General features: G+C 43.3%; 2 protein-coding genes across 2 annotated transcripts in view; both read left to right on the top strand.

Moving 5' to 3' along the window:
• Positions 1-18448: 18448 nt before the first annotated feature.
• Positions 18449-48872, top strand: LOC124038087 (large neutral amino acids transporter small subunit 1-like). Its single transcript, XM_046353538.1, has 10 exons — positions 18449-19369; positions 31591-31716; positions 42221-42326; positions 43425-43469; positions 43708-43831; positions 44001-44104; positions 44218-44314; positions 44547-44696; positions 45748-45925; positions 46024-48872. The coding sequence occupies exons 1-10, from the start codon at positions 18790-18792 to the stop codon at positions 46077-46079; spliced, it is 1566 nt and encodes a 521-aa protein (XP_046209494.1). The 5' UTR covers positions 18449-18789; the 3' UTR covers positions 46080-48872.
• An 18924-nt stretch (positions 48873-67796) lies between these two features.
• klhdc4 (kelch domain containing 4) overlaps positions 67797-72089 on the top strand; it is a 9749-nt gene continuing 5456 nt past the window's right edge. Inside the window, exons 1-4 of the mRNA XM_046319632.1 lie at positions 67797-67995; positions 68221-68312; positions 68672-68750; positions 70244-70342. Of these exons, the coding sequence (XP_046175588.1) occupies positions 67894-67995; positions 68221-68312; positions 68672-68750; positions 70244-70342 (372 nt within the window). The 5' untranslated portion in view covers positions 67797-67893. The remainder of the gene's footprint in view (positions 67996-68220; positions 68313-68671; positions 68751-70243; positions 70343-72089) is intronic.

The raw sequence follows: 72089 nt of genomic DNA on the forward strand, positions 1-72089 counted from the left end.
TGTGTGCTCGATTTTCTTTCATACACCTGCCAGCAACAGGTGTGGCAGTAATAGCCAAATTCACTAATTTGAAGGGGTACCCACATACTTACACACACACACACACACACACATATCGTGCTGCCTATTTTCCATTGGTCTACTTCTCGTTGCAGTTTGATGGGTGTGCCTTGCAGTGCTTCACTGTTGTCTTCAAAGATCTTAAATAAGACGTCTTGGTTAGAGAGTGACTGGGAAAAATAGAGGGGGGTCTCATGTACTGTGAGCTCAAAGTATTGGGGCAGTGACACATTTTTGTTGTTGTTTTGGCTATGTACTTCAGTTACAGATGCACATATCATACCCTGTTATTGTAATGGTGAGTTTAGCTTGTCTTTGGTATGATATTTGTGGGTCTAACTTTCTCTCTCATTATTCACGATTCATTCAGTATTATACATGAATGTAGAATTGTTTAGAAACATATTCTATTTTTATTTACAATAAGTGACTCAAATGATATGAAGAATTACAATTTATTTCTAATGGGCACAAGATCTGAAACCACCAAAAAACAGCAAATGCATCCAACAAATGTGTAGTCACAAGCTTGATGTATTCATGGCGTGCTATGACTATGGGACTAATTTAGTACATATGTCAATTTGTCCCAATACTTTGTCGCCTGAAATTGAGGGGGTATCCAAAAAGTGCTGTCATTTCTAAACCGTTCACCAGATATGGATGACAATACTATCAAATTAAAGGTAACCTCATAGTCATTGTATCATTTCAAATCCAAAGTGCTGGAGTACAGAGCCAAAAACAACAAATTGTCACTGTCCCAATACTTTTGGAGCTCACTGTGTGCAATGCTCAGAGAAAGTGAAGAGCTTTGACGTGGGTGCTAAAAAGGATTGGAGGAGAAAATGATTGATTGGTTTGTTCTATGAACAGGGAATGAAAGGGAGAGCAGACCCAGAGGGAGCTTTGGTATTGTTCTATAAAGCATTAAGTGAGAGGACGGTTGTCTTTTGAATATATATATATATTTTCAATAACAATGTCCCTGTACAAGCTGTTCTCTGTACGGCCTGGCCCTCTCCCCAATAGGTCAATTGCAGAGAAGTAGCTTGACAATAACATGTTCTGAAAACTGAAAAGCACTGTCCAAGACTCCATACCTACGTGACACGTATGCCTGTTACACTGCGTTACCTATGAAATTGAAGGTGACCCCTTTTCACACCACTGGTTAGGGGAACAATGTTGGGGTACAGGGAGGATTTGAATGGGGTTACAAAACAGTTGCGCATTTTAGGTGTTTGTTTGATGTGGGCATTTTTATGGGTAAGCAATGGTAGGACAGAGATTCACATTTTTTTGCTGTAACTGTGGTAAGGGACCTATTTTCTGCCTCCTATTTGTCCTGATCTGTTTAGTTATGTTCTGCCTTTTTAATCTCCAGTGGGATGTTTCCTTTCACTTAACTGTATTTTTGTTTTCAAATTATAAATACTAAATGGTAACTGGAATGTGATTTAACTGTAATGGCTGTACTTTAATCAAGACTAATGATCATGATTTAATCTGTCATCAATGGTGAACTGCTGTATTTTCATGTATATGCCATCAGTGACTGTTTTAAACGTGTCAAACTTAGTATGCACAATGATCTAGATCGATGCACATGTTTTACATAAATGGGACTTATGCGGAACTTCCACTTAACTTGCCCTACACCATTGTGTTGCCAGTGTTTTTATGTTGATGTAAGCTCTAGTATCATTGTTTCCATCAGGAGTGTGACACTAAAGACTTTGGGTGAGCAGGATCAACAACCTCTGCATCAAGACAGTTTCTTTGTGAGGTGTTCACAGTTAGCCATTGTTATGTGTGCTGAACAAAAATCTAAACTCAACATTTTCAACAATTTTACTGAGTTACAGTTCATATAAGGAAATAGGTCAATTGACGTAACAGACCGAAATACTCCTCAGCATCCCCTCAGATGATCCCACAGGTGAAGAAGCCGGATGTGGAAGTCCTGGTTACACGTGGTTGTGAGGCCGGTTGGGCATACTGCCAAATTGCACGCTCCCCAAAAACTTGATACATCTGTGGCATTGTGTTGTGTGACACAACCGCACATTTTAGAGTGACCTTTTATTTTCCCCAGCACAAGGTGCACCTTTGTAAAGATCATGCTGTTTAATCAGCTTCTTGATATGCCACACCTGTCAAGTGGATGGATTATCTTGGCAAATGAGAAATGCTCACTAACAGGAATATAAACACATTTGTGCTCAATATGAGAGAAATATGCTTTTTGTGCGTATGGAACATTTCTGGGATCTTTTATTTCAGCTCATGAAACTAACACTATATGTTGTGTTTATATTTTTGTTCGGTATAAATGCCAGCTTCCTGTGGCCTGGTATTAGGCCCAAGTCAGAGCAGGTCCGCTGGAGCCATGGCCCACAATTCTGAGCCTTTTGGGTAAAACACCTCAGATGGAAACTTGACAGTGCTTTATTTGCTACGTAGCAGGTGTTTTCCTGGAGCTAGAGGAGTGTTCTACGTTTGTTGTGCTGTAGTAAATGTTGTATTTCTTTCATCAATGGGTGGCCACATTCCTGCCCCATGGGCCGGAAGAAAAACTGCTATTGAGGGTCTGCGGTTCAAGGGCTAGATTGGGGCCCCTTTCCCAACAGGCCTGTTGTACCAGGTGCTTGATTGGCCCAGTCCAGCCATACAACCAGGAAGCCACTGCTGACAAATGTTTATATAGAAGATTTTAAAGATGAATATATTAAAGAAATGAGTACACTATGCCTGTGTTTTAGTATTTTGACTTGCTGGTGGTATTAAAATGCTTATATGGAATGGGGTGTTCATCTGGGGAAAGTGATGTAGAAAGTGTTATGGGACATGCTGGTCTCTACTTGAGTAATGCTCAGCAGCCAGAACCCAGTAAAATCTGCAGTAGCAACAACCATGATGTCACAATGATCTGGGTTGTTAGAAAGGTCCCCTATAAATTAATGGTTGTGCTGTGCATTGTTCCTCATTCGTCAGGAGCCTAGGCCTGGGCAGGCAATAAGGACCTGGTTCCAGGACCCATAACCCCACACAAGACCTAGTCGGCACCTTTGAAGACAAAACAGAGAATGGAGCCAGGGTGTGGATGTTTAGATATGTTAGGAAACATGGTTTGAGTTTTGTCTCAACCTGATTCAAACAGACCCTCATCTGTTTATTATGGTTGGCCACGGGATATAAAAATGGGATGAGAGTTGTCTCCCAAAAGGCTGCAGGTTTCCCATTGTGTGGGAGAGTTTGAGTACCTGCTCTTTGAACTGTGTATAACACATGGGGGAATTAAATAAACATTTGATTAGAGTCTGAATATTTTCGTGACCACACAGCTATCAACTCTGCATTCAGAGCATGAGAATCCACCCACTGAAGCTTGGACAGCAGAGTCCGTTTCAATCTTCCGAAAACAACTTAAACCAACCATACCTCGTCAAAGAGCATCTTAAAGACATCTCAGTTGTATCCACCTAAATGCGGAAGACACATTTCAATTGAATAGATTTAGTTGGACATCTGACTAGGTATCCCCCCTTTCCCTTTAAAAGGCGTACACTTGTCATTTCCTATTAGCACTGAATCTGCTCTATAACTTCTGTATTGAGGAACAATGTACTGTGACTGTGATGTGGTTGTCTCACCTAGCTATCTTCAGTTTAATGCACTTACTGTAAATCGCTTTTGATAAAGGTGTCTACTAAATTACTTAAATGTCAATGTAAAATGCCATTCTTATGAAGGCCTGTGGACCTCTTTCTTCTGACCATACACTTCAAGATGAAGTGGTGGTTCGAAAATGAAAGGAAAAGGTCTAATTAAAGATAATTTTCTTCTTCTCTTGGTTTTGTTTGTTGTTTTAACAGTATATATTTTTTTTTAGACCAAAAGACAAAAAAGACCAGATGCTGAAAGTGTAACAGGAACCTGCAGCTTGAGGACGTTCTCTCAGAACTGTCATCCAGCTGCTCTTCCTCCCCCTCAACTCTTTATGTTTGGTTTATTAGATATTTCAATCAGCTTCTCATAGATGGGGATTTAGAACTAGGAAGTCCTCTCTGTGACGTGAATGGAAGACCTTGGCTTCGACAGTAATTAGCTCCTTGAAACACAAAAGTATGATAGTCCAGGCTCTTTGTTATGAGTCTGGTTGGCAGTATACTGGGCACTCCTTATGCCAGTATGTTTTGTTCATTAGATATTCACACATTGTTTTGAACTGAAGAAAATAACTTGTTTGTTCATTGTTTTCAGTCGATCTGAAAGTGAAATGGCATTAACGTAATTTCGCTCAATACGGAACTGGTATTTCAAGGAGCGGGAGACTAATCCGGACGCTTATAAGAAATCCCACTATGCCCTCAGACGAACCATCAAACAAGAAAAGTGTCAATACAGGATTAAGATTGAATCCTACTACACCAGCTCTGATGCTTATCGGATGTGGCAGGGCTTGAAAACTATTACGGACTACAAAGGGAAACCCAGACGAGAGCTGCCCAGTGACGCGATCCTACCAGACAAGCTAAATGCCTTATATGCTCGCCTCGAGGCAAGCAACACTGAAGCATGCACACAAGCACCAGCTGTTCTGGATGACTGTGTGATAACGCTCTCGGTAGTCGATGTGAGCAAGACCTTTAAACAGGTCAACATTCACAAAACCGCTGGGCCAGATGGATTAGCAGGACGGGTACTCAAAGCATGCGCGGACCAACTGTCAAGTGTCTTCACTGACATTCTGAACCTCTCCCGGACGGAGTCTGTAATACCTACATGTTTCAAGCAGACCACAATAGTCCCTGTCCCCAAGGAAGTGAAGGTAACCTGGCTAAATGATTACCGCCCTGTAGCACTTGCGTCGGTAGCCATGAAGTGCTTTGAAAGGCTGGAAATGGCTCACATCAACAGCATCCTCCTGGATACTATAGACCCACTCCAATTTGCGAACCGCCCCAATTCCATACTTAGTCCCCTCCTGTATTCCCTGTTCACCCACTACTGCGTGGCCAAACACGACTCCAACACCATCATTACGTTTGCTGATGACATAACAGTGGTAGGCCCGATCACCGACAACGATGAGACGGCCAATAGGGATATCAGAGAACTTTGATTTGAACTGGCAGTGTGGTGCCAGGACGACAACCTCTCCCTCAATGTGAACAAGACAAAGGAGCTGATCGTGGACTACAGGAAAAGGTGGGCCAAACAGGCCTCCATTAACATCGACTGGGCTGTAGTGGAGCGGGTTGAGAATTTCAAGTTCCTTGGTGTCCACATCACCAACGAATTATCATGGTCCAAACATACCAAGACAGTCGTGAAGAGGTCACGACAAAACCTTTTCCCCCTCAGGAGACTGAAAAGATTTGGCATGGGCCCCCAGATCCTCAAAGTTCTACAGCTGCACCATTGAGAGCATCCTGACCGGTTGCATCACCGCCTGGTATGGTAACTGCTCGGCATGTGACCGTAAGGCGCTATACAGAGGGTAGTGCGAATGGCCCTGTACATCACTGGGGCCAAGCTTCCTGCCATCCAGGACCTATATACTAGGCGGTGTCAGAGGAATGCCCATAAAATTGTTAGAGACTCTAGTCAGCCAAGTTATAGACTGTTTTCTCTGCTACCGCACGGTCAAGCATACCGGAGCACCAAGTCCAAAAAGGCTCCTTAACAGCTTCTACCCCCAAGCCGTTAGACTGCTGAACAATTCATAAAAATCGCCACCGGACAATTTACATTGAACCCCCCCCCCCCCTTGTACACTGCTGCTACTCGCTGTTTGTTCGTTACCTTTGCATAGTCACTTCACCCCCACCTACATGTACAGATTACCTCAGCTAGCCTGTACCCCTTCACACTGACTCGGTACCGGTTCCCCCTGTATATAGCTTCGTTATTGTTATTCTAATTGTGTTACTTTTTATTATTTATTTTTATTTTAGCCTACTTGGTATATATTTTCTTCTTCTTGAACTGCACTGTTGGTTAAGGGCTTGTAAGTAAGCATTTCACGGTAAAATCTACACTTGCTGTATTTGGCGCATGTGACAAATTAAGTTTGATATGATTGGATTTTGATTGGATTATTGATTTATCAGTCAAATTCACATTACACACAGAGACATTAGGAATGGGGACTGTCGTTCTCTTGATTTTTCAATATACTTGCTGAAATGTTCAAGTACTGCGTGCAGTGAATGGCTGGCTATTCCAGGTAACTTTGCCTTCATCTCAGATAATGTGAGCTTCCAACACATTTACATTACATTACATTTAAGTCATTCATTCAGTTGTGTAATTGTTTTCACTTATCCTCACTGCTTTGAGGATTACTGTTTATGGGACTCCTTATTCTAATAACCACACTCTTAACAAACAAAAGTGTTCCATGCCTCAGATCCTCTCTGTGCCCCTGCTGACAGGCCTACTATGGGCTCCATTCAGAGGATGGAATGATGATTTTCTCTTCCTGATGTTGACCAGCCCTGAAATTGAGGTCAGTGCCACCCTTAGATCACCTGCCAGGAGAAAAAGCAGAACCTCCACACCTGGAGGCAGCAGCACCTTCATCAAAGAATCCTGACGTGACGCTGTCGTTCTCCGCAAACATCAAAATAGTGACTCGTTCATGCAGGATTTTTTATTTTTTTAAATCAATGACTAATTATGTATACATTTCAATCAGGACTGACTAATCAGAATACTATTATGTTACTGTATATGTATGAATTTTCTTTTTATCCTTGTACTGAATATAATGTGTGTAATTATAATCAAGAACTAGAACAATGGCTGTCTACTCCTTGGTAGAAATGAATGAATTTATCATCAGACTGGCTAGAATGCTTATCTACACAGGCAGACCTTGGCTCGGGTCATAAATTATCTAAATTTGGGAGAGACGATGTGGGAAGTCTTGAACTATACAGCCATTGTACTGGGGCGGAGATGAGACGGGATAGTACGAAAACTAATGACGTCATTTTCAGTTTATAACCTGTGGTAAACTGTATCATGTTCAGCACTCTCGAGAATAAACGCTGCTCGTTGATTTTGAGACTGGTCTCTGTCCATTTTATGCAAATAAGAGTCTTACAAATTCTTAGGAATTGACCGTGTTTAATTTTAATTGGGTATTAAAACATATAGGAATTTAATTCCTGGAACAGCCTCGAAGCCAGTTCCACTGCTTTTTAAATTGGTTCCCCTTTTAATCAGGGATAATCAGGGACTGATTAATTATCAGGTAGAACTGGTGCAATTAATTATCAGGTAGAACAGAAAACCAGCATGCTCTGGACCTTGTAGGAAGACCTCTACAACATCTGTAGAGTATGTTGTAGAGTATGTCATCAAGCTCGAGACCCTGGGTCTCGACCCCGCCCTGTGCAACTGGGTACTGTACTTCCTGACGGGCCGCCCCCAGGTGGTGAGGGTAGGCAACAACATCTCCACCCCGCTGATCCTCAACACTGGGGCCCCACAAGGGTGCGTTCTGAGCCCTCTCCTGTACTCCCTGTTCACCCACGACTGCGTGGCCACGCACGCCTCCAACTCAATCATCAAGTTTGCGGACGACACAACAGTGGTAGGCTTGATTACCAACAACGACGAGACGGCCTACAGGGAGGAGATGAGGGCCCTCGGAGTGTGGTGTCAGGAAAATAACCTCCCACTCAACGTCAACAAAACTAAGGAGATGATTGTGGACTTCAGGAAACAGCAGAGGGAACACCCCCCTATCCACATCGATGGAACAGTAGTGGAGAGGGTAGTAAGTTTTAAGTTCCTCGGCATACACATCACAGACAAACTGAATTGGTCCACCCACACAGACCGCATCGTGAAGAAGGCGCAGCAGCGCCTCTTCAACCTCAGGAGGCTGAAGAAATTCGGCTTGTCACCAAAAGCACTCACAAACTTCTACAGATGCACAATCGAGAGCATCCTGTCGGGCTGTATCACCGCCTGTTACGGCAACTGCTCCGCCCACAACCGTAAGGCTCTCCAGAGGGTAGTGAGGTCTGCACAACGCACCACCGGGGGCAAACGACCTGCCCTCCAGGACACCTACACCACCCGATGTTACAGGAAGGCCATAAAGATCATCAAGGACAACAACTACCCGAGCACTGCCTGTTCACCCCGCTATCATCCAGAAGACGAGGTCAGTACAGGTGCATCAAAGCTGGGACCGAGAGACTGAAAAACAGCTTCTATCTCATCAAGGCCATCAGACTGTTAAACAGCCACCACTAACATTGAGTGGCTGCTGCCAACACACTGACTCAACTCCAGCCACTTTAATAATGGGAATTGATGGGAAATAATGTAAAATATATCACTAGCCACTTTAAACAATGCTACCTAATATAATGTTTACATACCCTACATTATTCATCTCATATGTATACGTATATACTGTACTCTATATCATCTACTGCATCTTTATGTAATACATGTATCACTAGCCACTTTAACTATGCCACTTTGTTTACATACTCATCTCATATGTATATACTGCACTCAATACCATCTACTGTATCTTGCCCATGCCGCTCTGTACCATCACTCATTCATATATCTTTATGTACATATTCTTTATCCCCTTACACTTGTGTCTGTAAGGTAGTAGTTTTGGAATTGTTAGCTAGATTACTTGTTGGTTATTACTGCATTGTCGGAACTAGAAGCACAAACATTTCGCTACACTCGCATTAACATCTGCTAACCATGTGTATGTGACAAATCAAATTTGATTTGATTTGATTCCTCACACAGGAAGTTGTGCAGGTCCTAATCTGGGCACTTGTCATATCCCATCTGGACTACTGTAACTCTCTGTGGGCTGGACTCACCGCTTGTGCCATCAAACTCAACCTGCAACCTATCCAGAACGCCGCAGCCCGTCTGGTGTTCAACCTTCCCAAGTTCTCCCATGTCACCCGCTCCTCCATACACTCCACCGGCTTCCAGTCGAAGCTCGCGTCCACGACAAGACCATGGTGCTTGCCCACGGAGCAACAAGGGGAACTGCGCCTCCCTACCTTCAGGCACTGCTCAAACCCTACATCCCAACCTGAGCACTCCGTTCTGCCATCTCTGATCTTTTGGCTGTCCCACCGCTATGGGAGATCAGCTTCAGCCCAGTCAAAACTCTTCTCTGTCCTGGCACCCCAAAGGTGGAACCAGCTTCCCCCTGATACTAGAACAGAAGAGTCCCTGCATATCTTCCAAAAACGTCTGAAGCTCTACATCTTCAAAGAGTATGTTAAATAAGACGTAACAGCCCCCCCCCCCCCCCCCAAAAAAAACAAAAAATACATCCTTGCACTTTTTCTACTGGCACTGACTTTGCTGGTAACTTCTTTATTGAGGAAAAATGTACTTACAATAACTGTGATGTGGTGGTCTCACCTATCCACTTAGATAGGCTCTTCAGTCTCCAGATGACCATTAGCTAATAGTTAGCAAGCTGAACTAACTATCGTTCCAGTACTGTAGCTGCCTACTCTCTTGTATCTACACAGACCTTATGTGTGGACGGTGTGGGAAGGTCTACGACAGGGATCATCAACTAGATTCAGCCGTGGGCAGATTTTTTTGTTGAGCGGATGTTTGGGGGGCTGGAACACAATTACAAATAATTTGTAGACTGCAAATTGACCGCAAGAAGCCCAAACAGAATGTTTGACTAAAACATAATCATATCAAACCTTGCTCACATTTGTATATTATCACGTGTCTCTCTATTATACTTGAGAACAGATTTCTTAAATTAAAATCACTGATTTCCTGTTGTTTTTACAGTCTTTTATGTCCAACAATGAAAACAAAAATATATACTTTTTTGCTCAGAAAACATGGAGGGCCAAATAAAACCGCGGGCCGGCAGTTGGGGAACCCTGGTCTATGACAACCTTATGCCTTGTTTTAGGATGTTAATTGCAGTCAAATTTCACATTTAGTTACTGTTGAGCTTCAGCACAGATCACACAGCAGTGTCCATACTGGGGCCATACAACAAAACTGAAGGCAAACTGTCAGTTACATGGCATGGCAATGTGGGGCTGACAGATGATTGGCCAACACCACTGCTAATCAATCCACCCAGTAGGCGGGGCATAAAAGAGCAGAACTGCAGTCACAACACTATCCCCTCCAGAGGGCTCTACGCTGACTTTCATATGTGCTCCTAAGTCAAATAAATGAGTAGCACACAAAGACATTTTGGAGCACAATGAAAGTATTTGAGGAAGAGTGTTTTTATGATAAATGACTAAAAGTTCATTAAAAGGTTTTGGAGTGTTCCATTCTCAATAAAGTGAACTTAGGTGACACAACAATGTTCAGCTGCCCCTTTAAGGGGCTGGCTATTACCATGGTAATGGTGGGCCTCAGATGTCTGTCTTTGAGAGATGATAAATAGCTAACCAGCTTGTAGTCCTAAAACCCGGAAATTAGTTACCGCTGGTTCGTTCAGCCATTCCTATGAGGGAAATTAATGGGGGAAAGAATAGGTTTTTGGGATAAATGCCGAAAATAAGGTCTGGGGTTAACACAGGCTTAGGATATCTTATATGTTTTGTTCTATGACATAATATCAGTCAGTTAACATGACCTTAATCAATTATGAAGCCTTGTGCTTTTCTTTTTTACATAAATGCTTCAAAATTCACAAAAAATGAAAGCTGATGAAGAATATCTCATAGAACAAAATGTATAAGATCTCTTATGCCTGTTTACCAGAGCACTTATTTTCAGCATTTATCTTAAAACGCTACAAAAACCCGATAGGCTTTGTCCAATGAACCATGGCGTAGTTAGTGCCTACAAAAAGACAGCATTACTATTGCTCTCCTTTCTCCGACATAAAGTACCTTCTTTGCTAGCAGTTGAGCAAAGCTTAGCTAACATTGAAAAACAACCTAGTGTGTGAACAAAACTGTAAATAGCCCAAAACGTTGAGGACAAAGTCACACTTTTAGTAACCCTTCGGGTAAGTTCGACTAACTTCTATGCCTGTGCACTTCTAAAAATTCATCTTTCAGCACATTTTTTACATTTGAGTCATTTAGCAGACACTCTTATCCAGAGTAACTTACAGTAGTGAGTGCATACATTCTCATACTTTTTATTTGTCCTGGTCTCCGGGTGGGCACAGCGCCCCAAGCACTATTGCTACATGAGACTGTGAGATGTATAGGACTCTGTAGTTTCTTTGTGTGATTAGCTACCAGCTATGAAACAAAATGGCAAAATCACAACTCGCACGTGCTCATACTTGATTTTTTTCAAATATCTATTTTTAGGCGCATATGCAAGTAAATCGGTCGCACTGTAGCCCTGCTCCAGCAGTGCCGAAAAAGGCAGGAACAAATAAATAATAATCTAAAAACACTTTGTGGAGTAAACGGTTAATGCTATAAGAACAATAGGTAAGTAAACATTACTAGTAAATCCTGAATATCTTGTTCAAATATTCAACATATGCAAGGCAACAATACAACAGTTGTTAGATAAGTGAACTCAGGACCCAAAACTGTCTTCTTTCATGTCCAGTCATTTATTTAAAATATCCTTTCAGCCCGACTGAGCTGAAAAGGGCATGACAAAACCACTTTAAGTTTGGTGGGTGGGGTGTGTCATGGAAGTCTTTGTCAGGATGCAGCCGGTATCTGGTTGGCTCTTTCCTGACACTATGGACTGGGGGTTCTCCACTGTAGTGCCTGAGATGTCAGGAAGAATGTTTAGGAACACACAAGGTTCAGGGCACACTACTTCTTCTCTTCACCTTGGGCTGGCTGAAGCACAGGTCTGTGGTGCCTGTGTCGAGGCCCTTGGTACCAGAAGAGGAGTGGCGGCTCTGACCAGTGTTGAGGGTGAGGCCCTTGGCACTGGCAGCGGGGTGGTGGTTCTGCCCGGTGTTGAGGGTGAGGACCTTGGCGCAGGCAGCAGGGTGGTGGCCTTGCCCTGTATCGAGACCCACGCTGCTGGGCTCACCGCCGCTAGGGTCACTGCCACTTGGGGTCACAGTCGCTGGGCTGGTCACCGTTGCTGGAGGGTTCACCGCTGCCGGGGACACCGTTTCTTCCCTCTGGTTTTGGTGCTGGGACTGGGAAGCTGCTAGAAAAGCAGTACTACACCTTCCTCAGGACTCAACTTTGTCCTCTTGTCTAGGAAAAGTCCCCAAAAATTATAATCAGACAAGAAGAATATACATTTAAGTTTTTTTGTTTTTAAAAATCACAAAATCAAACAATCGGATCAGAATTGGATCAGAGGCCAACATTGGAATAATATTCAAATATATTTTTTCATAAATGTACATAAATAAAAAAGCCTAGGCTACATGACAAAGTGTAGGTGATATGCATATGTCACGTCCTGACTTTAATACCATCCCTACGGTGAAGCATGGTGGTGGCAGCATCATGCTGTGGGTATGTTTTTCAGTGGCAGGGATTGGGAGACTAGTAAGGACCGAGGAAAAGATGAACGAAGCAAAGTACAGAGATCCTTCATGAAAACCTGCTACAGAGCATTCAGGACTGGGGTGAAGGTTCATCTTCCAACAGGACAACGACCCTAAACACACAGCCAAGACAAGGCAGGAGCGGCTTCGGGACAAGTTTCTGAATGTCCTTGAGTGTCCCAGCCAGAGCCCGGACTTGAAGACGATCAAACATCTCTGGAGAGTGAGGAAAATAGCTGTGCAGCGACGTTCCCCATCCAAGCTGACATAGCTTGAGAGGATCTGCAGAGAAGAATGGAAGCAACTCCCCATATACAGGTGTGCCAAGCTTGTAGCGTCATACCCAAGAATACTCGAGGCTGTAATCGCTGAAAAGGTTCTGGATACTTATGTAAATGTGATATTTCAGTTTTTATTTTTAATACATTTGGAGGAGAAAAATTAGAAACTGTTTTGGCTTTGTCATTATGGGGTATTGTGTATAGATTGATAAGGGTAAAAAAACAAACATTTAATCCATTTTAGAATAAAGCCGAAACGTTATAAAATGTAGAAAATGTGAAGGGGTCTCAATACTTTCCAAATGCATTCAATGGATTTATTAAAATAGACTCCCACTAATAACGGAACACCCGACACCGCTACTCCCACTAACAACGGAACACCCGATACCGCTACTCCCACTAACAACGGAACACCCGATACCGCTACTCCCACTAACAACGGAACACCCGACACCGCTACTCCCACTAAAAACGGAACACCCGACATCGCTACTCCCATTAACAACGGAACACCCGACACTGCTACTCCCACTAACAACGGAACACCCGACACCGCTACTCCCACTAACAACGGAACACCAGACACCGCTACTCCCACTAACAACGGAACACCAGACACCGCTACTCCCACTAACAACGGAACACCAACACCGCTACTCCCACTAACAACGGAACACCCGACACCGCTACTCCCACTAACAACGGAACACCCGACATCGCTACTCCCACTAACAACGGAACACCCGACACCGCTACTCCCACTAACAACGGAACACCCGACACCGCTACTCCCACTAACAACGGAACACCCGATACCGCTACTCCCACTAACAACGGAACACCCGACACCGCTACTCCCACTAACAACGGAACACCAGACACCGCTACTCCCACTAACAACGGAACACCCGACACCGCTACTCCCACTAACAACGGAACACCAGACACCGCTACTCCCACTAACAACGGAACACCCGACACCGCTACTCCCACTAACAACGGAACACCCGACATCGCTACTCCCACTAACAACGGAACACCAGACACCGCTACTCCCACTAACAACGGAACACCAGACACCGCTACTCCCACTAACAACGGAACACCAGACACCGCTACTCCCACTAACAACGGAACACCAGACACCGCTACTCCCACTAACAACGGAACACCAGACACCGCTACTCCCACTAACAACGGAACACCAGACACCGCTACTCCCACTAACAACGGAACACCCGACATCGCTACTCCCACTAACAACGGAACACCAGACACCGCTACTCCCACTAACAACGGAACACCAGACACCGCTACTCCCACTAACAACGGAACACCAGACACCGCTACTCCCACTAACAACGGAACACCAGACACCGCTACTCCCACTAACAACGGAACACCAGACACCGCTACTCCCACTAACAACGGAACACCAGACATCGCTACTCCCACTAACAACGGAACACCCGACACCGCTACTCCCACTCGCCAACAGTGCTGGCATGCACACGGATATAGAAAAGGCTTATGCAGGAAGGAATGTGATAAAAAAAATGGGACAGTTTGAAAGGGGGTCATGTAAAAATAGCCTTTTTTTTATAGGCAACATACCGTAATTCCTGGGTGAATTAGGTGGGAATTAAAAAAACTGGACATCATGATAGCACAAAAAGAGAAGCGGGCAAGAAATTTGGACAAATGAGTCTTTCCAAGTGCGTTAATATCTGTGTTCTTGTGACTGACTGAACTCAAAGAATGTGGAATGTCATATTGTGCAATAGGAGATCATAGGTCTGCCTCTAAAAAATACGATCTGCAATTACACAAGGAGAGGGCAAACATCAGACTCCAATGTATTTCTTCAACTCTCTGCAGTGACCTGAAATGGTATTTAGGAAGGAAGAAACTACTCAGACTATATATGAAACGCTAAGCCTGCATCTTGTCTGTCTTTTTGCTGTGTTAAATGAGGAGCCAATAACTTGAAGACCTTAGGGGTAAATCTGGCCACTATTATTTAACTATGTCCTCCTCTTCTGAGGACACAACAGGAAATTGTCTGAGTGGGGCAATATTTGTATGTCTGAGCTCCAGATGCAATTATGGCAAGGGTCTGTCTGTGGGTCTGTGTGTCTGGGTGAGGGAACTCCAGGGCACATCTCTGCAAAGGCCTCACAGTGGGGCTTGTTTCATCTCATTTTCTTAACCCTTCCTGTTCATTGGTAGGCCATCGTTGTAAATAAGAATGTATTATTTTCTGACTTGCCTAGTTAAATAAAGGTTAAATATTTTGGGGTAGCGTGGTCGAACACAGAGATATCAATATAAAATTATTTCTACGTAATAATTAAGTATCTTACCATAGGCGGTGCGTGAGTTTCAAGTTTGGGGAAGTTAATTTTCTCCATAAAAAAATGCACCTTTATAATAAAGCATTCCATGCATCATTGTATTTGCATACGTATGTATGATAGCCTACGATTCCTAATGTAATGAGTAGATTGAATAGTAAGAATGTAGGCTAATAATATACAGTAACTCAATCACTGTTCACAAAAAAGACTGTTCAATGCATGGCTGAGCGAGTAGAGGTAGGGCTAGGCTACTGAACTGAGCTGCAGGACAGGAAGGAAACTGCTTAGGGATGTTACCATGAGGCCATTGGTGATTTTAAAACAGCTACAGAGTTCAATGGCTGTGATGGGAGTAAACTGTGGACGGCCAAAACAACATTGTAGGGACTCCACAATAATGAGCTAAATGACAAGAGTGAAAAGAAGAATACAAATATACATAATATGCTTATGTATGCAACAAGGCACTGAAGTAATACTGGGGAAAAACGGCAAAGGAATACACTTTTTGGCCTAAATGCAAAGCCTTATATTTGGAGCAAATCCAACACAACACATCACTGAGTAACTGCCTCATTTGCAAGTGGCTGAAATCAAATCGAACTTTATTTGGCATATGCGCCGAACACAGCGTGTAGACCATACCGTGAAATGCTTACTTACAAGCCCTTAACCAACAGTACAGTTCAAGAAAGAATTAAGAAAATATTTACCAAATAAACTAAAGTTAAAAAAAATTAAAAGTAACACAATAAAATAACAATAATGAGACTGCATACAGAGGGTACCGGTACTGAGTAAATTTGCTGGGGTACAGCTTAGTCGAGGGTAAATTTGTACATGTAGGTAGGGGTGAAGTGACTATGCATAGACAATAAACAGCGAGTAGCAGCAGTGTAAAAAACAAATGGGGCGTTGCCAATGTAAATAATCTTGTGGCCATTTGATAAATTGTCTTACGGTTTGGGGGTAGAAGCTGTTAAGACGCCTTTGCCGCTCCGGTACCTCTTGCCGTGTGGTAGTAGAGAAAAGTCTATGACTTGGATGACTGGAGTCGGACAATTTTTTTGGACCTCCCTCTGACACTGCCTAGTATATATGTGCTGGATGGCAGGAAGCTTGGCCCCAGTGACTTACTGGCCAGTACACACTACCCTCTGTAGCGCCTTATGGTCAGATGCCGAGCAGTTACCATACCAGGCGGTGATGCAACCAGTCAGGATGCTCTCGATGGTGTAGCTGTAGAACTTTTTGAGGATCTGAGGACCCATGCCAAATCTTTTCGGTCTCTTGAGGGGGAATAGGCATTGTCGTACCCTCTTCAAGACTGTCTTGGTATGTTTGGACCAGGATAGTTCGTTGGTGATGTGGACACCAAGGAACTTGAAGCATTCACCCAGCTCCACTACAGCCCTGTCGATGTTAATGGAGGCCTGTTTGGCCCACCTTTTCCTGTAGTCCAAGATCAGCTCCTTGTCTTGCTCACATTGAGGGAGAGATTGTTGTCTTGGCACCACACTGCCAGGTCTCTGATCTCCTCCCTATAGGCTGTCTCATCATTAGGTGATCAAGCCTACCACTGTGGTGTCGTCAACAAACTTAATGATGGTGTTGGAGTTGTGTTTGGCAACTCAGTCGTGGGTGAACAGAGAGTACAGGAGGGGACTAAGCACACACCCCTGAGGGGCCCCAGTGTTGAAGATCAGTGTAGCAGACGTGTTGTTGCCTACACTTACCACCTGGGAGCGGCTCGTCAGGAAGTCCAGGATCCAGTTGCAGAGGGAGGTGTTTAGTTCCAGGGTCCTTAGTTTAGTGATGAGCTTTGTGGGCCCTTTGGTGATGAATGCTGAGCTGTAGTCAATGAACAGTATTCTCACATAGGTGTTCCTTTTTGTCCAGGTGGGAAGTAGGAAAGGGCAGTGTGGAGTGCGATTGAGATTGCTTCATCTGTGGATCTGTTGGGGCGGTATGCGAATTGGAGTGGGTCTAGGGTATCCGGGAGGATGCTGTTGATGTGAGCCATGACCAGCCTTTAAAGGAAATTCATGGCTACCGACGTGTGTGTTATGGGGCGGTAATCATTTAGACAGGCTATCTTCGCCTTTTTGGGCACATGGACTATGGTGGTCTGCTTGAAACATGTAGATATTACAGACTCGGTCAGGGAGAGGTTGAAAATGTCAGTGAAGACACTTGCCAGTTGGTCCGTGCATGCTTTGAGTACACGTCCTGGTAATGTCTGGCCCCGCAGCTTTGTGAATGTTGACCTGTTTAAAGGTCTTGCTCACATCGGCTACAGAGAGCGTTATCACACAGTCGTCCAGAACAGCTGGTCCTCTCATGCATGCTTCAGTGTTGCTTGCCTCAAAGTGAGCATAAATGGCATTTAGCTCGTCTCGTAGGCTCACGTCACTGGGCAGTTCACGGCTGGGTTTCCCTTTGTAGTCCATAAGTTTTCAAGCCCTGCCACATCCGACGAGCTTCAGAGCCGGTATTGAATCTTTGCTTGTTTGATGGTTTGTACGAGGGCATAAGTGGGATTTCTTATAAGCGTTCGGATTAGTCTCCCGCTCCTTGAAAGCGGCAGCTCTAGCCTAGGTACTTTTATGTGCGCCCGTTCACACATAATGCATAGGCCATCATGAAGCGCTCCAGACAACAGACAATTAAGAAATTGACATAAAACATGTAAATGGAATTTAATGAACCAAAACTAATTCCACATAAGTGTAGGCAACGCAGTTTGTGAGCTCTTCAAGCTACATGTCCACTTGTAGAATGAAAGCGATAGGCTAAATTAATGTATACCCCAATAATATATTGAGTAAACTAACAAGAATTACCATAAACAAACATTCTAGATTCTTTGAAATGTCAAGGATTAAAGTTAAATGGACGACTTGTGATATATTTAATGTGGCACAGATAAACAAAGGCCAACATGTCACATAATGAAAGGAATGCGTATGGATTGGCAACTAGTGCGTCTTTACCACAATGGCCATTTTGTATTTTGTAATTTCCTAAAAAAGATCTCAGTTTTCACTCTTTAACTGCCTAGCAGAGAATGCCAACAAAAGCATTTCAGCTTGTCTGGCAGTTTGGTCTCTTAAACGGTTTGTATCTGCGAAAACATCACTAGAGGGCGTAAAAGCTTCGGTCTCACATTTAGCAACTCAGCAGCATCATTTGGGGTGGATTTGTGACGCTGTCATGACAGGCAAAAAAAAGAAGGAGACTGGCCCATATGACAATTTCAAATGTTTCCTCGTCGCGTCCTCAAAAACAATTTGAATGAGAAAGCCAGAGGTCCCGCCCCTCTGACCTTTTCCAATGGGAGGGAGGTAAGGAGAGAGGACGCAACAGGGCACTTGAGATTCTCCCCTGAATGCATTCTACTCGAGTCCTTTATACACAGGAGTTGCGTTGACACAGCACAGAGCAAGCACGTTTTTCCGTGTCAGCTACGGCAGCATCGTGTATTTGTGCTACAGGAGCGACTCAGACAGAATCATAGACATTGAATAGAAAAAACAACACAAGGAGAGACACAGACAACAAGCTAAAAGCCGTGTCCCCATAGGATCGAGCAATGTCTAGTTTAAAGAAAAGAAATTCGAATTCGTCAGTTGACCGGGATGTGGAAGACAAGGAGGTTACGGAGAAGATGCTCTCCCCGGCCGGAGGGGAGAATGGAAACTCGAGCCGAACGGGAGGCGCACCGGGAAGCCCGGACAAGGTATCTGTACCCGGCGAAGATAAGGTTGTCCTAGAGAGAACCATTACCCTGGTGAATGGCGTAGCTATCATTGTGGGTACCATTATCGGCTCGGGTATATTTGTGACCCCGACTGGAGTGGTAAAGGAAGCCGGGTCAGTCGGACTGTCCCTTATTGTTTGGGCAGTGTGTGGAGTGTTCTCAACCATAGGTGCCCTGTGCTATGCTGAGCTGGGCACCACTATTTCCAAATCAGGTGGAGACTATGCTTACATCCTTGAAGTGTATGGTTCCCTGCCGGCTTTCCTGAAATTGTGGATCGAGTTGCTAATCATCCGGCCATCATCGCAGTACATTGTCGCGTACGTCTTCGCTACCTACCTCCTCAAGCCCATTTTCCCTGATTGCCCAGTGCCCGAGAATGGGGCGAAGCTGATAGCCTGTCTTTGCATCTGTAAGTATCCAAGCCGATGCAATTCACTATTACCACACTAAGCACGATTAGAAGTTGGAACTGTTGTAGCCTACACGTTGCATCCCACTGGGCACACACAGGTTGAATACACGTTTGTTTAAATTAAATGACGTTGAACCAACGCGGAATTGACGTTGAAATGACGTTTGTGTCCAGTGTGATTGCGCCACATACGGATATCGTAGTATTATGCACTGTTCTCTTGGCAGCCGCACGAGACTCACCCAAACGGAAACACTGGGTGTACTAGGCTACTGTTGTAAAACTACAGCGTTATTTCATCATCTTTGGTTAGTAGGCCTATAGAGCCAGCGTCACCCACGCGCCATAATGTCTCATCTAACTCAAATGGAAATTGTATCTATATTTTAGATACGATAATTCATTATTAATGATGACAATAATAAGAATAATAAAAATAATAAAAAATCTACAATAGATTGCAAATTCAATTAATTCAGCCTTTTGTCTCATGCACATAGCATTACTCTATTGCACGTGCAATACACAGGTCATTTCCATGTAAAAGGACCCATGAGCACCAACATTTGAAGTTCTTAGCAGTATGATAAACTGGGTGTCAAATGAAAGCTAAGTCTATATTTTTGGGAAATTAAGCCATATTTCAACAATTTTCCATCATAAAAATTATGAATAGGTAATGGCTTTGATTACTGGTCAAACAGATGGAAAAGGGGTATTAGAAAACATCTAGACTACCAGAAAAAGTATTTGTCAACAATCGTGTTGAAGTAAAGACCCCTGCCATCTCATATCAACACTTGAAATTACTTGCCTTCTGTAAGTTTAAGAAACATTGCCTTGTGCCTTTTAATGCCATTAACAAAAACCCACATTCTAATTTCTCTCCGATAATGAAAGTAAGCAGAAGTAACAAGTACAGGGTAGACTTATCAATTAGTTATAGTGTTTTTACTTAGGGTCCTTCTGTAGCTCAGTTGGTAGAGCATGGCGCTTGTAACGCCAGGGTAGTGGGTTCGATTCCCGGGACCACCCATACGTAGAATGTATGCACACATGACTGTAAGTCGCTTTGGATAAAAGCGTCTGCTAAATGGCATATACATATATGCATACACCATTGTTGTTACCAAATTGGTAACAGAATTACAGAAAAATCACCAATGGAATTACTGCAATTGAATTGGTTACAATGACAAATCACAGTAGTCACAAACCACAGGGTCACCTTCTACTGTCCTCCCTTCCACTGGCATACTGTTATGTTTAGCTCATAACTGTTTTCTTTCTGTGTCTTGTGGTCAAAGCGAGAGTGTGGAGCAGTCTGGACAACCCCTCCCTCTTTCTCTCTTTTTGTCTCTCTCTTCTTTATCTCTCTAGTTAAAGATGCAGTCTGGGATCTTAAGCACAACAAGTTCATAACATATTGTATGAATTGAATTCGTAACATAGCATACGAATTGCACCCGAAAAAAAGGACGTAACATATCATACGAAATGGATGATGCAATACACAATTGCAGTGGTCAAACTTGGGAGAGTTAGCTAGCTAGCACTACAACCAAGAAATCTCAGTTGCTTGTGCTTTAGCTGTCACCTTGATAAATTGGCTACAATGGCTGGCTAGCTAGCTGAGAAGCATCCAGCAGTGATTAGGAGTGCTGACGGCGCCTGGTCTGCGAACCTCAAAGCGCATAAGCGTTAATCTTAGATGGTATTTTGCATCTCAAATGGTACTCTATGTGCGCATGCAACCTATAGATGTTTGTTGGTTGTGTACAATGCTTGAGGCAGTAGCTTTGTTCCAGGGCGTCAAATGAAATGACATTTTATTGGTCGCATACACATTTAGCAGATGTTATTGCGGGTTTAGCGAAATGCTTGTGTTCCTAGCTCCGGCAGTGCAGTAATATCTAACAACACACAACAATACACACAAATCTAAAAAGTAAAATAATGGAATTAAGAAATATAGAAATATTAGGATGAGCAGTGTTGGATTCCAGAGTATAAATATACACCATAGTGCTAACTGTAAAGTTTGGTGGAGAAGGAATAATGGTCTGGGGCTGTTTTTCATGGTTCGGGCTAGGCCCCATAGTTCAAGTGAAGGGAAATCTTAAAGCTACAGCATACAATGACATTCTAGACAATTCTGTTCTTCCAACTTTATAGCAACAGTTTGGGGAAGGCCATTACCCAACATCAGTGCCCGACCTCACTAATGCTCTTGTGGCTGAATGGAAGCAAGTCCCCACAGCAATGTTCCAACATCTAGTGGAAGGCCTTACCAAAAGAGTGGAGGCTGTTACTGCAGCAAAAGGGAGACCGACTCCATATTAATGTTTAACAAGGAAGTGTCCATATACTTTTGGTCATATTGTATGTGTATATAGTGCCAGTCAAAAGTTTGGACCCCTACTCATTTCAGGGTTTCTCTTTTATTCTTTAATATTTTCTACATTGTAGGATAATAGTGAAGACATCAACACTATGAAATAACACATGGAATCATGTACTAACCAGAAAATGGTTAAACAAATTCTTCAAAGTAGCTACCCTTTGCCTTGATGACAGCTTTGCACACTCTTGGCATAGAGTGTAGTCACCTAGAATGCATTTCAATTAACAGGTGTGCTTTGTTGAAAGTTCATTTGTGAAATGTCTTTCCTTCTTAATGCGTTTGAGACAATCAGTTGTGTTGTGACAAGTTAGGGGTGGTATACAGAAGATGGGTAGGGGTGGTATTCAGAAGATTCTTAGAATTCCCGCCTCCCGGAGTTGCCTCTTCACTGTTGACGTTGAGACTGGTGTTTTGCAGTTACTATTTAATGAAGCTGCCAGTTGAGGACTTGTGAGGCATCTGTTTTTGAAACAAGACACTCTAATGTACTTGTCCTCTTGCTCAGTTGTGCACCGGGGCCTCCCACGCCTCTTTGAATTTTGGTTAGAGCCAGTTTGTGCTGTTCAGTTTCTTGGCAATTCCTCACATGGAATAGCCTTAATTTCTCAGAACAAGAACAGACTGACGAGTTTCAGAAGAAAGGTCTTTGTTTCTGGCCATTTTGAGCCTGTAATCAAACCCACAAATGCTGATGCTCCAGATACTCAACTAGTCAAAAGAAGGCCAGTTTTATTGCTTCTTTAACCAGAACAACAGTTTTCAGCTGTGCTAACATAATTGCACAAGGGTTTTCTAATGATCAATTAGCCTTTCAAAATGATAAACTTGGATTAGCTAACACAACGTGTCATTGGAACACAGGAGTGATGGTTGCTGATAATGGGCCTCTGTACGCCTATGTAGATATTCCATAAAAATCTGCATCATTTACAACATTAACAATGTCTACACTGTATTTCTGATAAATTTGATGTTATTTTAATGGCCAAAAAATGTGCTTTTCTTTCAAAATCAAGGACATTTCTAAGTGACCCCAAACTATTGAATGGTAGTGTACATAAATGTTAAACTCGGCCTCATGAATGGCGCAGTGGTCTAAGGCCACTAAAGATTCTGGGTTCGAGTCCAGGCACTGTCGCAGCCAGCCGCGCTCGGGAGACCCATGGGGTGGTGCACAATTGGCCCAGCGTTGTCCGTGTTAGGGGAGAGTTTGGCCGGCAGGGATGTCCTTGTCCCATTACTGACTCCTGACACGGTCGCCAGGTGTACGGTGTTTCCTCCGACACATTCGTGCGGCTGGATTCCGGGTTAAGTGGGCATTGTGTCAAGAAGCAGTGCGGCGTGTTTGGGTTGCGTTTCGGAGGACGCATGGCTCTCAACCTTCGCCTCTCCCGAGTCCGTATTGGAGTTGCAGCGATGAGACAAGACTGTAAATACCAATTGGATATCACGAAATTGGGCTGAAAAAGGGGTAAAAAAATATATATATTTATTTGTTTTTATTTTCACCCCTCCCCCACTACATGGCAAAAGGGTAGGCCTCACTTGAAGCCTGACCTAAAGTTAAGGTCCTTTTGAGTGACATCGGTAGAACGGTTGAGACTAGAAACACATTTCACGTATGGGATTGTTCAGCACGTGCTCAGCCACGAGCTCTGGGCATGCAGCTTTTTTCCTTTTATCAATTTTATTTTAATTTGGCCTATTCTGTTGTATTTATTTAGCCTACCCCACCACTAATGCACAGATATTCTATATGAGTCGTCTAAGAAATAGGTCACACAGCCTGTGTAATTGATAGCAAGACAACGAATGAGCCCATGCAGCAGCACTGGAGACGTTTTGATGTATGCTATTGTTAAAAAATAAAAATCTAAGTTTGTAGACAACTTTACCACTGCTATCACCTGTAAAATGTGAGCGCAACAGAGCCAGTTACGACTGAAGTATCTGATCATCAATAGATTAGAGAAAAAGCTATTTGTTTTTTATTATTATTATTAAAAAGCTATTTGTTTTTTTAACACAGTGGCTGCAAATCATCTGTAAAGTCCTTGTATAATAGCCTACAACATGAGGTTGAAATGTTGAAGCTTCTTATGACAGCCTACTTCAAAACCAAATGGTACATAGTCACAAAAGTAGATGGGGTGATAGCTAAATTATATTTTTACAACAAAAAATGAATGGGGCAAATTTGGATTTGAAAAGTCTGTTTGAGATGACCAGCAGTCTCCACAATGTGAAACTGTTTTGGATTTTTTTTAAACTTATGCATCTGTCTATGATGGCTATCTCTATGAATCAATTTTGTTGCACTAATTCTCCCCCTATTGAATGAAATGTATTCACTTTGGCATCATGTCTTTGATGCGAATCTCTTGGCATCAATATATTGACACTAATCTTCCCCCAATTGAATGCAATGTACTGTATACACATAAGCGTCATGTTTCTTGATGTATATCTTTTAGCATTAACGTACCAGCTTGAAGCTTTTCAATTATATTATATTGAAGTATTCACCATCATTGTAAACCCTAGGTATGTTGTTGCTTTGACAAAGTCATTTCTGAATGTTATTTAATGAATGTTAACGTTAAAAACGAACAACCGATTGTCCCTCATTTTAAGGTCAACCCTGTTACGTGAACTGAACTGTCGTTTTAATATGGTGAAACTATTCCCTTTTTTTTTTTACATTGACCAGCTAATAGTCAAACCATAGTGTAAAAACAGGTGAGCTGGTTCTACTGTTTTTGGCCATTTTCTGGTGTTTTGTGGTGGAAAATTGAGTGTAACATGTCATCCCTGTTACCCATAGATAGCCATGCTATCAACCCTGCTTTATTTGGCACTAAATAGGCAGTTACTATAGGATTTGTTATTTATTTAACCCCTTGAGATGGGAGAAAGTGTTTTTTATTAAGTTGAACATGAACATAATGATGACATAATGTAATTTTACTTTAAAACAATAAATAATAATCTTCCCCCAAAGAAGTTACACTACTCAAAAGGCAGCTTATTGGTGGAATTACCCAATACAGATTAGGGACCCATGATGTATTTCCGTTACCAGAATTCTGTTACCTTAACGGATGTAAATCCACCTACTGTAGTTCAATAACCAAAAGAGATTGTTTCAAACTCAAGGTGTCATTATATGGCTGACACCCCATTTCTTCTGCAGACATCTTTGAATCCTCAATTCGGAGTCAATATCTACCAAAGTTTTTGAAGAACGTGGTCGCATAAAAAACTGAGGGAGATTTGACCGTAATTCTGTTTCCAAACTTTGCATCTGCACAGTTCTTCCAATATATTTGCCTTTATTATTCCCTGCAAACCCTACCACCCCTCCCCCAAATGGGGTAAACGAATAAACAATAACACTTAGGCTTCTACTTCCAGTTTATACACATTTTACAGACAGTCTATTTTACAATAGTTATATTTTGTTTGTTTTTAGTCCTGGCCTTCCTCCATTTCTGATGTCCATCTGATTTCTATTTGTAACTGTGCTATTTCACAAAAGTTCTGAACCTATATACATTTTACAGACCCAGTATGTTTTACATTGGTTATCTTGTTATTAGTCCCTCCCTTCAGCTCCATTCAGCTCCTCCCATCTATCTCTTAACACCATCCATTTTGGATTTCTATTTGCCATATATTTTTCAACTGTGCTGTGATGCTTCACAAAAGTTACGGAATGTCCTATTCTCATAGTTTCTACAGATGGTAAATTAAAGAAACATTTTTGCTAAAATTATTATTATACTATTGATCGATTGACTATGACTTTTTAAATCACCCAGTATTGCTACAGTATCTGCAGTGTTAGCTCTAGGTAAATGTTGCAATTCTTCAGCCATTCCTGGACTTGTGACCAAAATAAATGATCTAATGACTCTGCCTCCTCGCAGCAAAATCTGCAGATCTGGGAAGATTGTATCCCCCCATATATATAACATTCTATTCAAACTCTGACATGATTCTCTTTCTGTGTCTAACCCACTGAGGGTTTTGGACATTGTGTGATCAGTGTTCATTACCACTTCCCAGTGGATGCTGAATACCAGACCTAACAGTACCATCTGTCAATACATTTTGCAATGAGAAATGTGTGGACAGCGCAAGCAGAAGCGTCAGCGGCAATCATTGCAGGGCCGTGGTACTGTAGAGATTGAATTCAAGCCAGGCTCATGGCTGCTTCCTGCCTGGTGGAAAAAGCTCTCACAGACTCTGTGTGTGTGAATGTTGTACGGATCAGTACTTGCGCTAGTCTCTAATCCCTATTCTAAGTGTGTAATCGCCAGTGACCACATGATAGAAACTGAGATAAGGCCGCAGCCAGGCCAGGGCGAAAGTATAGATAAAGAGATAGAATTGAAGCCATGATGTTGTTAGTCCAGTCTGCTTATTCTGGTCTTGGTGGTGGACAGGGTCAGTCTGGATAGCCAAGCCACTCTTATCCACATTTGCTGATCTATTGAGTTGTTGTGCTAGGCTATAGGATTTGTCTGACCGATTTTGAGTTATTGTTCCAGTGACCTATTTGTTTAGTGTTTTGTAGTTATTAGGTCACTGTGCTTTTAGTTTAGTGCATACTGTAGGTCCCAGTAGTGAGGTTTTATAGTGACCCCCTGGCTGGCCCTGTATGGCTTCTTTAGTGGGTTGTGGGGAAACCTCAGTCTCAGTCCATGTGGTGTGTTTAGGAGGCTGAGAATCTGAAGCCTGTCTGCCCTGATCCTACAGGCAACAGGACTGCTCTGCGCTCTCATTCTCACCCTCAGCGGGAGTGTGCGTTTTCGTGTTTATGTGCCATTCTTCCCAGTCTATACTGTACTCTCCCACACAGGCCCTCATTGTGCTGTGGGTCCACACAAAGGCTGTTGGGTTCCCTACTGTTACCCGGGCTGATTTACGGCTTATGGTGCTTTGAAGTGTTTGTTAGTTAATCATGTTTAATGGGGGAGACCGGGGGACAGGGAGAGAAGGCTGGGGGACAGGGAGGGAAGGCTGGGGGACAGGGAGGGAAGGCTGGTGGACAGGGAGGGAAGGCTGGTGGACAGGGAGGGAAGGCTGGTGGACAGGGAGGGAAGGCTGGTGGACAGGGAGGGAAGGCTGGTGGACAGGGAGAGAAGGCTGGTGGACAGGGAGAGAAGGCTGGTGGACAGGGAGGGAAGGCTGGTGGACAGGGAGAGAAGGCTGGGGGACAGGGAGGGAAGGCTGGGGGACAGGGAGAGAAGGCTGGTGGACAGGGAGGGAAGGCTGGTGGACAGGGAGGGAAGGCTGGGGGACAGGGAGGGAAGGCTGGGGGACAGGGAGGGAAGGCTGGGGGACAGGGAGGGAGGCTGGGGGACAGGTAGGGGAGGCTGGGGGACAGGTAGGGGAGGCTGGTGGACAGGTAGGGAGGCTGGTGGACAGGTAGGGGAGGCTGGTGGACAGGGAGGGAGGCTGGTGGACAGGGAGGGGAGGCTGGTGGACAGGGAGGGGAGGCTGGTGGACAGGGAGGGGAGGCTGGGGGACAGGGAGGGGAGGCTGGGGGACAGGGAGGGGAGGGCTGGGGGACAGGGAGAGGAGGGCTGGTGGACAGGGAGGGAAGGCTGGCTGTGGGGGGCTTGATTTTATTCCCTCAAGTATCTGTTTACTAGGTCTCTGAACGATTCCCCCCTCTGTGCCACATGATACACCACACAGCAGTTTGTCACACTTATCACATACACATTGTCCTGTGTGTGCTGAATGGAATCTACACAAATATTTAGTACGTTTAGGAAGATTCATTGAGTTTACAAAAAGAGGGAGAACGATTATTTTTTTGGACTCATTCATGTAGGCCAGGTATTCCCAAACTGGGGTAGGCACAATGCCGTCTGGGGTATGCCAAATTAAAATTGTGACTCACATTTTTTTGTTTTTTAAACAGTACATTTACATTTTCCAACGGGGCTATACATTTGGGTGAGGTTATTTTCTTGTCTGAGTAGCCTCGTTTCACTGCCAAAAATAAAATGGAACCAGCTAGTGTTCAGCGAAATAACAACACAATGTCAAATACAGGTAGCCTAGTCAAATAATTAACATCCAATCACATTAACCGTTACTCACTCACGGGAAACCTTCACTCTTGCGCAGACATTTAGAAACAAAACATGATCATTTTAAAAAGAAGCCACAGGAGTTCTTTGAGTGAGAATAAAGACGACTTTTGAGTAGCAAGACATGACCAGTTAGTCGGACGTTTATATAATACACCTTAGCCAAATACATTTAAACTCAGTTTCTCACAATTCCTGACATTTAATCCTAGTAAGAATTCCCCGTCTTAGGTCAGTTAGAATCACCACTTTATTTTAAGAATGAATAGTAGAGAGAAGAATAATAGTAGAGAGAATGATTTATTTCAGCTTTTAGTTCTTTCATCACATTCCCAGTGGGTCAGAAGTTTACATACACTCAATTAGTATTTGGTAGCATTGCCTTTCAATTGTTTAACTTGGGTCAAACTTTTCAGGTAGCCTTCCACAAGCTTCCCACAATAAGATGGGTGAATTTTCGCCCATTCCTCCTGACAGAGCTGGTGTAACTGAGTCAGGTTTGGAGGCCTCCTTGCTCGCACACACTTTTTCAGTTCTGCCCACAAATTTTCTATGGGATTGAGGTAAGGGCTTTGTCATGGCCACTCCAATACCTTGACTTTGTTGTCCTTAAGCCATTTTGCCACGACTTCGGAAGTATGCTTGGGGTCATTGTCCATTTGGAAGACCCATTTGCGACCAAGCTTTAACTTCCTGACTGATGTCTTGAGATGTTGGTTCAATATATCCACATAATATTCCTTCCTCATGAAGCCATCTATTTTGTGAAGTGCACTAGTCCCTTCTGCAGCAAAGCACCTACACAACATGATGCTGCTACCCCCGTGCTTCACGGTTGGGATGGTATTCTTCGGCTTGCAAGCCTCCCCCTTGTTCCTCCAAACATAACAATGGTCATTATGGCCAAACAGTTATATTATTGTTTCATCAGACCAGAGGAAAGTACGATCTTTGTCCCCATGTGCAATTGCAAACCGTAGTCTGGCTTTTTTTATGGCGGTTTTGGAGCAGTGGCATCTTCCTTGCTGAGCGGCCTTTCAGGTTATGTTTCCTACAGCATCTTCACAGGGTCCTTTTTACTGTTGTTCTGGGATTGATTTGCACTTTTCGCACCAAAGTACGTTCATCTCTAGGAGACAGCGTGGTCCCATGGTGTTTATGCTTGCGTACTATTGTTTGTACAGATGAACGTGGTACCTTCAGGCATTTGGAAATTACTCCCAAGGATGAACCAGACCTGTGGAGGTCTACCATTTTTTTTATGAGGTCTTGGCTGGTTTCTTAAGATTTTCCCATGATGTCAAGCAAAGAGACACTGAGTTTGAAGGTAGGCCTTGAAATATATCTACAGGTACACCTTCAATTGACTCAAATGATGTCAATTAGCCTATCAGAAGCTTCTAAAGCCATGACATCATTTTCTGGAATTTTCCAAGCTGTTTTAAAGGCACAGTCAACTTAGTGTATATAAACTTCTGACCCACTGGAATTGTGATACAGTGAATTATAAGTGAAATAATCTGTCTTTAAACAATTGTTGGAAAAATGACTTGTGTCATGCACAAAGTAGACGTCCTAACCGACTTGCCAAAACTATAGTTTGTTAACAAGACATTTGTGGACTGGTTGAAAAACAAGGTTTAATAACTAAGTGTATGTAAACTTTCGACTTCAACTGTATAAACGCAACAGATACCATTAATAAGAAGGGGCTAGAAGTGTCTATATGGTGAGCGACCAAGTGGCTAGGACAGGCAATACCCATACTACTATGGAGGACTTAATTCTTCCTGCTGCCGCGGATATGGCTGGGACAATGCTGGGGGAAAAGGCCATCAAAAACTATACAGACAATGACTTCATCAAACAACACTGTTTCACGACGCATCAGTGACATGGCAGGAGATGTTTTGAAACAATTACTGCTTCATATACAAGCCAGTGAATTCTATGTGTTACAGCTGGATGAGTCAACAGACATGGCGGGCCTGGCACAGCTCCTGGTATATGGCCGTTACGTTTATGGGGGGGTCAATTAAGGAAGACATCCTCTTCTGCAAACCACTGGAAACCAGGACAACATGAGAATATATTTTTAAAGTACTGGACAGCTTTGTGACATCAAATGGACTTTGGTGGTCAAGATGTGTTGGTATTTGTACTGATGGCGCAAAAGCCATGACAGGGAAACATAGTGGAGTGGTAACACCCATGCAAGCAGTTGCTCCCGACGACGCTTGGGTACACTGCAGCATCCACGGAGAGGGTCTTGCTGCCAAGGGAATGCCTGGCAGCTTGACCTTCTGGACACAACAGTGAAAATGGTTAACTTTGTTAAAGCAAGGCCCCTGAACTCTCGTGTATGTTCTGCATTATGCAATGATATGGGCAGCGACCATGTAACACTTTTACAACATACAGAAGTGTGCTGGTTATCAAGGGGCAAAGTATTTACACATTTTTGTTTTTGAGAGACTAGCTTAAAGTTCTTTACTGACCATCATTTTCACTTGTCTGACCGCTTGCATGATGACGCGTTTCTCACACGACTGGCCAATCTGGGGGATGTTTTTTCTTGCCTGAATGATCGGAATCTATGATTACAGGGACTCTCCGCAACTATATTCAATGTGCGGGACAAAATTGAGGCTATGATTAAGAAGTTGGAGCTCTTCTCTGTCTGCATTAACAAGGACAACACACAGGTCTTTCCATCACTGTATTATTTTTGTGAGCAAATGAAGTCAAGCTTACGGACAATGTCAAATGTGATATAGCGAAGCACCTGTGTGAAAATCTTTGGAGGGAGCTGAAAGTCCGTATTGCCCAGCAACAGCCCCGAAACCTGAAGGATCTGGAGAAGGTCTGTATGGAGGAGTGGGCCAAAATCCCTGCTGCAGTGTGTGCAAACCTGGTCAAGAACTACAGGAAACGTATGATCTCTGTAATTGCAAACAAAGGTTTCTGTACCAAATATTAAGTTACGCTTTTCTGACGTATCAAATACTTATGTCATTCAATAAAATGCAAATTAATTACTTAAAAATCATACAATGTGATTTTCTAGATTTTTGTTTTAGATTCCGTCTCTCACAGTTGAAGTGTACCTATGATAAAAAATTACAGACCTCTACATGCTTTGTAAGTAGGAAACACTGACGATTTTACAGGTTATCAAATACTGTATGTGAGAGTGGATACTCGGCCCTCGGTAGCATGGAAACTAAATACAGGCACAGACTGTGTAAAATGATTTAAGACTGCGACTCACCAATACAACCCAACATTGCAGAGTTATGTGCCACCTTTCAAGCTCACCCTTCTCATTAACCTGTGGTGAGTTATTCACAATTTTTAATGAACAAATAAGGTTTTATATGTACGATGACAAAATAAAGAGCAAAAGTATTGATTATTATATTATTATTTGTGCCCTGGTCCTGTAAGAACTCTGTGTCACAACCCGGCTTGTGGGAAGTGACAAACTCACACCCATTCTTATGTTTAATAAATGTATTGTATAGTGTGTGTGTGGCAGGCTTACAATGATGGTAAACAACATTTGAGAGTGTGCTGAAGGTTGAATGTTTGAAGGGGTATGGGACTATAAAGAGTTTGGGAACCACTGATGTAGACAGTAGTCAAAAATAGAAAGGAATAACTCACACACTCTGTTTCTCTCTTCCTCTGTCTCTCTCTTTGCCCAGTGCTGTTGACTGCTATAAACTGTTACAGTGTGAAGGCAGCCACGCGGGTCCAGGATGCCTTCGCTGCTGCCAAGCTCCTTGCCTTGGGCCTCATCATTATTGTGGGCTTTGTGGAGATTGGGAAAGGTAAGCTACGGCCATACATAATCACTTACACTACCACACTCTACAAAATGCCCTTTACAGGAGGATGTGCACAGTGCAAACCAAACAGATAAGACATAAAGTGCAATGGGACAGGAAAGGAATTCAGGGCCGATAACGATGTAGTCTGAGTCACGTGATCAGGAACAGGAAGTGGCGGCACCTCTTGGCTTTCATGGCCAATAAGCTGTTTCCCCACAGAGGGGAACATTTGTTTAATTTAGGAAATCTGTTCCCAATAAAAAAAAAGGGTTGTGACCGTTTCTCAATGTAATCAAGGAATGACATTTTTGTTTTACTCTAGTAGTATCTCTTTTTGGGCTTAATTGTGGTCAATTTGCCTGCATCACTTCTTCTTTTTATAAGAAACAATGTGTTGAAAATCCCAAAATGTTTGCATAGTCAACTTACACACATCTCTGACACACACACTTATCCCACCAGATATGCCACCAGGGGTCTTTTCATAGTCTCCAAATCCAGAACAAATTTAAGAAAACCTACAGTATTATATATAGAGCCATTATTGCATGGAACTTCCTTCCATCTCATATTGCTCAAATAAACAGCAAACCTGGTTTCAAAAAACAGATAAAGCAACACCTTACGGCACAACGCCTCTCCCCTATTTGACATACATAGTTTGTGTGTATGCATTTATATGTAGGCTATGTATGCCTTTTTATGTATGTAGTTGTATGTAGTTCTGTCCTTGAGCTGTTCTTGTCTTACGATGTTCTGTATTATGTTTCATGTTTTGTGTGAACCCCAGGAAGAGTAGCGGCTGCTTTTGCAACAGCTAATGGGGATCCTAATAAAATACCAAATACATATTGAATTTGGGCTGGCTGGGGCTGAATCTATGGCCTGGTGGATGCGATTGGCCAGGTTGGCTCAGGCTGAACTGTTCTGCAGTCAGAACTGCTGACTGTGGTGTGGCGTGCCCAGAACACTGCCCGGGATTGTTCTCCATTCAGAGCTGGAGCACATACAAAGGGAGAGATGGAGAGACTATGAAAAGAGAGAGACTGAGAGACTATGAAAAGAGAGAGACTGAGCAGGAGGGAGAACGAGACACCAAGATTTGCATTAACTCCTGGCAGGCTTTACTGGCAGACGTTGGAGTGAACCAGACCAGCAACGGCCATTCTTCTGGAAGAGCCAGTGACCTAGTGAAGCGTAAGCTTGCCTGAATGAATCAGTCAGCCGATGGAGGTTGCCCTCAGAGTCCACTCAGGGCATAATGTAGACAATCTGATGATATTAATTGTTGAGTGAGGCATTGAGAGCTTTGAGTCAATGTTTGTAGAATATGATTGTGTCGGATTTGGGTGCTTTACCATCATGTGAAATCATGTGTTTTTGGTGGAGTACATCTAATTACTATGTTTGAAGTAGTAGTAAGGAGTATATTTGGATACATCTGAAGTCGAGCTGGCACATGAGAGTTTCTTAGCATGCCAGAGAGTAATGAGTCCCCTTTTGAAGCACCAGACTAGAGTCAATATACCATAACATTGGTGGTGTACTTGCATGTATTTTTGTTAAACATTCTAAGATGGTGGATTTAAGACTCGCAATAATTATAATAATATAATAATAATAATAATAATAATATATAACTCTGTATTCCTGTCTTCAATACAGCAGCCCCACTCTCCTCTCCTCCTCCATCCACATGGTTCATCCAGTGGTCAAACTGTATTCCTGTCTTCAATACAGCAGCCCCACTCTCCTCCCCTCCATCCACATGGTTCATCCAGTGGTCAAACTGTATTCCTGTCTTCAATACAGCAGCCCCACTCTCCTCCCCTCCATCCACATGGTTCATCCAGTGGTCAAACTGTATTCCTGTCTTCAATACAGCAGCCCTACTCTCCTCCCCTCCATCCACATGGTTCATCCAGTGGTCAAACTGTATTCCTGTCTTCAATACAGCAGCCCCACTCTCCTCCCCTCCATCCACATGGTTCATCCAGTGGTCAAACTGTATTCCTGTCTTCAATACAGCAGCCCCACTCTCCTCCCCTCCATCCACATGGTTCATCCAGTGGTCAAACTGTATTCCTGTCTTCAATACAGCAGCCCCACTCTCCTCCCCTCCATCCACATGGTTCATCCAGTGGTCAAACTGTATTCCTGTCTTCAATACAGCAGCCCCACTCTCCTCCCCTCCATCCACATGGTTCATCCAGTGGTCAAACTGTATTCCTGTCTTCAATACAGCAGCCCCACTCTCCTCCCCTCCATCCACATGGTTCATCCAGTGGTCAAACTGTATTCCTGTCTTCAATACAGCAGCCCCACTCTCCTCCCCTCCATCCACATGGTTCATCCAGTGGTCAAACTGTATTCCTGTCTTCAATACAGCAGCCCCACTCTCCTCCCCTCCATCCACATGGTTCATCCAGTGGTCAAACTGTATTCCTGTCTTCAATACAGCAGCCCCACTCTCCTCCCCTCCATCCACATGGTTCATCCAGTGGTCAAACTGTATTCCTGTCTTCAATACAGCAGCCCCACTCTCCTCCCCTCCATCCACATGGTTCATCCAGTGGTCAAACTGTATTACATTTACATTTAAGTCATTTAGCAAACGCTCTTATTCCTGTCTTCAATACAGCAGCCCCACTCTCCTCCCCTCCATCCACATGGTTCATCCAGTGGTCAAACTGTATTCCTGTCTTCAATACAGCAGCCCCACTCTCCTCTCCTCCATCCACATGGTTCTTCCAGGGGTCACATGCAGACGGACGGTAGGTTCTGTGAGGGGGGGGATACATTTTAATAAAGAAGAGCTGTGTCTGCAAGATCGATATATGGTATTGTGCGTTTTCTATTGATGGATTTGTCAATTAATCTCTTGCATGCCCCAATGAGCATGGGACGACACTGCTTACTGTCAAGTTCTCACAAAAATATAATATTGTACCTTTTTTTCTAGGACAGATCTTTCAGATAGAGGCTCATTTTTATGAAGGTTGGTCATGGTAGTGGTTGTCTTTAGTTGAATGCACAAATTGTAAGTCACTCTGTGTAAAGCATCTGCTAAATGATTTAAGTGTGTTTGTCTGTCTATATCTGTCTGTGGGTGATAGTAGTTTTATTGCCCTGTGACTGACTCAGTGTTGTGAAATATCCCTATGTTGAGTTATTAGAGTCCTCCTGCTGCCAGTTCAGGACTGTTGTATGGAGGAGGGTCTTCCAGAGCTGGTCTGGTCCGGTCTGGTCCGGTTGGGACTCCACTGGGTGGGAGAGAGAAATCTAACCACGGAGATCAAATGAATGCTCCACTTGTCTTTGTCTTCTCTTCTTGACTGAGAGACATCCTCACTTCAGTGCATTTCAGAATGCCTGTTATCTACACCAGACAGTCTTCTAGGGTTAATGGATGAAGTGTACGATTCTGGGTCATTCCTTCATTTGTAATAGGCTTTACCAGGTTAATGACAACAGGATTGTTACAAAAATAATCTCATTAGGCTACTCCAATGATCCAGTTCCTTTTCAATCAAAAGCATTTTTGTTTGTCTTTGGGAGCCAGTCCTGAGTCCTCTGTAGGGACATTCCTTGTCTGCGTGTCTCTCGTGTGTCGGGTGTACATTTCTATGTCTCTGTTTGAAAACAAGTTTCTCCCCTTGGCTCCTTATGAAAGAGGCAGCCCAGCCTTGGTTTCGCCATCACATGTTATCTGCTGATTCATTTGAAGGTAGTCAGTAGTGTAACGGGATCTCTCAATGGTTTATTTACAACCTAACCCAGCTGCTCACCGAGCTGCTGTGACTGACTTTAACCCATCCCCAAACACAACACAGTCGCCTCCAGGTGGCTAATCATACAAGGCTTACCTGTTTCTACCTTTCAAGCACTTGATTTAAAGGTTAGACCAGATATGTGCCATGCAGTCCACCGGTTGCTGTTTATACACTGATATTGTATTAACCTCTTCCTTCTACCCACTAATTTTTTCGAACATTCTGTTAAAAATCGCGCAACATTTCAGCGCCCTGCTACTAATGCCAGGAATATAGTATATGCATATGATTAGTATGTGTGGATAGAAAACACTCAGACGTTTATAAAACTGGTTAAATCACGGCTGTGACTTTTACAGAACGTGAGTTTCATCGAATAGCGCAGGAAAACCTGATCACTGAAAATGGAAATAAATATCCTTGCGCTTACTTCCAGGAATTGTTCAAAGTGAACCGAATTACATGAGACCGAGGTTTCAGCGCCTACAGCTACCACACGTTGTCTAGAGTCTTGTCATTTGATTCAGCTTTGATTCTTGGTCTAACCGGTTCAAGGGAATCGATTCCCTCCGGTCTCTGACCGGATGTTTTGGGGCGGCAGCGTAGCCTAGTGGTTAGAGCGTTGGACTAGTAACTGGAAGGTTGTGAGTTCAAACCCCCGAGCTGACAAGGTACAAATCTGTCGTTCTGCCCCTGAACAGGCAGTTAACCCACTGTTCCCAGGCCGTCATTGAAAATAAGAATATGTTCTTAACTGACTTGCCTGGTTAAATAAAGGTTAAAAAAAATAAAAATGTTTTGGTCGAGCTCTCTCCGGCCATGTTTTTTTCCAGACGACACCTATAGAATTTACATTCCCTCCTGATTAATTTTATCGCTTATTAACGTGTACTAATACCTAAAGTATTGAATTTTTTAAAATGACGTTAAGTTATGAAACGCTATTTTTTTTGTTTATCACACAGTCTACATAGAACGATATCTAGGCTATATATGGACCGATTTAATAGAAAAAAAGACCCAATAGTGATTATGGGACATCTAGGAGTGCCAACAAAGAAGATGGTCAAAGGTAATGAATGTTTTATATTTTATTGTGCGGTTTGTGTAGCGCCGAATATGCTAATTATTTTGTTTACGTCCCCTGCGGGTCTTTTGTGGTGTTACATGCTATCAGATAATAGCTTCTCATGCTTTCGCCGAAAAGCATTTTAAAAATCTGACTTGTTGCCTGGATTCACAACGAGTGTAGCTTTAATTCAATACCCTGCATGTGTATTTTAATGAACGTTTGAGTTTTAACTAATACTATTAGCATTTAGCGTAGCGCATTTGCATTTCCAGAGCTCTAGATGGGACGCCTGCGTGCCAGGTAGGAGCAAGTGGTTTTAAGAAGTTCTAAACTACCGGGCCATTGTTTTGTTATCTTGACCAAATAAGGAAGTTGATCCAAACTAGGAGAACCTAGAGCTGGAGACTGCTTGCTTGTAGGCCAAGCCAGTATCGCTTGACAAAGAAACGGGAAGAGTTGAATTCAGAGCTTAGCCTTACCTGAGGGGCGGCTGTTAATGTAAATGTGCTAGTGATAAAGATGGGGGTAAATGGTAAAATGTCAATGATTCTTCCCATTCAGCCCTCGTGTCAAATAGACAACTACTGTCCCTGTTTCTTTATGCAAATCAGAATTAAACTGAAGTGTCAAATGAGGGTTGACAGATAGCTGTTTATATTCCAGACAGATTAGCAGAGAACAGAGCGACGAGGGCCATTGCTCAGTGACCAGGGAGTGATTTAGTCTATGCGACCTGACTGGATGACGTGGCAGCCCTGTTTGTATTTGTTTAACCTTACAACTCAGAAATACAGGTTAGGCAGCAGGTACGCACCGACCGTCACTATATCAGAAAAGCCCCGTGTCTCCCCTTGGCTGACGTGACAGAATATTCAGCACCTTCAGAAAGTATTCTCACCCCTTGACTTTTTCCACGTTTTGTTTTACAGCCTGAATTTAAAATAGATTACATTGAGATGTTGTGTCACTGGCCTACACACATTACCTCAAAATGTCAAAGTGGAATTATGTTTTTAGAAGTTTTTACAAATTAAATCAAAATGAAAAAACGGAAAAGTATTGCGTCAATAAGTATTCAATCCCTTTGATATGGCGAGCCTAAATACGTTTCAGGAGTGAAAATGTGCTTAACAAGTCTCATAATACGTTGCATGGATCACTCTGTGTGCAATAATAGTGTTTAACGTGATTTTTGAAAGGCTACCTCATCTCTCATCTCAATTATCTGTAAGGTCCCTCAGTCGAGCAGTCAATTTCGAACACGAAGACCAGGGAGGTTTTCAAATGCCTCGCAAAGAAGTGTACCTATTGGTAGATGGGTAAGAATAAAAATATGGAATATCCTTTTGAGCATGGTGAAGTTATTAATTACACTGTGGATGGTGTATCAATACACCCAGTCACTACAAAGATACATGCGTCCATCCTAACTCCATTGCCAGAGAGGAAGGAAACCACAAGGATTTCACCAGGAGGCAAATGGTAACTTTAAAACAGTTAGAGTTGAATGGCTGTGATAGGAGAACTGAGGATGAACGTTATTTAACATTGTAGTTACTTCACAATACTAATCTAATTGACAGAGTGAAAAGGAAGCCTGTACAGATATAAATATGACAAAACATGCATCCTATTTGCAAACAAGGCAGTAAAGAAATATTGCAAAAAATGTGGCGAATCAATTCACTTTTTGTCCTGAATACAAAGTGTTATGTTTGGGGCAAATCCAAAACAACACATACTGAGTACCACTAAATATCTTCAAGCGTAGTGGTGGCTGCATCATGTTATGAGTATGCTTGTAATCGTTAAGGACTGGTTCGTTTTTCAGGATAAAAAAGAAATGGCGCTAAGCACAGAAAAAATCCTAGAGGAAAACCTGTTTCAGTCTGATCAATTCACCTTTCAGCTGGATAATAACCTAAAACACACAAGGCCAAATCTACACCAAAGTTGTTTACCAAGAAGACATTCAATGTTCCTCAGTGGCCTAGTTACAGTTTTGTCTTAAACTGGCAATGGCAAGACTTGAAAATGGCTGTCTAGCAATGATCAATAACTAATTTTAAGAATTTTTGAAAATAATAAAATGCAAATATTGTACAATCCAGGTGTGAAGAGCTCTTAGAAACTTACCCAGAAAGACTCACAGCTGTAATCGCTGCCAAAGGTGACACTAACTTGTATTGACTCAGGGGTGTGAATACTTATGTAAATTAGATATTTATGTATTTAATTTTTAATACATTTGTTGTTTTCACCTTGTCATTATGGGGTAGATGGGTGAGAAACATATATTTAATACATTTTTGAATTCCGACTGCAACAAAATGTGGAATAAGTCAAGGGGTATGAATACTTTCTGAAGGCACTGTATGTACACACTACTGGCCATCAGTGGTTGTGTTGAAACAGGCAGCCCAATTCTGATATTTTTTTTCATGAATTGTCTTTGGACCAATCTGATCAGCTCTGAAAAATATCAGATGGGATTGGTCAGATTAGTGGAAAAAAGATTAGAATTGGCCTGCTGTTGTAATCTCAGCTCGTGTAATTGTACTTGTACTATTCCATAGTCATCTACTACTCAGTAGGAGTTCCTGAAAATATTAGTTTTGGGATTCGGGGGCATGCACCTCTGTGCTCACCGCCCTGGACATGTTGATCTAATCCATTTATGATCTGAAGTGGCAGCCATCTTTGTTTATATTTCCCTGTACAAACTCAGGAATACAGGCAGCATACCAGCTCCTGTATGACCCCATTTTATTATGTCAACCCTTCACCGCTCCTCTTTGGCAGCATGTGTGTGAAAGAACTGGCTGTCTTTGTGTCTGCCAGCTATCCCAAAGCTATCTCTCAGGCAGAAAGGTGCAGGTAAAGTTTACAAGAGGAGAGCTCTTTTAGGATCATCTAATGTTTCACTGGTATGAATTAATGAACCTTTATTCATCAAACAAGGATAGACTTGTTTGATGTAGTGATGTGTTGACCTGAAATTGCTCAAGAAACCTGAGATAGATGACACACACATATCACCGAGGGACCAACACCACCACCACTATTGTGAATAGGGGGCAACAGCGTCTCTACTTCCTAAGGCGGCTGAAGAAATTCAGCATGCCGCCCCGGGTCCTCTACAAATAGTACCGCTGCACCATCGAGAGCGTCCAGACCGGTTGCATCACGGCCTGGTGAGGCAATGTCCAGTACATCACTGGGACAGTGCACACCCATCCAGGGCATCTACTCGAAACGGTGCCTGAGGAAGGCCTGCAGCATCATCAAGGACCCCACATACCTCAGCCACGAGCTGTTCACTCCCTTACCATCAGGCAGACGGTATCGGAGCATGAGGTCTGATACCAACAGACTCAGAGATAGTTTCTCTCTACTAGCCATCAGACTGCTGAACACTTGAACTGGACTGACCACCTGCTGATTCTCTGCACCTTAGCTCACATGTACTCACTCACACACACCTACACAGACATTTATATGTACACACACACACACACACACACACACACACACACACACACACACACACACACACACACACACACACACACACACACACACACACACACACACACACACACACACACACACACACACACACACACACACACACACACACACACACACACACACACACACACACATCACAACTGCTGCTACCAGACTCTTATTATGAATCCTAAATACTGCACAATTTAAACACTTGCCCCCCCAATGCCCCGTTCCCCAAAACACGTAAATATTGGACTATAAATTAGACTCATGCTAAAAAATGTATTCTATTCTAATGAGCCATTTACTTGATTCTCCTATTCTTATCTTTTATTATTTCTTATCGAGAAGGAAGCTGCAAGTAAGCATTTCACTGGACGGTGTACACCATGTGTATCCTGTACATATGACTAATACAACTTGAAAGGTACAGATCACCCATACTTTACATACTGTACACTGTGTGTCTGAAAGATGTGGTGTGTTCACAGTGGTAGCTCCCATTCAGACAAACTGCCTCGAGGCTCTGACACTTATCTGCATTCTGCAGAGTCATGTCTGAACTGGTAATACTCACTGGGGCCCGTCTGGCCCATTGTCTGCCTGCCCGCTTTTCTGCCATGCCTGACCCTAATGCCACTGCATCCCTCCCTCTGCCTGGTACTGCAGTCATGTGAATAACCGATGGCAGGCTCCTGAGGCCTGTCCCGGGCGGGCGGTGGGTCACATGAGCTGAGGCCAAAACGGCCTCTCGTGACTCTTTTCAGTCAGTCATCTACCCAGACACACGCTCACTCACTGCCTCTCACCTTTCCATCACCACCAATATCAAGGCATTCAGAAGAGTGTGTGTGTGTGTGTGTGTGTGTGTGTGTGTGTGTGTGTGTGTGTGTGTGTGTGTGTGTGTGTGTGTGTGTGTGTGTGTGTGTGTGTGTGTGTGTGTGTGTGTGTGTGTGTGTGTGTGGAGAGCAGCCAATACACTGTTGGGATGTTCGATGCTTGACAAAGCGGTTAAATCCACTTCAATCAGTGTAGATTAAGGGGAGGAGACAGGTTAAGGAAGATTTTTGAAGCCTTGAGACAATTGAGACATGGATTGTGTATGAGTGACATTCAGAGGTTGAATGTGCAAGGCAAAATATTTAAGAGTCTTTGAATGGGGTATGGTAGTAGGTGCCAGGTTTGTTTCAAGAACCACAATGCTGCTGGGTTTTTCACGCTCAACAGTTTCCTGTGTTTATCAAGAATGGTCCACCACCCAAAGGACATCCAGCCAAATTGACACAACTGTGGGAAGCATTAGAGTCAACATGGCCCAGCATCCCTGTGGAATGCTTTTAACACTGTAGATTCCATGTCCTGACGAATTGAGGCTGTTCTGAGGGCAAAGAGGGGTGCAACTCAATATTAGGAAGATGTTCCTAGTGTTTTGTACACTCCGTGTATATAGGACTGTGGTTACTATGTATTTGTGTCATATAGTTTCAGTGTACTAGCTGATGTTGCACCACCCTGGAAAGACCCTTTCCATGTCGGGGTGTCATGCAGGCTTTAGGGTTGGAATTTCGGGGACAATAAAGGTGGAAGGTCATGGTCCTACATGAAGAGGGACACGGCCCAGTGCTGGTCCTGGTTAAGCATGGGCCTCTGTCTGAAACAACTCTCTGGGAGTTGTTTGTTCTGAGGATGTCTGGCTCTTTTGGCCGGCTGGTACTCCTGGAATGTCCATCCCTTGTGTCCCCCCTCAGGCGTATACGTTCCACATATTTGTCTTGTTTTTCATTTAATAAAACAGGTAGCCCCATCGCCATTCTACCCCCCTGAGTGGTGGATTTAGTGAAACCCCCATAGCTGTTTATTATAGGGGATTTAGGTTGAACCCAAGCACTGCTCACAGCCTTTTAATCTAGCTCTGGTATTAACACTGGTATTTTGTCTGGGAATATTTGTCTGGTCTTCCACTATTTTTTAAACTTTCTCATGTTGATCTTAGTTTTCATGGTGCATTTATGTGATCTTGTGTTTCGCCATTCCAGGGCCCTGCTCGGACACAATTCACAGGGCTGCTCATTCTGTCCACTTTGTGGTCAATAATTCAGTGTCAACTTTGGACTTACCTTTCCAACTCTTTCTTCCCTTCTTCCAGGTGACACAGTCAATCTCCTACCAGAAAATTCTTTCAAGAATTCAAATTACGATTTTGGGAACATTGGTCTGGCCCTGTACAGTGGTCTGTTTGCCTATGGGGGCTGGTAAGTACAGAGAACTAGAATTTGACTGACACATCCAGGAGTATTTAACATGAGAGCAGCATTTTATCCTCCATATAATCCCATTGTAAATCACCTTTTTAGGAGTGCTGACCAATTAAGAACTGTACTAAGTGAATTGAAAACTCTGCTCAGACTAATCCTCCCAATGCATGGTGCTCAGGTTTCAACCTAAAACAGTCCCTCTTACCCTTGGTATTTTTAGCACTGTTTTGTTGCTCTATGGGACATGAACATTACTGTATGATTGAATACTTTATCCTCACTCACACTCAATGAAATCACAGCCTGTCTACAATAGATTTACACACGGTGTTCTGTCTGTTTGTCTGTAAACATGTTTTTATGCGAGTAAAATTACGACAGCTGTGATGGAAACAGGAAGTTTCGGTATAATTTTAGAAATGCCGACAGATCATTTGTTTGTTCGACGTGGTGGGATGTTTTTGTGTCTGTAAAATGTGTTATGCAAGAAATTACGGTGGAAATGTATTTATGTGCAAATATTTATATAATAACCATTGTATCGAAGTAAACTTGGAGTCGTACGATGATATGGTGTGTGGTCCTCCCACCTCGACTCGGGGAAACCACACAATTTATTAGGTTACATATGAAATATGTTATGATGAACTTCACAGGTTCTAGATGCTCCTTTTTTCAATAAATATCAAGAGTCTTAGTTTGGTGTCATGATGATCGATGCTTGACTGGCGTTTTTGACTAATACAAATATTCTCGCTCTTATCCATAATAATTTCATAATGTAGACTAGCCTACCCGCACTGTATCTGTGAGCTGTTGGCTAGAGCGCACATGCCATGCCCAGTGTAGGCGCATTTGCTATTTAACACAACCGTTTTTGTGACAACATTATCGGTAGAGTTTAACATGCGATGGAAACACATTGAACTTTAGATTTTATTCAGTACATTACTTTTTTTAGCAGCAATAAGTCCATTTGGTGAAACCCCACCAATGGTGGGGTTTAGGCGGATTCTAAAATGAAAATGAAAATCTGTCGCCAATTGGATGGAAACTTAGCTAGTGTCTCTAAACCATGTCATCCTCATCTTGCAGGAATTACTTGAACTTTGTCACAGAAGAAATGATTGAACCTTACAAGTGAGTGTCAACTCTATTCTGTGTTCCCTGTAACATGCTATATGTCAAGAATGACTCCCTGTGAATTTAGAAGAATTACTGGTACATGCATGTTTTATGTTGGCACGATCCCTTTCTCAGTCCGTATTAAATGTAGAATTACATGAGATTTTCTTCAGATGTAAGTAAGCATAGGAAGTATAATGTCACAGCTGAAGAGTTTTAACTGCGTAACCCTCACTGCCCCCCTCTCCCACAGGAACCTGCCGCGTGCAATCATCATCTCCCTTCCCATCGTCACTGTGGTGTACGTACTAACTAACCTGGCCTACTTCACTACTCTGAGCCCAGATGAGATGCTCAGCTCTGAGGCAGTGGCTGTGGTGAGTTCTCCCCCATACCACACCATGCAGCCTGCACATACTGTACTCTCTATGTTCCCTTAAGCACACACAATCTCTGGCTATAAATACATCGCTCTATGTCCCTGTACACACAGCCCCAGTGACTGGTAGATGGACAGTTTGCTGAAATTGTTTGTCTGTCTGTCAGGACTTTGGAAACTACCACCTGGGTCCCATGGCTTGGATCATCCCGGTGTTTGTGGGACTGTCCTGTTTCGGCTCCGTCAATGGCTCTCTCTTTACATCATCCAGGTAACACACACACATGCTTTGATTCACACACACGCCAACGGCGAGTGTGCTCCTTCATGGACTACTCTGGTTTGTGTGTATGTAGAATTACTGTAACCCCTGTCCTCTGTCAGGTTGTTCTTTGTGGGCTCAAGAGAGGGCCACCTCCCCAGTCTGCTGTCCATGATCCACCCCGACCTGCTGACCCCTCTGCCGTCACTCATCTTCACAGTACGTACACAAACGCTCCATCTAACCAGGGGCTTCTCAAAACCACCCCAACACCAAGGGCTCTCATCATTCAACGAGTAAAACATATTGGAAGTCCCAACATTAATCCAAGGGAATTGAGGCTCAGTATTATTGTCATATTAGCTTTTTCCCATGGCTGTCGTTGATAGTCACTGCTGTCTGCTGCATTCCAAACCTCCCTCTCTCTCACACACTTCCCTCTCTCCTTCAGTGCCTGATGACGCTGCTGTACGCCTTCTCCAACGACATCTTCTCCGTCATCAACTTCTTCAGTTTCTTCAACTGGCTCTGTATTGCCATGGCGATCATTGGCATGATGTGGCTGCGCTACAAGAAACCTGAGCTGGAACGACCAATCAAGGTGAGAATATGTGTAATGCCTCTAACCTGTTATCAACTGATCAGGCACCAGAGAGGGAGAAGGGCGAGGGAGAAAAAGAGAATGATTAAAAGGAACTGGAACTGGAACTGGTTACTTGGAAGCGTAGGCTGCAGTGTGACCTGCCATGGGCATGAGCTGCTGGCTAGTGAAGGTAGAACAGCATGTGCACTGATACAGTCGCCCTAGGACTGTTGGGCACACAGAGCCCCTTTGTGCAACTGTGGGACTGTGGGTCCTCTGCCTGCCCTCAGAATGGACCCCTAATTCCTGGTTGACATAGCGATGTGTTAATGAGGGGAGTGGCCGAGAAAGGCAGTGAAGTGAAAGAGGCCATCGCTGCACAGTGCTGGTGGTTCAGATGGATCTATCTTATCTATTGACCACATAAATATGTCCTGTGTGTTTGGGACAGAGGACCATACAGTGGCCTGGTCTGTGCCACCACAGAGGAGGGGGTGGAGTTTTTTCCCCAACACTGTTCATTCAATTGTCGGCCTTTGAATATCTCTCTCTCATATACGCACTCGCTGGTACTCATTAAGTTTGTGTGGCTTAACATCACACACAGCCTTTGTCAGCCTCTGAAAAGATGACAGTTGATTACTGGTCTTGTGCTCCACATTCAGCTGTATGTGAGTTAGTGTTCTGATCACTGTGTGACCAAGAGCACCAACACTCTCCCTCTCTCTCTGGTCCTCCGGATGAATGCCATTTGGTTAGTCAGAATTTCACCTTTAACCCTCGTCAGAAATTTAACCTTAGGCATGTACCTCAGTAAAGCTGAGGAAACTGAGTATTTTCTGATGAAAGGATTCCTTATTTTCAAAATATTGGATTTAAAATATTATATTTAGTATATAAAGATGCTTTGCCAATTACGGTCACACAAATTCACATTATTTTCCTATTTCAATTTCCTCGATGAGTTTAGTTTGAATCCAGTCATTCTCTGTGTATTTTGTTAGCGGGAGTTTCAATGTGTTTGTCTGTTTGTCATGTATTCAGTATCCCATTGAACTGTTTCCCCCAGGTGAATATCCTGCTGCCTATCAGCTTCGTCCTGGCTTGTATGTTCCTTATCGTGGTGTCCATCTGGAAAACACCTGTGGAGTGTGCCATCGGCTTTGGCATCATTGCCACGGGAGTGCCAGTCTACTTTATTGGCGTTTGGTGGCAAAACAAGCCCAAATGGCTCCTTCAATTAATCTGTAAGTTTTACTTATGAATTGCTTCACTGTACTCTTGATCTGTCTTCATGATGTAGTCTGTTTCTGATTATAAAGTGTGTATTTGTCTCTCCCCCCAGTCTCTTCCACGGCGCTATGCCAGAAGATGATGGAGGTGGTACCACAGGAGTCCTAAAGAGGAGATAAATCGATGAAACCCCTCGTCACGGAAAACCCAGTAACTGCTCATTTACCCTACCCCCCTGCACCCAGTGTACACCCTAACTCAGCCCCTATTGATGTGTTCTTCAAGCACACTCTAATCATTCCCCCTGATCTGCTAGTGCTGTAGTGAAGGAGAGCCATGCTGCAGACTGGTTTACATGTCAGAGCCCCTCCTTCATTCCTCCGCACCAGGCAGGGGCACGGCCACCCCCACGCCACTCATAGGCCGTTTGATAAGTGCTGGGATATATTCAGACAGGTTTTCACTGCATAGTATCCGTTTAAAAAGGCCAGTACAGTCAAAAACATTGTGATCCTGTGTTTTTATATTTCCATACTACGATGTTGGAATAATACTGTGAACATGATCATAATGCCCTTTTCGTGAAGAGCTATTTGAAAAGACTACCTGAAATGTCTGCTTGTTTTGGTGGGATGAAGCTTTGGCCTGGCTAGTGACATCACCAGGCGGTAATTTAGTTAATAGACCAATAAGAAAGAGTTCCAAAAATCTCTGCCAACAGCTAGTTTTCCCCTCCCCACTCAGAATATTCCCAGTCAGTCCGAGCAAAAGTCTTGCTTGAGAAATTGTTCTTTGCTAAGAATCATTTCTCATATTTTTTTAACCATTTTAATTGAAAACAATCACAGTAAGGTACTTAATTGTTACCCAGAAATGATTTAATATTCAGATAAAAAATGCTGCATTGGACCTTTAACATTTTAGTTGATTTGTATTTTTGAACATCTTTGTACTCTTATCCCACCATGACACACAAGTGTTGTTTTTATAAGAATGATGTTACTTTTATTTTTCATATTTGAGTTGCAGAGAAATGTCCTCTCGTTCAAACTATTATTTCACTGAGGGTTTAGCATCCGTGTGTTCATGTAATTAAAATCTGTGCTTTCATGGAGTTGTGATGGACACTTGTGGCCTGGCTTTTTGCCAATTCCTTGTAGGCTAAAGCTAGATCTTTTGTTCAGATTTTCATGGTAGACTCACTGTTTCTCAGTAGTTCTGCCATTACCCAGTCAGGGAGTCAACTGCTTCCCAGTAGGGTATCATCTCTGTGTTGCCATGGCTTCTATTTACATTTCAGCACCTTACAGGCTGTATAATGCAGCCATTATGTGTTGGCATCTGGGTGTGTATCTAAATATCTGTGTATATTTGTGTTTTCTGTATGCTTTTATGTTTTCAGCTTTTGGGTGGGTATTTGTAAAGAATAGCCAAACATGAAGGACCCACAAATAACATTTGCTTAAACTAGTGCCTCTGATGAAGCCAAAGGCTATTCAGTTCCCCGACTACAGACACAGTACAACTCATCTGACCCCAGAGAAGCTGAAGACAGGTAGACAGATAAACGCACGTGTAACAGCGATTGGAGGAGTGTCAGTGGTATACTTCTTATGTGATAGCACCCCTCCCCTCGGCATCTATGGCAGACCAGACTGGTTCACTGCGCCTAGACTGTACACGTTGGAAATCCCAGCTTTGGCAGTTCTTTTTAAAATTCTTTGTAGATATGAATTTCTACTTGAATTCATTTCTTTTTATAGGTATATGCAGTGGAGCTTTTTTTTAATGCTGTCAATTAACAATTTTGTAAATCCAGGTCATTCGTAAATTCCTATGAGATTTCTGGTTCACAATTATACCAATGCAGGGGACATTTTAATTATAGTTATTATTACAACTATTTCTCATATACAAGTTGCTTAATACTGGCATTAACACCAGCGTATGAACATAATAGTTGCCTGCTTGAGGACTTCATTTGTTCTTAGATCATGGTTATCTTGTGGGTATCATCTGATGCACATTGCTACTTACTACTGTTAAGTTAGTGTTTTTATAACAGAGCAGGTCGTAACAAAGGCCCCCGATAGGAGCACTGACGTCACAGCCACTGTTTTTACCTACGACGACAAGGGTGGCTAATAATCTTAGATATTGGGTTAGAATGGCCGTTGTGCGTGAGTGTGTGGTCTATGTGTCTAAGAATAGGTTCATAGCTGTGAATATTCTTTCAGTGTTTTAGTGTTTCTGTGCTTATGTGTGTCTTGGTATCCTACATTAGAAAAGGTATATTGTATGTTGTCACTTCTGTCAGCGCACAACTTCATAGAAGGATTTCATTATTTTAGGGTGATAATGATATTTGTGCTGTAAAAGGTTTGATGAGGTATGGACCATGGTAGTGGAAGATGGGTAGTTGCCCAGTCAAAAGGGGGAGGCAGGCAGGGCATTCAGAGTAGAGGTTAAAACCACAGTCTTTGGATACAGATGCCTCAGGGGGTGGGACAGTGGAGACATAGGACAGGAGGTGGAAAGGGCGTTGGGAAGGTTGACAAGATTAATTCATTGTTATTCCTATTATTTTTGCTGAAAGGACCTGTGTTGTGTACTGTATTAACTGAACTCATCCTCCAGAAGCTGGTCCAGACCCGTGTTCCTCCACGCTGTATCGTTACCGTGGTAAAGCGTATGATGTGTTGTGCTATAGACCACATGGTTGCTATGGTAACGTATAGTTCAGGAGTCTGGTCTCCCATCAGTTTCTCAGAGGATCTGTCATTGTATTTAGAACATCTGCATAGCAAGCTAACACTCCAGCCATCAGAAGTCATTTAAATAGTACCGTAGGTTTATTTATTTATTGTAGGAACTGTTAGCGTTCTCATTTTTTGGGGGTCCTTATTTTTTTACAGGGCATTTGTGAAAGTGCTTTATGAATAAAGCTTACATTTTATTCCATACATGTATTTTCCATTTTTTGTTTAGTTTTTCAGCGTTCTTATGTGTAAAATGTTTCAATTACAATCCTCTCCGGAAAAGATGTGTTGATTGTACATAGCCCATATACTATACCGGGTGATTTGCTGAAGGGATGACGCAGAAGACAAATAAGTAGCCTACACCAATGACTTGGTCCATCCTTTCAACTTTGATCCTTGACCTCCCAGGATACATTACCCACATCTTTATGCACTACAGGCTGGTTTCCCAGACATAGATTAAGCATAGTCCTGGACCATGAAGTACGGTCAATGGAGAATCTTTATTAAAATAGCTTGGTAGTCCAGGACTAAGATTGATCTGTGTCTGGGAAACCACCCCTATATGTTATACAGTGGTTCGTGCTGATTATCATTCAGTTGCTCAAGCCTGTATGTGTAATTACAAACCTGCTACTCAGAGGATAACAGGTTTCCTGATTCTGCCTTGAGGGCAGAAGCTAGGATGGAGCGGAATACTGTTCTTTCTCAGCAAGGTGGGTCCTGACATACTTCTAAATCTGGCTGTAGTACACTTTATTCCATACACATGCTTCATATCAAATTGTATTTGTCACATACATGTGTTTAGCAGATGTTGTTGCAGGTGTAGAAAAATGCTTGTGTTTCTAGTGCCAACAGTGCAGTAATATCTAACTTCACAACACACAAATCTAAAGGAATTAAGAATATATAAATATTTGGACAAGCAATGTCAGAGCAGCATAGACTAAGATACAGTAAGATAGAATACAGTATATACATATGAGATGAGTAATGCAAAATATGTCAACATTATTTAAGTGACTAGTGTTCCATTAAAGTGGCCAGTGATTTCAAGTCTGTATGTAGGCAGCAGCCTCTTTTTGTTAGTGATGGCTATTTAACAGTTTGATGGCCATGAGACAGAAGCTGTTTTTTAGTCTCGCTCTCAGCTTTGATGCACCTGTACTGACCTCGCCTTCTGGATGATAGCAAGGTGAACAGGCAGTGGCTCGGGTGGTTGTTGTCCTTTATGATCTTTTTGGCCTTCCTGTGACATCGGTGTCTTAAGACAAACTCAGCTCAGAGTAGGTTTTAGGATAAGACATTGCAAAGTTTCTCAGCTGTAATCACGACAGTTTGAGGTTCCACAAAGAAAAGATGCTGATAACGCTCATTGACATTGTTGCAAATTTAGGATGATTGTAATGGAGACACAGTGAGTAGGTGAGTTTAATAGGCATAAGCATTGAGTGAATAGAAAAACCGGAGCAGAGTCTAAACAGGAAACAATACTACCTAATGGGTGATACAACGGAGCGCTAGATAAAGGGGAAGTAATCAGGGTAGGGATAAAGTCCAGATGTGTCTCATGATGGGGCGCAGGTGTGCGTAATGATGGTTGCCAGATGTGCATGATGATGGGTTGCCAGAACCGGTGGTTAGTAGACCAGCTATTATGTCAAGCACTGGAATGGGATAGAAGGAGTAGACTAGACAATTATAAACTGGGTGGTTTGAGCCCTGAATGCTGATTGGCTGACAGCCATGGTATATCAGACTGTATACCACGGGTATGACAAAACATTTATTTGTACTGCTCTAATTACATTGGTAACAAGTTTATATAAGAAATAAGGCACCTCTGGGTTTGTGGTGTATGGCCAATGTTCCACAGCTAAGGGCTGTATCCAGGCACTCAGCATGACTAAGAACAGCCCTTAGCCTTGGTGTGTGTGTGTGTGTGTGTGTGTGTGTATGTATATATATATATATATATATATATATATATATATATATTTAACTAGGCAAACCAGGTAAGAACACATTCTTATACCACACGCCCTCCTGCTTTATTACTTAAATAAGCAGTCCGACCAGTCCTTGCCATCTGTCAACAAGCATTGCTTCAGAAAAGCATGGTGAATCAAATGTGACTGTACTTCAAATGTTGCAATAGTACAACTTTTGATCAATTTAGCTTGACACGATCACTTTTCCTAATATGCATAACCTTAAAACAAAATACAATTCTGATGGTTGTTAAATTCGTAATTTTGACAATAATTACCATTATATCAACACAGTCGTCATTCCCATTTAACAACTCATATCACATCAAGTCACTTTCCAATAATGATTAATACAACGTTGCATACAACGTTTGAAAGGTCTATAATTTTCATCGAACAAAATCAAAGTTAACCTATGCCCTAGAAGCATTCATTTTCCCAATTTATAGGCAAGCCCAATTAAGATTTTTTTAACAACGTGTTGCACTCCAAATGTTGAAAGAAACGTGTTTGAGTGTTTTAAGGATGCATCTTTCCAACAATGACGTTTTCCAAAACATGACGCAGAAAGAACTGAAGCCTTGGAGCATGTGTCGATACTGATGCGGCTTTCAAAATAACTGGGAACTCGGGAAAAAATACCCATTGAAGTGACAATGAGCATGATGCTAAACCTCCAGGACAGAGAATAGCCAAAAATATGAGGTTGTGCACGTATATTCCATTCAAGTAATTGTGGCATAGGAGTGAATGTAATCTTGCGAAGCATTCACGTGACATCGGATCAATGTGTTTGCATACCTGGTAGTTCAAGAACATTAAGGTAAACAGGATTAAATACGTTGCAGTTAATTATGACGTGCCAGTCACACAGTTCAATGAGACTGAGCAAAGAAGACAGGGCAAAAAGGTAAAAACATGGAAGCATTTCCCATTAGTGCTCAGAGTGAATTTACTAAAGTGCATTAGAGGTTATTCCATGTGTCCTCACTGATAGTGCCTCATTTTTTGTTTAAACGGATAGTTTGTAGATACCCTCTTTCAGAGTTACATGCAGAGTGGGCAGGTGTTCATTGCTAACCACATTAGTTGATTGGATTGTCTTCTCGATAACCCACCACAAAGACAGAGACAGAGTTGGGAAGGGGGAAACAAGTGCAGGATCAAGCTCCTTCCCACACTGTGAGCCTGCTGGTGAAACGTTGCTTGCTGTATGTGAGGGGGACATGAGATAGTCCTCAACAACAGGCACCCAATATTGATTCTGCAGGAAGTCACAGGTGTGAGGGGCAGACAATGTTACCCTGATTTACACTTCCCTGTGTCAACACAAACAGAGGGGTGCTCAAACACTGTCTGTTTACTGTGCTTGTTACAGTCTGTTGTTTAGCTCTGTTGTTGAGCTGGTTTGTTGGGGAGATAGAGGAGGATGCCAGTCAATGCACCGACCGGGAGGCTTCCTGAAGTCTGGGCAGGAACTGGAAGTTACTGACACAGAGGGATTTATTGTTGTTTTACTGTCCCTCCTCCTGTCCTGTATGTTTATATACTGTTCTTTACTCACTGTGTATGAATATACTGTATTCCCAACATAGTTCATCCTGGTATACCTACTACTGTATCAGATGGGGTGAGAGGGGGGTCTATGCTGAATTATTCACCTAATGTTCTATGATTAAATTATTTTCATTGTATTCACAGGAATGTCCCTGTATTGATGTGACATTTTCTTTATTGCAACAATAATAAAAAAAAATATTTAAAAAAAACGAAAAATAAATTACGTCTCAAAATTACAAAAACATTTTTTTTTTAAAGGAGATAATAATAAATGTCAGGAAATATATATTTGATGACTATTTTTTACACATATTGAACCCCTTTTTTGGGTAGGTACGGAGACCCCATCATGTTTGTGAGAGTCTCCCGTTTCCATAGAGTGGTCATAATTGTTTTGTAGGTCAAACCGTTTTGATGCTAAAGATGTTTTCGTGAGAAGATCGATTTTTTTCGGGATGACAAACAACTCTAGCTCTGCCACCTTTCACTGCAGATAAGGAAAGGCAACTTCGGCGGATTCGGTGGCTTGAGACGCATCCTATTATGTACTGGCGCAACGTGGCCCATCCTGCTCTCCTGAATCGGCATCGGGACGGATGGTCGCCCACGAGATCCTCCCGGTCAGGGCCGTTATGCACTCACGGGGCATGGCGAGGACATCCGCGTGCCCCCGACCAGGCTGCGGCCAAGAAGAGTCGGTGAGGCACATGCTCTGGGAGTGCAGAGCCGCCAGGGACCTGTGGAAGGAAGCAGGCCCCCTGATTACCTCGTGTCTGCCAGCAGGGGAGGACCTAACACCTCAGCTCGTGCTGTATGAGGTGGGCCGAAGGCCCATTCCATCGAAGACCTTCACCAAGCTCTGGCCGACCCTCACGTGCCTGAAGGAAGTACTGTGGTCCTCCCGTAACCTGCTGGTAGCGAAAAACGTAGAGACCACCCCCCAGGCAGTGGCCATGGTAGCCACGGAAGCCCTGGGGTGGTATGAAAGAAAGGGGGCCTCGACCCCAGGCGAAGGGTCCCCCACAACACCCTAGGTCCCGGCGGCCACGGCTTGACAGCGCTGCGGCGCCTAGGGCGATGCGCCTAGGGGAGGGATCTCCTCTGTGCCCCGAAGGACGGGACGATGATCCATTCAGAAGAGCAGGATGAGGTGAGCTTGATAAAGACTCACCCCGCTCCTGTACAAGGGACTGAAGACAGCTTTTTAACATGTTTTTCATGTCTTAAAAATGTTTTACCTTTGTTAGATCATTAGTACACATTTTAAATGGCTTCTACAGATTTGATGTTTTTACAAGGAAAGTACTTTTATTCATGGTTGTTTTCATTGGTTTTAACAACATGTACTTTTTAACAAATTTAAATGTAACTTTCAAATGCTGTGTTTTATGCTTTGTTGCCGTTTTTATGTGTGTAAATGATGTAAACAATGTATGAGCTGTTTTTAAAGGAATTGTGTCAATAAAACTTTTCCAAAATAAAAAAAACCTGTGCTTCAATGGACTCTAGGGGATTATAAAACCTGCAAATCGGTGTATGCGACCAATACATTTTATTTATATGTTACCTCCAGTACAACATTTCCCAACATGTCACTGAGGAACACCCAGTGGGCAGAATTGGCAGGTGCTACAGCCTGGTATCATCACAATGGAGATGACTGCACTTTAAATCCCACATCTACTCTCCCTCAATAACCAGTCTTACTCATCATACAAGGACAGGGCAATCTGGACGCAATTAATGTCCACCATTAGATTTGAAAGCGGTGGCTGTCATTGTAAAATTAGTGTGTGTGTTTGTCTGTGGGAGAGAGAAAGGGATATTGCTTAGATGAGTAATTGAGCGTGACCACGGCTTGCCTTGTCTCTGGGCAACAAGGAAATAGCAGGTTATTTCTCCTGTGTGTATGGGTCTATATGCGATAACATTCATATTTAAGAAATGGAACACCTATCAAGTCAGATAACACTATTACTCCTGATCTCCCCTCTTTCCTGCCGCCACATTCATCATGGGCAGATAGATTAGCCTTTCAGCTCTGAGAGGACAGATACCAGAGACCTGCACCTAGCTAGAATCATTTGGTGGGTGCTTACATTTGTCCTATTTCACACATGTACACGTGTGTATTAATATGCAGGTGTAGAAGCATGGTGGCTAGGAAAAACTCCCTAGAAAGGACAAAACCTAGGAAGAAACCTAGAGAGAACCAGGCTATGTGGGGTGGCCAGTCCTCTTCTGGCTGTGCCGGGTGAAGATTATAACAGAACATGGCCAAGATGTTCAAATGTTCATAAATGACCAGCATGGTCGAATAATAATAAGGCAGAACAGTTGAAACTGGAGCAGCAGCACGGTCAGGTGGACTGGGGACAGCAAGGAGTCATCATGTCAGGTAGTCCTGGGGCATGGTCCTAGGACTCAGGTCCTCTGAGAGAGAGAGAATTAGAGAGAGCATATGTGGGGTGGCCAGAGAATTAGAGAGAGCATATGTGGGGTGGCCAGTCCTCTTCTGGCTGTGCCGGGTGGAGATTATAACAGAACATGGCCAAGATGTTCAAATGTTCATAAATGACCAGCATGGTCGTATAATAATAAGGCAGAACAGTTGAAACTGGAGCAGCAGCATGGCCAGGTGGACTGGGGACAGCAAGGAGTCATCATGTCAGGTAGTCCTGGGGCAAGGTCCTAGGGCTCAGGTCCTCCGAGAGAGAGAAAGAAAGGGAGAAGGAGAGAATTAGAGAACGCACACTTAGATTCACACAGGACACCGAATAGGACAGGAGAAGTACTCCAGATATAACAAACTGACCCTAGCTCCCGACACAAACTACTGCAGCATAAATCCTGGAGGCTGAGACAGGAGGGGTCAGGAGACACTGTGGCCCCATCCGAGGACACCCCCGGACAGGGCCAAACAGGAAGGATATAACCCCACCCACTTTGCTAAAGCACAGCCCCCACACCACTAGAGGGATATCTTCAACCACCAACTACCATCCTGAGACAAGGCTGAGTATAGCCCACAAAGATATCCGCCATGGCACAACCCAAGGGGGGGCGCCAACCCAGACAGGATGACCACATCAGTGAATCAACCCACTCAGGTGACGCACCCCTTCCAGGGACGGCATAAGAGAGCTTCAGTAAGCCAGTGACTCAGCCCTTGTAATAGGGTTAGAGGCAGAGAATCCCAGTGGAAAGAGGGGAACCGGCCAGGCAGAGACAGCAAGGGCAGTTCGTTGCTCCAGAGCCTTTCCTTTTACCTTCCCAGTCCTGGGCCAGACTACACTCAATCATATGACCCACTGAAGATATAAGTCTTCAGTAAAGACTTAAAGGTTGAGACCGAGTTTGCGTCTCTGACATGGGTAGGCAGAACGTTCCATAAAAATGGAGCTCTATAGGAGAAAGCCCTGCCTCCAGCTGTTTGCTTAGAAATTCTAGGGACAATTAGGAGGCCTGCGTCTTGTGACCGTAGCGTACATGTAGGTATGTACGGCAGAACCAAATCAGAGAGATAGGTAGGAGCAAGCCCATGTAATTCTTTGTAGGTTAGCAATAAAACCTTGAAATCAGCCCTTGCTTTGACAGGAAGCCAGTGTAGAGAGGCTAGCACTGGAGTAATATGATCAAATCTTTTGGTTCTAGTCAGGATTCTAGCAGCCGTATTTAGCACTAACTGAAGTTTATTTAGTGCTTTATCCGGGTAGCCGGAAAGTAGAGCATTGCAGTAGTCTAACCTAGAAGTGACAAAAGCATGGATTAATTTTTCTGCATAATTTTTGGACAGAAAGTTTCAGATTTTTGCAATGTTACGTAGATGGAAAAAAGCTGTCCTTGAAATGGTCTTGATTAGTTCTTCAAAAGAGAGATCAGGGTCCAGAGTAACGCAGAGTTCCTTCACAGTTTTATTTGAGACGACTGTACAACCATTAAGATTAATTGTCAGATTCAACAGAAGATCTCTTCGTTTCTTGGGACCTAGAACAAGCATCTCTGTTTTGTCCGAGTTTAAAAGTAGAAAGTTTGCAGCCATCCACTTCCTTATGTCTGAAACACATGCTTCTAGCAAGGGCAATTTTGGGGCTTCACCATGTTTCATTGAAATGTACAGCTGTGTGTCATCCGCATAGCAGTGAAAGTTAACATTATGTTTTCGAATAACATCCCCAAGAGGTAAAATATATAGTGAAAACAATAGTGGTCCTAAAACGGAACCTTGAGGAACACCGAAATTTACAGTTGATTTGTCAGAGGACAAACCATTCACAGAGACAAACTGATATCTCTCTGACAGATATTATCTAAAACAGGCCAGAACTTGTCCGTGTAGACCATTTTGGGTTTCCAATCTCTCCAAAAGAATGTGGTGATCGATGGTATCAAAAGCAGCACTAAGGTCTAGAAGCACGAGGACAGATGCAGAGCCTAGGTCCAATGCCATTAAAATGTCATTTACCACCTTCACAAGTGCGGTCTCAGTGCTATGATGGAGTCTAAAACCCGACCGAAGCATTTTGTATACATTGTTTGTCTTCAGGAAGGCAGTGAGTTGCTGCGCAACAGCCTTTTCTAATATTTTTGAGAGGAATGGAAGATTCGATATAGGCCGATAGTTTTTTTATATTTTCTGGGTCAAGGTTTGGCTTTTTCAAGAGAGGCTTTATTACTGCCACTTTTAGTGAGTTTGGTACACATCCGGTGGATAGAGAGCCGTTTATTATGTTCAACATAGGAGGGCCAAGCACAGGAAGCAGCTCTTTCAGTAGTTTAGTTGGAATAGGGTCCAGTATGCAGCTTGAAGGTTTAGAGGCCATGATTATTTTCATCATTGTGTCAAGAGATATAGTACTAAAACACTTGAGCGTCTCTCTTGATCCTAGGTCCTGGCAGAGTTGTGCAGACTCAGGACAACTAAGCTTTGAAGGAATATGCAGATTTAAAGAGGAGTCCGTAATTTGCTTCAAATTATCAACAGCTACCCTGGAGAAATGAGGATTAAGTGCCTTGCTCAAGGGCAAATCAACATATTTTTCACCTTGTCGGCTCGTGGATTCAAACTAGCATCCTTTCAGTTACTGGCCCTGTGCTCTAACTGCTATGCTATTATTGACACAGGTTGTGCTGATTCACATGTGCGTGTGAGCACACACACTTTAAACGATTCTCAACCATCGCCACTTTTGCTTCTCGCAAACAAACAATCAAAGAGAGGCAACAAGCTCTCTAAATTTGAAACAATAAGTTAAAGGAAGCACTCATAGTTTGCAAAGCAGATTTCTGTCCATCTTCATTAGAGGGAACAGGGGAGGCATGGAGGAGTGTGTGTGTGTGTGTGTGTGTGTGTGTGTGTGTGTGTGTGTGTGTGTGTGTGTGTGTGTGTGTGTGTGTGTGTGTGTGTGTGTGTGTGTGTGTGTGTGTGTGTGTGTGTGTGTGTGTGTGTGTGTGTGTGTGTGTGTGTGTGTGTGTGTGTCCCAGGGCACTCACAGGGCAGCGTGAGTGGAGCTTGTGATAAAGTCTGTGTCTACCCTCTGAGCTACCAACATCCACGCTCGAGCACAAACACGCTCTCACACAAATCTCACAATGCCGCCTTCACAGAAAAAGGTTAGTAGTCAGTCAGGAGGTAGGAGTAGAAGGCATGGAGCAGTCATGTGGTCCATGGGGCAGGAAAGGGGAAAGAACATGCACTTTCCTTTTTGTAATATTACAATACGCCTACCCTTGAAAAAGGGGTTTACAAGTTCTTGGAAATACAATAAAGGAGAAGTGTGAATGTGTGCACATTTTTTCCTCCATAAATCATGATTTACAGCATGTCTTCAAATCAATTCATTGAATGATTTCAAACAATTATTGTGCAAAAGAGCTCTACCTATCGAGCCCCGACTATCATTGCAGTCAGATTCTCATTCCCCTACCATTCATAGTTTCATTATTAGTGCTGCCACATTGTGCCAGTTTAGTGTATTTCATCATATATGACAGGCTAACACAGGTAGTGTGATGATGTTATCACATAACATTATCATACAGATATCACCACTTCCTTATCACATGACATTTTATTTATATGTTACCTCCAGTACAACATTTCCCAACATGTCACTGAGGAACACCCAGTGGGCAGAATTGGCAGGTGCTACAGCCTGGTATCATCACAATGGAGATGACTTCACTTTATATCCCACGTCTACTCTCCCTCAATAACCAGTCTTACTCATCATACAAGAACAGGGCAATCTGGACGCAATTAATGTCCACCATTAGATTTGAAAGCGGTGGCTGTCATTGTAAAATTAGTGTGTCTGCTTGTCTGTGGGAGAGAGAAAGGGATATTGCTTAGATGAGTAATTGAGCGTGACCACGGCTTGCCTTGTCTCTGGGCAACAAGGAAATAGCAGGTTATTTCTCCTGTGTGTATGGGTCTATATGCGATAACATTCATATTTAAGAAATGGAACACCTATCAAGTCAGATAACACTATTACTCCTGATCGCGCCTCTATCCTGCCGCCCCATTCATCACGGGCAGACGGGGGAGCTGCTCTTCCCAACTTTAAGTTTGGGTTCTTCAGTGTTTAAAAGTGAGCCTCGGACAGACTCTGCATCGAGTGGCCGGCTCCCTTGGTGGGTGTCAAGATTTCGTAAGGGACCTGTACGATGGGAAAAGACTCCCATCCCGTATGGCCACTGTTAAACAACTGCTTCCCACTGTCCCAGCTTTCCTCAGGGCACGTGGGAAAAGTTCCTTACTAGTGAGATCCTTGCTAGGCGCTCCCTTAGCCTGGACATGCAAAATATGGAGGAATCCGGGTTTTGCAACCCCACACAGTGGAGCCATCACTGTCTGACCACCTCCACCCCACGTGTTGTGTTACTAACAACACCAGTACCTGCCTTCATGGAAAGATGGAATGCTTTTCTGCCTCCATTTTTCAGAAGATGTACAAATCCTCAGCCCAGATAATTCAGAGCACTCAACACGACCTCTTTATTGTTGGCTTAGTTAGATTGTTGGCTTAGTTAGATTGTTAGGTTACTTGTTAGATATTACTGCATTGTTGGGACTAGAAGCACAAGCATTTCGCTACACTCGCATTAACACCTGCTAACCATGTGTATGTGACCAATACAATTTGATTTGAGTTACTGGAGGAGGTGGGGAATCACCTGGATTCAGACACCCTGAATCCAGATGATTTGGATGAGCTCTGTATAATTACAGACCTAAACCTCAGCACCTCTCGTAATGCCATCCAAGGCTGTGGTGGTACCATGAGCCTGGCTGTGGTGGGAGAGCGGGCACTTCGATTAAGTTTGTCCAGGTTGACAGACAAAGAAAAAGTGGACCTCCTGGAGGAAATGTTTGGGCCCAATGTCACTGCCGTATGGCAGTAGTGTTTTCCCCCCACATTTTGTTAGGTTACAGCCTTATTCTGAAATGGATTAAATAAAACATTTTCCTCATCAATCTACACACCCAATAATGACAAAGCGAAAACAGATTTTTTTCTTCATTTTAGCAAATTTATAAAAGATAAATAAGGTATTTTGTTTGTTTTTTAAATTGAGCTCAGGTGCATCCTGTTTCCATTGATCATCCTTGAGATGTTTCTACAACTTGGAGTCCACCTGTGTTAAATTCAATTGATTAGACATGATTTGGAAAGGCACACACCTGGCTATATAAGGCCCCACAGTTGACAGTGAATGTTAGAGCAAAAACCAAGCCATGAGGTCGAAGGAATTGTCCGTAGAGCTCAGAGACAGGATCGTGTCGAGGCACAGATCTGGGGGATGGTACCAAAACATTTCTGCAGCATTGAAGATCCCCAAGAACACAGTGCCCTCCATCGTTCTTAAATGGAAGAAGTTTGGAACCACCAAAACTCTTTCTAGAGCTGGCCGGCCGGCCGAACTGAGCAATCGGGGGAGAAGGGCCTTGGTCAGGGAGGTGACCAAGAACCTGATGGTCGCTCTAGAGTTCCTCTGTTGAGATTGGAGAACCTTCCAGAAGGACAACCATCTCTACAGCACTCCAACAATCAGACCTTTATGGTAGAGTAGCCAGACGGAAGACACTCCTCAGTAAAATTCATATTTTAAGCCCCCATGGAGTTTGCTGAAAGGCATCTATAAAGTACTCTCAGACCTTGAGAAACAAGATTATCTGGTCTGATGAAACCAAGATTGAACTCTTTGGCCTGAATGCCAAGGGTCATGTCTGGCAAAAACCTGGCACAATCCCTATGGTGAATTCATGCTGGTGACAGAATCATGCTGTGGGGATGTTTTTCAGCGGCAGGGACTGGAAGACTAGTCAGGATTGAGGGAAAGATGAACGATGCAAAGTACAGAGAGATCCTTGATGAAAACCTGCTCCAGAGCGCTCAGGACCTCAGACTGGGGCGAAGGTTCACCTTCCAACAGGACAACAACCCTAAGCGCACAGCTATGACAATGCAGTAGGTGCTTCGGGACAAGTCTCTGAATATCCTTGAGTGGCTCAGCCAGAGCCCGCACATTAACCTGAGTGAACATCTCTGGAGAGAGATAGCTGTGCAGAGATAGCTGTGCAGCCATACCCAAGAAGACACGAGGCTGTAATCACTGCCAAAGGTGCTTTAACAAAAGTACTGAGTAAATGGTCTGAATACTTATGTAAATGTTAGATTTCCTTTTTTATACATTTGCAACAATTTCTAAAAACCTATTTTTGCTTTTTCATTGTGGGGTATTGTTTAGAGACAGAGGTAAAACAACTATTTCATCCATTTTAGAATAATTCTCTAAAGCAACAAAATGTGGAAAAAGTGAAGGGGTCTAAATACTTTACAAATGCACTGTACATAAGAAAGAAGGCACAGCCTGTTGGGTCCTACAACTCATTCCAGCCTCACAACCGGGAGGGAACCAGTGTTGCTAACTTAGCGACTTCGTCACTATATTTAGCGAGTATTCAGAACCCTCTAGCGACACATTTTCAACAAATCGACTAGCGACAAATCTAGTACTTTTTCTGGTGTTATTGGAGACTTTTGAAAGCACGTATTGTTCTTACTCTTCTCAACAAGCAGCGGGTGCTGCCGTGGGCCCCACCCCTGTCCCAAAGCACACCCAGTCCTCTCGCTGCAGTCCCTCCCAGCTGCAGTCAGAGCAGATGTTCACCCCTCCGCATCCAGACTGCAAATGAATCACGCTTGCGGGAAGCCGCCACTGGCTGATCCCGCCCTGGCTTACATTCAGGGCAGGATGTAAATGTAAAATGTTCTTTGTCTAAAATAAATCACTGTACAAAAATAAATCACTGCATGTGACTCACACAGCCTCAGTCACTTACTCACCTTGTCCAATGTGTGTGTGCCTCTCTGTGACATAAGCTAAACATCTAGCTGGCTAGCTCATGATGTCTCAGTCTAAACTGTACACTCAAAATGTATTCAGAGGCTGGTTGAAGCCATTTATTGGAGATGATACTTGGGCATAGTGCCTGTATTGTAAGGCTGATTTCTACACCAAACTTAGTGATGTAAAAAAACACATATAAACTCAAAAACATACTCAAAAGGCAAAGTCTTATAACAGTTCCACCCAAAACAAGCTGCATTTATGGTTAAAAAAAATTGGCTCTGCAAAAAAGGCTGAGGCCACCATGGCATTAGCTATTGCTGAACACTGTTCCATGCTGGCATGTGGAACAGATACCAAATCTATAGCCTGTGCTGTTGTGGCTTTCCTCGAAGTGTTGTCTTAATAAAAAAGAGAAACTCCTGGGGATAGGGACTGACAATGCCTCTGTTATGACGGGGATTAACAATGGGGTCCATAAAGTGCTGGAGGAGGAGTATGGTCTCAAATATCTGGTTCTTATTCGCTGTGTGTGCCACTCTGCAGCTTGCTGTAAGTCATGTTTCCAATGACACCATCCCCGTAGTGTGGAGTACTTGGTATGAGAGACTTATAACTGGTTTTCAGTGTCTCCAAAGCGCAGGGAGGCCTACAAAAGGCCATACATGAGACCATAAACTGTGTGGAGAAACCTTTACAGGTAACCAAGGTGTGTGCCACACGTTGGCTCTCCATTGAACCTGCGGTTTCACGCATTTTGGACCAGTGGGAGGAGCTTAGGCTGCATTTCGCAGTCACCAAGTCCAGTGAACACTGCTACATGGCAGAGGTTTTATACTCCATGTACAGTGATCCTCAAAACATATAGTATCTGATTTTTTGAAGTCAGTGCTGGGTGAGGTACAGTTGGCCATCAAGGCTTTTGAGGGAGAGCAAGTAGATCCTCTTAAGCTACTTGACAGCTTGGTTAGCCTGATCAAGTCTGTGAGCAGCAGGGTGCTGAATCCACTGGCAAATGTTGATGTAATCAAAGGGCCAATAGATGGATACATCAGTCCCAAACCGTACCTTGGATACCTTTTTGAGTCAAAGGCAGCTAAGCTCCACCTTGCGCCTGAGGATGAAAACAATGTCCGAAAGCGGTGTGTAGCCTTCACCATCTCCCTCAGTAATGAGTTGAGGGTGAGACTGCCGGACAACATCGAAGCATTGCAGTACATGTCAGTTTTCAATGTGGAGGAAACTCTGAAGCACAATAAGAGCCCTGGAGAAAAAGAAAAATATCCAAGCTCCTTGGCTACTCCCCTACAGAGATAGACAAGATTGTCCAGCAATGGCGTGCCATCCATCTTAGTAAATGGAATGAGACAAAAAACACACTGGGCTTCTGGAGTGTTCAGGGATGCAGCTGATATCAACCTGTTTCAAGAACTTGCCATGGATGCTGTGTCTGTGTTGTCCTTGCCACACTCGAATGCTGAAGTCGAGAGAGTATTCAGCCAGATGAGTGTGGTAAAAAGCTAAATAGAAAACAAATGTCCTTGCAGACTCTTAACTCCATCCTGTACATTCGATATGGACTGAAGCTGTCTGGTGAGGCTTGCTATGAGCACCAGCTGCCTGATAATGATTTTCAGCTTTTTGGCACATCAGCTGCTTACTCATGTAAGTCAGCTCCTTCAGTTGCTGAACCTGCCATAGAGAGCCTTGACCAAAATGATGATGACCCACTCTTTCTGTGAGCCAGCACACCCTTTGTGTGTGTGGAGGAGGGTCTGGAAAAACAAAACAATTAACCTGAATTAGGGCCAGACTAGTTACCATATTTGTCTCACATTGCCATTGACAGTTTTTTTCTATTTTCTATTTTTGGTCCATTTACATTGTTAATGTCGATTGTACAAAAATAAAATAAAATGTTATGGTTAAAAATGTTCATGTTTTACTGTGATTTGTTGTAGGCTCCTAAGTGGACCATAAGGTTACAAACCAAACTTTAAAAACTAAACTTAAAAACAAAAAAATAAAATAAAAAATGAAATAGAAAACTAAGTAACTCTGCCAGAGTGTCTCTTTTGGCGGTCCCAAGCCCGGATAAAGGAGGAGGGTTGGAATTGTGACATTAAAAACCCCCAAGAAGAAACAGAAGAGAGTTCATTTGTGGTTCTAAACATATTTCGGGTGTTTTTTTACTCACTTTTTGTCTCTCCCATAATGTTATTCCTCTCTCCTACTGCATCCATCACAATTACATGCACATAGCCAATTATGCAAATTCGGCGATGGCTCATTTAATTAACAACTTCTAGGGACTTTTAGGACAGCCAATAGCTACTTTCCTTACTGAGGAGTTGGCAACACTGGAGGGAACAACAAACTGGCTTTGGGATGATGGCACTTGGGGATAAAGTGCAGCTCCTCCGTTTTTCCATGTGAGCAAGGCCATGAAAGTGAGCTGCACAGGTGCTACACTGTACACAAACGGAGCAGATGGAAGTCGGTTTGCGTCGCTCTTTACATATTTATACGTACTGTAGCGACCCGCACAGACAGCTGTGTGTTATGTGTTAGGCTAGGAGATGGTTGTGTTGTACTGACCAGTACCCGGTGTTCGCGGGGTCCGACATGTCAATCAACCTGCTATCTGCCAATCACGGGAATGCCTGGAATGTTCTGATGCCGGGCATCCTGGTGGTTGGCGGAGTGGCGTGGAGGGGGGGTGGAGCATTGGAAGTTAAGACCAGGTTCAGCCTTTGTTCTCTCTCTCTTACGTCTGGGCTTCACAAGGGAAGGTCACGATTGGCTTGGGGGTTATCTGTCATCTTTTTGGCGTGTGCTACGGCCCAAACAGTAGCCTGTGTAAAGTTGGTTTAATAAACCGTCAATTCGCAAACTCAAGCCTCTGTCTGGACAATTGTTCATTTATGATCTAGTCAGGTCATTACAGTACGTTTGTGTGGCTGAATTTTTGGAACGCGATGCAAACGGACCTCCGTCGGCTCCGTTTGCTAAGACTGTGTAGCGCTCTTTAGACTCAGCATGTCCGCTCTCCTAGGACGCAGCACTGGTAGCGGAGGAAGATAGCGCGCAAAGCTTACGCCTCCCTGCCTTACACACTCTCTCTCTTAGGTTTAACGCGAGCCATTTCTCTCCCTCTCCGTCTGAAAAGGCAGTGAGTGGGGAGGCACGGTGCACTTTTTTTATATCACTGTGCAGCTCACTTTCGTGGCCTTGCTCACATGAGAAAATGGAGGAGCTGCACTTCATTCCCAAGTGCCATCGTCCCTTAATTTACACAGTTTAAACATTTATGGAGCAATGGAGGTTTGTTTGCATCGCTCTCGGTGTATTTGTACATACATTTGTGCAGCTGAATTTTTGGAATGCAACGCATACCCTCAGAGCCTTGTCAGGTTTCAGCCAGGGGCGAAAGTCAGCATTCCCTCTGATCTTATCGGTTCCATTCACTCTAGGTGAACAAGGCATGTAAATGTAACCTGGGAACCTAACACTTCCCCATTCACTCTGTGGCTTCCTGTCACTCATTAGCTCAGTTTTAATTTATTTATCAGGGGAACAGGTTTTTGTTGGCTCACCCATGAAACTCCCTTACAGGTGTAGGATCTAAATTTGATTACATTTGCAGGAGAACTTTCCTGCTGTAGCAAACTGGCTCAAATTAAGATCTTGCATCTGCAGCCCACTTAGTTTTGGGGATTTTTTGACAAGCCAATGGAAACTTGGCTCTATTGACAGAGAACCCTATCTATCGAGCTCAGTACTATCAGTACAGTTACTTCTACTTTCTGGTTAAAAGAGAGAAGGTGTCAGAGCCCCAGACAGCTATCGGTTATTTGCGAGTCCACAACGCTCGGGTCTTTTCCTCGTCCTGTTTTTACACTTGCGCTTGGTAAGTGCAGTCAAGGCACACTCTACTTCCACAATATTTTAGAGCCAAGACAGACCAGACACATACTGTAGCTGCTCTACTGCTCGGGATTAGGACATCTGGGAAACCAGCATGTTTCCTTCTTTCTTTTAGCTACACCATCTGACGTCTTACGTCATTCCATTATTACGTCATTTCTCTCTTGCACATAGCCCAGCATGGTGACATGTTATGGCCATACCTGTCGCCACTCACTAGGGCACAATCCATGAGTATTGAGCATGTTTTCACTCTTTTTCGAAGTACCCCATTTACGGAGACACACTCTCTTCCCCCTCTGCAGATTTATTACACTCTTGGCTGCGCATGACACGCAGGCACTAGCTTATTCCAGCCTCTAGAGACCCCGCTTCTCGCATCGATCCAGACGGACTCACAGACTGTTAGAGGTGACAATCCTGTAAGGGTTTTTAGAGACTCCATCCTAACGTGGGGAAAATGCACCACTAGGGATGAAAGCACTAGCACACCCTTGGCAAGCATAACGCCTTATGCTTTTTCCCACTCTATGCCTAATAGTCCCCACTCCAGTAAACAGAGTGAGGGAACAGGGCTTATCCCTAATCTTCGAGACCCCTTCGATGACCAGGGAAGCTTTGGTTGGCAGAGATCACTCTCCTGCTTTACAACCAGACCAGGCAGCTATCTTTACGCAGGGATCTTTTGACCCAAGTGAATGAGGAGATTTGCCATCCTCACTAAGAAGCCATGACCCTCTGGCCCTGGCCTGTGAGTGGCTGAATCTGAATGTGACAGACTTGCCACACAAGGCCATTGAGTATCCAATGCCCGAGCCCCTTCTACACGCTCAATGTATGGAAAAACAAGTGGTGTGTCCTAAAAAAGAAAATTCCTTACCAATGCTCTGTGTCCAAGATTTTATTAGGAGTGAGTGTTTGTGTGTGTGTGTGTGTGTGTGTGTGTGTGTGTGTGTGTGTGTGTGTGTGTGTGTGTGTGTGTGTGTGTGTGTGTGTGTTGGAGTGACCGTGTGTGTGAGTGTGTAGGGCCCTGTGAGAGGGCATAGAAACAGTGCAAATATTGGAATAAAAGGTAAGTAAAGATACAAGGTAAACTCCGTCCATGTAGCTATTTTGTTAGTTATTTACCACTCGTATTGCTTGGGGATAGAAGCTGTTGATGTCAGACTTGATGCACCGGTACTACTTGCCTAATGTGACTAACTTTATCTGACCAACCATCGTATCAGCTAACTTCTGCGTGCATGCTGACATACTGACCATGTTCCTTAAGGTTCCCAGAATAAATTGTTATACCTCAATGCTACAACCGTAGATCAGGGCAGGACTCAAAGGGAAACCAAGGAAGGCAGAGGTCAAAAACAACATCAAGATTAGACACTTTGTGTGAGAGCCATACATGAAGCCTGCTGGGTGCACATGGTCTATGCCTGTCACAGGGTTTCAACAGTAAACTGACACTCGTTTCATCAAGTTGAAGGTGATGTTAAATTATACACCACCAGGAGGAATATATATATATTTTTATTATTATTTTTCACCTTTATTTAACCAGGTAGGCTAGTTGAGAACAAGTTCTCATTTGCAACTGCGACCTGGCCAAGATAAAGCATAGCAATTCGACACATAAAACAACACAGAGTTACACATGGAATAAACAAAACATACAGTCAATAATACAGTAGAACAAAAAAGAAGAAAAGAAGTCTATATACAGTGAGTGCAAATGAGGTAAGATAAGGGAGTTAAGGCAATAAATAGGCCATGTTGGCGAAGTAATTACAATATAACAATTAAACACTGGAATGGTAGATGTGCAGAAGATGAATGGAAAGACAGGGTAGGATAGATATAGGTCTGTGTGATTGGGACTCAATTAATTATGTTACAACATGCAACAGGCTTGTCCTCTCTAAAAACAATGAGCTTAATCCTTTTACGTGCCCTTTAACATACTTCTTTACAATACCAGGCATTATATCTTACATGATACAAATATGAGTTGAAACATAATTTCTTTAAATGTAGCATAATCTACTGAACTCATTGTGTGAAATTAACATCTGCAATGCTTCCCAGATAACTGGTCCACAGAACTAGCCTACACTTTCCAAGTTGATATTATTTTAGATTTACAGTTTTTCACGAACTAACTATTTCTAGAGTCTAAACCTGCTTCTCATTTTACGAGGAGTGAGCTAGTACTACACCCAGTGCAGCAGGTGGCACTATTCACAATAGACATGTTTCTATGTCACTTCGCTGTTGTTGCCGGAAGTGAACCGCGCTTGTCTGTGGAAGTACATGTGAGTTTATTTAGCTGGACAATTTCCATGTGGTTCTGATTCAAAGCTAATCTGTAGCTAGTACTGTCCTGTAAAAATGGGCAAAAAGGGTAAAAAAGAACAAAAGAAAGTGAAAGGAGCAGAGAAGACAGCAGCCAAAATGGATAAAAAGATTTCAAAGCGGTCTAAACGAGAAGAGGTAACGTTAGGCATGTCTGTCTCCCTTTCAACTGCTGGCTACTAACATTAGCTAGCTAGATAGTTCTACAGTACATTACAATGTCTTTATAGCATAAAATTACATAAAATCGTGTGTGTGAAATTCCAAGTCAATTCACATCTACTCAATCACATGACATTGTACAGAGTGAATAGTTTCAGCTGTTGTTCACTGCTGTGTTGTTTTCCTTTGGCATTGATACAGGAGGACCTGGCTGCGCTGATAGCTGAGTTTCAGTCCTTGGATGCAAAGAAGACAACAGTTGTGGAGACCGCCTGCCCGCCCCCCTCACCCAGGTGACCCACTACTCTGTCCTAGATGTTGATAGGTGTTTACCTGGATCATGTTCAATGGGCACAAAACTGGAGAAAATGTGTTGAATCCAGGGAGTTACTATGGCTGATCTTGTACAATAAGAATTGTCTCGTTTTCAATTTGTTTTCATTTCAAAACCTTTGCTGTTTCGTGCCTACTGAACATGAGCCTGGTGTTAGGTGTGGCAGCTCAAGTCAGAGCCAGGTGTTAGGAGATTTCACAGCCAGGTGTCACAAGCATTTTGCTACACCTGCAATAACATCTGCTAAATATTTGTATGCGACTATTAAAATGTGATTTGATTTGATAGTAGTGGTATCCTGTTTGTCTCATCACTCAGGTTGAACGCCTCACTGTCAGCACACCCCGACAAGGATGAGCTGATCTTGTTTGGAGGCGAGTTCTTCAATGGCAAAAAGGTATGATTCATATACACTACATGACCTAAAGCATGTGGACACCTGCTCGTCGAACATCTCATTCCAAAATCATGGGCTTTAAAATGGAGTTGGTCCCTCCTTTGCTACTATAACAACCTCCACTCTTCTGGGAAGGCTTTCCACTAGATGTTGGAACATTGCTGCAGGTATGTGCTTCCATTCAGCCACGAGCATTAGTGAAGTCTGATGTTGGGCGATTAGGCCTGGCTCGTAGTCGTCATTCCAATTAATCCCAAAGGTGTTCGATGGGGTTGAGATCAGGGCTTTGAGCAGGCCAGTTCTTCCACACCGATCTCGACAAACCATTTCTGTATGGACCTCGCTTTGTGCACGGGGACATTGTCATGCTGAACCAGGGAAAGGGCCTTCCCCGAACTGTTGCCATAAAGTTGGAAGCACAGAATCGTCTAGAATGTCATTGCATGCTGTAGTATTAAGATTTCCCTTCACTGGAACTAAGGGGCCTTGAAAAATGTCCCCAGATCATTTTTGCTCCTCCACCAAACTTTACAGTTTGCACTATGCATTCGTCTGTCAGACTGCCAGATGGTGAAACGTGAATCATCACTCCAGAGAACACGCTTCCACTGCTCCAATGGCGGCGAGCTTTACACCTCTTGTGCATGGTGATCTTAGGCTTGTGTGGCTGCTCGGCCATGGAAATCCATTTCATGAAACTCCTGACAAACAGTTCTTGTGCTGATGTTGCTTCCCGAGGCAGTTTGGAACTCTGTAGTGAGCGTTGCAATTGAGGACAGACAATCTTTACGCGCTTCAGCACTCAAGCTTACAGTCTCATTCTGTGAGCTTGTCTGCCCTAGCACTTCGCGGCTGAGCCGTTGTTGGTCCTGGATGTTTTCACTTCACAATAACAGCACAGCATTTTGATGAACTGACTTGTTGGAAAGGTGAAATCCTATGAAGGGGCCACATTGAAAGTCACTGAGCTCTTCAGCAAGGCCATTCTACTGCCAATGTTTGTCTTTGGAGATTGCATGGCTGTGTGCTCGATTTTATACACCTGTCAGCATTGTCAAATCCACTCATTTGAAGGGGTGTCCAAATTATTTTGTATATATATAGTATATGCTGAACACCTTTTTTATTTTTATTATTTAACGAAGCAAGTCAGTTAAGAACACATTCTTATTTACAATGACTGCCTACACCGGCCAAACCCTAACCAGGACGACACTGGGCCAATTGTGTGCCGCCCTATGGGACTCCCAATCACGGCTGGTTGTGATACAGCCTGGAATCGAACCAGGGTCTGTAGTGATGCCTCTAGCACTGAGAAGCAGTGCCTTAGACCGCTGCACCACTCGGGAGCCTTTATATTCATACATTTATTAATGCATTCATATATTTATTAATGTATTTTTATATTTATATTCATAATTTTTTGTCTGTTATTAATCCTTATTGACTTTGGATGAATAGGGTTGACAGTGGGTTAATTTTCTTCCTTCCAGACGTACCTCTACAATGACCTGTTCTTCTATAACATAAAGAAGAACACCTGGGTGAAGTCAGACATCCCCAACCCTCCTCCACGACGCTGTGCTCACCAGGTAACTATGTACCTCCTTTCAACCACCATCTCTATCACCACCTCCGTTTTCTTTCAGGGATGCAAACATGTCTCTTTTCGACGATATCCGCCGTTTAGATCTCAAAATAGATCAACACCTTAGCGGATCAGAGTGTGCAGACCTAGAGTGTATCACACATTAAGCTATAAAAGAGAGAGCGCAAGCAGATCTTCTCCCTCTGCGATTACTGCCTTCTCTCTCTCTAACGAGTACAGGATGCATCCCTACCGTACGCGTCCTACAAATTGAATATCAAACGGAGTTCCGAGCGTGATGTCAGATATGTTATATCAAAATGAGTGCTTCATCCAATATCACGTGTGTCTGATGAGAGCAGTTACCCGCGTCCCCCTAACCAGCCATTCGCCTACTCAGCTGCTTCACTCCGTCTGTTCTTTATGCGCATCTCCATAAGTTTTGAAAATGTTATTTAGCTGCAATGGCGAGTTGGGGAGTGCAGACAGTCATGGGGTTACTGTTGTTAAATTTGTTTAATTATTAGAGCAGCTCCCAGGGTGAGCAATGTGGATAGGTATCTTTTGATTTCGCCTCTAAGAACAAGCAGGCCATTCTGCGAGTTTTTGGTTTCATAACAAACAACCTTGTTTAGTCATGTTACCTGGCTAATGAACACCATGGTACCTTGGCTATACACACATTTGGAAGGCGCAGGGAAAAGGGATAGATAGCCTACTCAAAGAGATGCTTCGAAGTAGGATGCATATGTCTAATCAATATAATTCTAAACTCAATCTGAGGGGGTGGATCACCATACTCCTAGGTATTGTTATAGTTGCCCTGGTATCACATTGTTAGGAAAATCAGAATCCCCTTTATTCGACAAGTACATTTACACGTATTCTGAATGTTACAGTGGGGCAAAAAAGTTCAACTATGACAGACAAAAGGAGGAAAAAAAATCCAGAAAATCACATTGTAGGATTTTGAATGAATTTATTTGCAAATTATGGTGGAAAATAAGTATTTGGTCACCAACAAACAAGCAAGATTTCTGGCTCTCACTGACCTGTAACTTCTTCTTTAAGAGGCTCCTCTGTCCTCTACTCGTTACCTGTATTAATGGCACCTGTTTGAACTTGTTATCAGTATAAAAGACACCTGTCCACAACCTCAAACAGTCACACTCCAAACTCCATTATGGCCAAGACCAAAGAGCTGTCAAAGGACACCAGAAACAAAATTTTAGACCTGCACCAGGCTGGGAAGACTGAATCTGCAATAGGTAAGCAGCTTGGTTTGAAGAAATCAACTGTGGGAGCAATTATTAGGAAATGGAAGACATACAAGACCACTGATAATCTACCTCGATCTGGGGCTCCACGCAAGATCTCACCCCGTGGGGTCAAAATGACCACAAGAACGGTGAGCAAAAATCCCAGAACCACACGGGGGACCTAGTGAATGACCTGCAGAGAGCTGGGACCAAAGTAGCAAAGCCTACCATCAGTAACACACTACGCCGCCAGGGACTCAAATCCTGCAGTGCAAGACGTGTCCCCCTGCTTAAGCCAGTACATGTCCAGGCCCGTCTGAAGTTTGCAAGAGAGCATTTGGATGATCCAGAAAAAGATTGGGAGAATGTCATATGGTCAGATGAAACCAAAATATAACTTTTTGGTGAAAACTCAACTCGTTGTGTTTGGAGGACAAAGAATGCTGAGTTGCATCCAAAGAACACCATACCTACTGTGAAGCATGGGGGTGG

Source organism: Oncorhynchus gorbuscha, linkage group LG01, assembly GCF_021184085.1.
Source record: "Oncorhynchus gorbuscha isolate QuinsamMale2020 ecotype Even-year linkage group LG01, OgorEven_v1.0, whole genome shotgun sequence".
Taxonomy (NCBI): Eukaryota; Metazoa; Chordata; class Actinopteri; order Salmoniformes; family Salmonidae; genus Oncorhynchus; species Oncorhynchus gorbuscha.

Coding starts and splice junctions, on each gene's coding strand:
- LOC124038087 (XM_046353538.1), top strand. CDS start 18,790: ATGTCTAGTTTAAAGAAAAGAAATTCGAATTCGTCAGTTGACCGGGAT. Junction 19,370..31,590: donor GATAGCCTGTCTTTGCATCT/GTAAGTATCCAA, acceptor CTCTTTGCCCAG/TGCTGTTGACTGCTATAAAC. Junction 42,327..43,424: donor CTGTTTGCCTATGGGGGCTG/GTAAGTACAGAG, acceptor CTCATCTTGCAG/GAATTACTTGAACTTTGTCA.